The sequence below is a fragment of the Lepisma saccharinum genome, chromosome 11 (genome assembly GCF_977018435.1).
Source record: "Lepisma saccharinum chromosome 11, izLepSacc3.1, whole genome shotgun sequence".
Classification (NCBI taxonomy): domain Eukaryota; kingdom Metazoa; phylum Arthropoda; class Insecta; order Zygentoma; family Lepismatidae; genus Lepisma; species Lepisma saccharinum.
In genome coordinates this window covers 10,982,839-11,054,927 of record NC_139239.1, presented here as the reverse complement: position 1 = coordinate 11,054,927, position 72,089 = coordinate 10,982,839, and the positions used below count along the sequence as shown (strand labels likewise).

Here is a 72,089-nt window from a genome sequence, read left to right as displayed (position 1 = left end):
GTTTCTCTGTATTTAAATAGTGTTTCTTAATGCCTGGTAGTAATGCAATATATTGTTTTTAGGAATTCACCACTGCATGTATTATTCTGACGGAAAAAAAACAACTTTACTTACTGTACCAGAACAGTTACTCACGGTGGAATTCGACATGGCTGAAGATAGGGATACATTTACAGTATGACTGGCACAGTGGGCACACATGCCTTTTGGGTATTGTTGATTTATTCACGATTGAACACACCTGCCACTCACATCATAACCTTGACCTGTGATTTTTTTCCATGTCAAGACCAAGTTTGTGACATTGTTAAAAAAGAACTGATGTCAGATTTTCAGCTGACATATCACCACCCAGTGTGAAACTTGTAAACTTTTAGTGGATATTATTCTCAGAATCCACAAACCATGCACACAGAAAGAATTCTTCTATACCTGTTACATCGTGTCTCATCGGGAAGTATTATGTCCCGTTTAGACAGAAATCTGTGAATTTGACCTTGATGTCATAATCCACATTCCTTCCACATCTGCGTCAAAGGTCAACAGCTCACAGGTTTTGGGAAGGAAGGGCTGGAATACATGGTAGGCACTATGATTGAATATTGTGCATTCATTTTGTATAATGTATATATCTGTATCATCAAAATTGTTTTAGTAGTCAAGTGTGTAGTAGAGGATGATGTCAGTAGCAGTCAATTAACACCTCAAGAAATGTTTTAGAAGATACATAGAAAAACTAGTTTTACAACACACACATTTAATACTGTTAAATTTTGTTAATTTTAAATACATTTAAATTTTGAATGATTTTCATCTTTTTTATATTTTTTCCTTGCTGTAGAGGATATTGAAACGATGAGATGAAATAGAACGGTCTCACTGCAGTACATGGGCTGCTTTTTTCCTCTAAATAGACGAACAAAATTTATATCCCCTGAAAGTACGTACCTTCTACATCCATTTTCCGGTGGTACTTTTCCGATTACTATTATATTACTACGCATAAAAAAAGTTTTTCCTACTACTAAAAGCAATGCATTTCTCCATTTGTTCACGTCCATATTGTTTACACACAGTTGCTGTCATTTGTTTTGGGGTCTTCCTCTCCGCACAAGAGTTTTGCTACCTTGTCTTCCAATGTCAGACGAGGAATGCTTGCAAGGTTAGGTTCCATTAGCATAAATACAATGAAAAATTATTCTTTGGACTAAGAGAACTAACTCTAACTACCTATCAAGTAGGCACTTTTTGCTTTAACTAGATTTGTGCAGAAATGTGTGCCACCATGTCACTTTTTCCCCCAACCTGGATACGAATTTCTCGTTTCTTTCAAAGAAAATTTGGTAAATGTCTGTTATATCGGAGAGACATTTCTTCATTTTTACAGAAGAAACTACTTACGGAAATGAGTTTCTGTACCATTTGGAAAGTTCATGGAGGTATTTTCTCACTGTAGAATGCTGCACAACAAGAAACAAGCACTTTTGATATAATAAACTTGCATTTTGTGCAAAGCGACAACATTATGCTGTTGTTTCCATTATGTACCTGCAGATGGCGCAAGCGTCGAAAGTCACGCGGTCTCGCCAGTGTTTCCAAAGGTGCCTTTTTTTATGAGAATTTTTTTTAACTATGCTTACCTAACCTAACCTTGCCGGAAATGGTCTGTGGGGCTATCGTGAATGGTTTTTGGGGCTATCCGTCAATGGTTCGTGGGGCTATCATGAACGATTTTTGGGGCTATCCGGCAATGGTTTGTGGGGCTATCCGTCAATGGTTTGGATGACATAATGAACACGAAAGTAGGCATTTTTCGGTTAAGAAGGTTGAAACACTGCATACCCACTCCAAATTGACAAAACACAAGCACGACGCGCAATGATCCACAGCTGTGCGTGGCACATTGTATGTTCCGCAACAGAAGAAAGGAACCAAAAGAATTACTCGTAATGTGAAAAATCTATGTTATTTTTGTGTAAAAAGCATAATGGCACCTTTAACTATGTTCCCCAATACATAATTGGTAAGTACGAACCATCCGAAACACAAAATATCCGATTTTAATGTGTCTCCGATATAACATACATTTACCGAAACACAGTTTCATACATCGGAGACACATTTCTTCATTTTTACAGAAGAAACTACTTACGGAAATGAGTTTCTCTAAGCATAGAACGGTAAAACTGCCCTTGCCTTGGCTAGGGTTCGAAGCCCAGACTTTCGGCAGCAAGATCGTGAGTTTCATGAAACAATTTCCCTTCCAAAGAATCGAATTCACCAAATCTTTCTTACGTGAATAACTTCCTCCAAATTTCCAAGCACTTTATACTGGTGTCATTTCAAGCTGCAGCAATCCACTGACATGTAATATTACCTTAATTTGTTGTACATTTATGAGCTCATTTGGCATGTGCATTCAATGACTCTTTATATTTATTTGTAGGGTTTTTGCACAAATGTCGCAGAGAAAAATTTCCAGAAGCAAATGCGACATCTTTGCCACGAAGTTTGTATTTGTGTTTGTTTTAGTGATGGGTCGTTCCGGAACGAATCGTTCCAAAGGAACGAAACCAGCAAGTGAACGAATCGTTCCGATTCCGGAAGTCAGCTGGAATCGAATCCGGTTTTGTTTTTAGCTACTGCGCCTGCGTCGTTGTCAACACATGCGAGAAACTTCTACAAGCGGCTTCTCTTGTCCTTTTGTTCCCTTACTTTCCCGCCATCTGCCTCAGCATTGAAAAGGCACTCCGAGGAGAGGGAAGGGGGGGGGGGGTAGGAGGAAAGTTGTATTTTGCCCATTCCGAGTGGTCTGGGCTAAACAGCAGGGACATTGTGAATTCTGCAAAATTCTTCCCTGGCTCGGAGAAAAATTTCCCTCCCGTGTAGCAAAAAATTTCCCTTTCGACTTGAAAATTCCTGGTCTTCCACAACCAAGAAATACAACAATAAAATAGAAAATAAATTATCCATACTTTCACGATTTATTCAGAACTTCTAATCTAGGAGGGTGTAAATGATGTGAAGGCAAATTTAACACCAAATCAGACTGATTGATTTGCTTTATTTTACTTCGCTTTTTGTGCCACTTTTGGCTAATTTGCGAAGATGGAGATGAGTGATGAATGGACACTCACAAACATCCATGGATTCGAACCCGGGCCCCTCTAGTGTTAGCGCGAAGTGCTAACCCTTCCGCCACGGGAGTCGGCTACCAAATTAAATGATTGTGAATACATTTAAAGGGGGTCTGTTGCGAAAAAAATATAGCCGTGATATGTAGAGGTGGATAAATCATTGAGTATGTACTTAATTTATTTTCTTCATGTTGGACAAAATCTGTTTTATTTGAGTCGTTATTGTTAATTAATATTTTTACTTGAATGTTGATTGTTGATTGATTGATTTAGTTTATTTTACTTTGCGTTTTGTGCCTCCTGGCTAATTTGCGAAGATTGGGATGAGTGATGAAATTGATGAATGGACATTCACAAACAACCAAGTCCGAGCGGGATTCGAACCCGGGACCCTTGGCGTCGCAGCGCGATGTGCTAACCACTCAGCCACAGGCTCCGGCTTTACTTGAATGTTGTTACACTTTTTAACTCAATCACGATTAACTACGATCAACTGAGTTCGAACTGAAAGAAAATACATTTCAGGTGTTTATAAAAGATAAGTATTATTTAATGCAAGACATCTAATTCTACCGTTTCTTGCACATTTTAGACGTTTCACCCTTTTCCCTTCCTTGGCTCCAAAATTTCCCGTTTTTAGGAAAGTTTCCTGCTGGGTTCATCGCGGTTAAACTCCTCTCCCTCCTTCACCCGCTATTGAGGTCAGAAGGAACCAACCAAGAAGCCAAATATAATGGAGGGCGTTACTACAGTTTTTAACTCGCTCCAAGCTCCCCAATAGGCGGACTGTACGTTTGAAGGACTAGTCAGTGAGCCTTGGTACGAGTTTTGGAATCGGAACGAGAATTTGGAGTCGGAACGAATCGTTCCGAGGTTTCGTTCCGACCAAACAGCCTGGAGAGAGGCAAGGGTGCGGGTGTGTTTGAGATACACCTGCACTTCGTAAAATCAAATGTTCGCTGAAATCTGAATCATAAGAACATCGAATTCTAAAAAGAAAGGGACGTAACTATGTATTTGAAGTTAATAAAAATACATTTACATTGAGAGAAGAGGGCAGTAATCATTTGGCATCCATGACAATTTAATTTATTAAGTACATTCGGCGGTTCATTTTTCTCCCCCTTTCCCTCCCATTACACAACCTTTATCAAGAATATATACAAGGTAAAAAGAAAATATCAGTTATGAACCATTCCTGTTGTCGACATAAAAGAAACGTATATTTCTTAAAAAAACGATATTGATATATTTACGTCGAATCAATTACACGCAATCGGCCTTTTTGAGAGATTTTGTTTTACCACATGGCATATTTTTCTTAGCTTTATTTCCATCGCTTTTAGTGTGATTACAATTTGTTATAGCTAATATCAGTAATAAATGGGGAAAAAATGCATGATGATAATTTTCTCCTTTCAAAGTAAAGTACTTGTAATTTCACATTGTTTAGCAGTGCACCCGCGAAGTGTAAAACGCTGCAAAATAACATTGAACGGGCCCACCCTTTAGCCGCGTGTAATTAACACACACACACATATTACCAGGTCCACAAAACTCCATCCTACATTATTTTCAATTTCCCCCACCTCCTCTCCTGGCAAGGAGGAACGAAACATGAGCCTCGTTCCTCGGAACGAGAGGAAATGATTCCAGGAATCATGATTCCGAAAAGGAACGAGTGAACGAAATCATGGTGGAACTGGAACGAGACAGCCGGAGTCGGACCGACTTGCAGTGGAACGAAAGGAACGAAGGAACGAGTTGGAGGAATCGATTCCTTTAGGTGAGCGGAACGAAAGGAGTCGAATCCGCAAAAGGAACGACTTTTCCCATCACTAGTTTGCTTGTGCCCCTAATCCGCCCTAATCTGCTTGTGCCTTTCAGTCGCAATGTTGCTAACTAACAACTCTCATTTTTGTTTAAAGAAAACGGCATATTCGCATATGTCCGTAGCTTCTTTCTAAAGCTATTTCTTTTTCTGGGTTGGCATCTCTGATTTTGTGAGGCCCCGGAATCTGGATTTTATTATCACTTCCGGTGCGGGTCCTGGGATATGTGGAAAAAGAAATTTCGCGACCGGACGATAGGTCTCCCTTTTCGCACCACGCGTTACCAACTTTGCGTTCCGACATCATAAATACGGCCCGTATTCATAGTCGTTTCTCAAGAAAGGAAAGCGTCTTGAGACCTCTCTTAAGACGCCATGCTGTTTCATAAACGTATCTCAAGATACTAGCCAAGAGACGGTTTGCTTCACCATCTTGGATAAGAACAGTCTGTGCCAAGATACACTTTTGGCGTTTCATAGTTCTCTCTCAAGATCCATCTTAAGATTCGCTGTTTCATAGACACTTCTTGGCAGCGTAAGAGCGATATTCGGTCTCTTAAGATCCTGTATTGGCCAAGAGAAGGAAACAGGTCTCTTGAGATAACGAATGTTCTCTTGAGAAAATAAAAATGGACGTTGCAGTTAGAAACTATGATAAAGAGGATGCATATTTTGAAGATTTTCTCATTGCAACAGCTGTTTTGTCCAGTTTTTATGCCTCAGTTTTGCATCAGGTATGTAAATTGAACTACTCTCTACGTAATTATCTTAGTTTGAGGAAACATAAACCTTGTTAATTGGTTGTACTGCCTCTCTTTCTTCGGTTTATTGATTCATAAAGAAAAGTGTAATCCTGTATTATAATAATATTGCTTCTGCATGAACATTATTTGATTCTGAAGTAGTGCATCGATTTGTTACTCAGTTGTGTAGCAAAATAATGGAATACAATAGGATTTCTGTGCCGTTAATCCAATGTACTCCCTCGAGAATTGTTTTGTTTTCTTTTTAATGGACAGATTTCGATGTTTTACGTAATATTAAATTGGTTCCAACTCGCGGAAAACACAAATAACGGATGTATTTGATTCCAAAGTATGACCAGCGTAAGTTAAAACCTTCCATCTACGGTTCTTTCGCCGCCTTTTATTAGTAAAAAAACCGTTTATGTGCACACAAAAAGAGCGAAAGAACACGTCAACTCCAAACCTAACACTCCTAACTTAACGACGAAAAATTTTAGCTCCTGTTGTGGAATGTCGTGCTGGGTGCTATATTCACTTGCAAGAAGCCCTCAGGCTGTTTCACAGTAAGGTAACAGACGTACTTTATTTCACAATGACACATCTGTGCGAGCTAAAAATAGTGAAAAACCTCAACATTTAACATAAACCATGCAAGGCATTTACTTTCTTGAGGGAGTACAGATTGTTAAGGGTACCTAGTATTTCTATTTTGGGCAACTACTGGCACAATGTGGTGAGACCAGATATATCTTTCACACATTTTCAATGTATGTATGTCAAATTACTCACACTAACTTGGGAAAATAAACAAGACAATAACAGTTAATCAAACTACCTAACCTGTGCACTATAGAAGTTTCTGATTATTTTTAGACACACAAATGGAATACCTAACTGCCCTCCCTAACATGCAGTGCAAAAGATAGAATACAAGAAAATATTTGTGTCTTAAAAATAAATTTCCACAGTGACAAATCACGAGACCTGGTGAAAATAGCCCCAAAGCTTGGTTCATCACCTGGTGAATGAAGGTAGTCGCTGATTTTATTTTATTACTACAGTATATATGATTACACAAAAATATATGATTTAACATGAACATATTTGAACAAGCATAATTGTGAAATCATGAATATTTCTCTTCTATTTTCCATTCCAAAGGTGTACACAGAAGAGGCTGTATCCCTTCAGATAATTTTTATTTGACATAAATTAATATAGGTCCAAACTCTGCTTTTGTAATTTCTATATTCTCATAGTACACACATGCATTTACATAAATCATATTCTACATGTGCCTATAAGCAAATACTGAACAGGTTTTCTGATGAGAATAATTTTACCATCCTGCTCGTGTGCACTTATGCAAGTAGTTTAGGCAGGTATGTAGAAATTGTTTAGATTTGAATAATACTGAAAAACTTTTACAAACACAGTTATTTTCATGTTATTAACTTCAGAAATGAGTATTTTCTGCATTTCAAAATGCACAAGATATGGACATTTTAATAATCAGGTATGTGTATTGGGTTAATTTGTGGTCAGGCATTAATTTATGTGGAATGAATTTTCGTTACAACTTTCCATGTTCTTATTTTAAATTGTGAGATCAGTCTTAAGGATATTTTGTTGTTATTTTTTCAGGTAGTGCAGGTCCAAAAAGTGAGTTCTTGACTTCGTGGCTAGATGGGCAGGAAGTATTTATGATAATTCGATATTCCAAAGGACAAGATGCAATTCTTCATGGCAAGGGATATTCAGCTCAGCTCGACCATACCTCTACAGTCCATTCCAAGACCCACCAACTGATCCTGAAAGAGGTACAACTATGCCCATGCTCAGCAGAGGAATGTTGTGGAGAGTACCTTTGGGATATGGAAGCGACGTTTTCCACGTTTGTCCAGAAGACTTGGAAACAGTTCGAGACATTGTTATCGCGTGTGCAGTTTTCCACAATATGGGTATCATATACAGTGGCGATGTTGAAATTTTCAAGGAACCTCAGATATCATGTCTGTAGAAATAGAGCCTACACGTGTGCATCGTAACAATGGTGAGCTGCAAAGGAGCTTCTTGTGAATAGACTGTTCATATGAATATAACAATGTGGTCAGCTTATACTTTGTCAAAGACTATTCACTCAGTTTTCAATGGTTCTCTTTTTCTCTCGCACACAATTTTCTGCATCAGCATGTGTGTGTGACTGTGAATTATAGTGGTAGGAATCCTAGTTTTATGAGATTCGTTTGATTTTTATTGTAAACGCTGTTTTAGCATTTTCCATGACGTTAAATTCGTATTCATCCAAGTGCTGTGTGCATTGATACTATTGATTGATACTAAGAATATCAAAAAGTTATGCTGCAAAACTGTATTTTCCTTAAAACCATGCATTTTACTACATGGTTTTAATGTCACCAAAAACATGTGTATTTTGTATATGTGGACAACATAATTTCATTTAACTTATGTTCTTTCCCCTTTTTTTTAGAGTCAAAGAAAATAATGAAATGTGACCTTCCTTTATGTATGACCAGTGAACAAGATTTTTCTCAAAATAAATTAGTGCTTTACCTGTAAATTAGTTTTGATTTTTATTTATTACACAGTTTAATGTTTCTCAGTGATGTCCATGTGTCTAGTAAAATTAACTTCTCAGTGATGTCCATGTGTGTAGGAAAATTAACTATCTTAATTCCTTTGGTTCTTTTATGAATTTGTGCCGGATCCTGTGGCTGAGTGGTTAGCACATTGCACTGCGACGCCAAGGGTCCCGGGTTCGAATCCCGCTCGGTTGTTTGTGAATGTCCATTCATCAATTTCATCACTCATCCCCATCTTCGCAAATTAGCCAAGAGGCACAAAACTCGAAGTAAAGTAAACTAAATCAATCAATCAATTTTATGAATTTGTATCATGTGGATATTCTTGGAAGCCATGGGAGGGAGTATTTATGCACCATGTGCACACATGCACAGACAATCTATAAAAAAGTAACATAAAAATCTGTGGTATCACACCAAAAATTATTTACAACAGGAATTATATGCTTCAACTATTCAGTATAGCCTGGTACAGTTGAGAGTTACTGAGGTAAGTAAGTGCATCAAATTATCTTGATATCATTCATTAATGGGAAAAGGCCTGATGATAGTGTACCATCAAGCTAATGTTACTCTAATTGACTGGGTAAAAAAATATATACTTCTTATACGATTTGAAAAATAATGAGTAACTTATGCAAGAGAAATGTTCATAGGAAGCAATTGAAGGTCTCTGTGTGTAAAACATGCTAAGTGACACCTTGGTCATTTCCGAGTTCATTATGAAAAAATATTATTAGAAGCTATACTGTAGATAAATTGTTTTGTGTTGTGTTTACCAATTTCAGAAGGCTTCACCGAGTCCAATGCAAATTGTATGACATGGCAATTTCACTCTAAAATTGAAGGATGGCACATTTTACTTTGTAACTTAAAAATACCAAAATGTCACTTACCATGTTTTTCACCCAAGCCCTTCAATTGATCATAGCTCGCTGGAACATTTTATTGTGACCATCGACTCTCACTTTGTTTCTATAGCCTATGGTACAGCGTAAATGAGCAAAGGCAGAGAGGCTGTGATTAGGGAGTGGGATAAATTAGTTTGGTAATGTTTGTGCATCTCCTCATATGTGAGAATCCCATAATCTTGTACCTTCTGTTTTATGATGGAATAAAAAACACACCCAGTGTATTGTTATACACTTTTGCATTAAACTTTGATACATCTCAGATATTCATTAAATGAGAGTAGATTTATTTTGTCTTCTGTCAAAAGTTTAGCTCCCTTTGCTATACACTCATTTTGTGCATAAATGCCAGGCTATAATCGCTCCGCATATCTTGTTCACGTGTATTGTAACCACCCATTTGAAATTCCAACTTCTCAATGTTACGCTTTCTTCGTTGATGAATTTTACTTGTACTTGTGTCGAATTATGTCATTGCATTTCGCTTATACTCTTGAGAGGAGTGAACAATTTATATGCACATTGTGGAAATTCATTATGAGTATTCCGCTTGGGATTTCGAATCCATAGAAGTAGTTTTGGTACTAATCTGATATTCCCCGGACAGATTTTTTCATTTTTACAGAAGAAACTACTTAACGGTAATAAGTTCCTGTAGCATTGTTTAACATCTGGAAGGTGTTTTGTGTGATGTGGGAATGTTTCATAGCGGAAATTCAACCATTGACACATAGCCCCATGAACGATTCCCGGTAAGGTTAGGTTAGGTAGGGTCACGTTTAGGTTAAAATAGTTAAAATTTGGTTTCGAAAGAAATATGCGTAGCCCCACACACCATTCTCGCATAGCCCCACAAACCATTTGCAGAAACGTACGCTCTTCAGTTACAAAAACACTTTTATTAAAAAAAATTACAATTACTTTGATAAAAAAAATGTGAATGAATTAAAGAATGTTCCGAAAGTGAACAACATCTGTTCTATGGTTTTCTGAAAAGAACATGACAATGTGCAGGTAAGTTTGGACTAGATAGCCCTTTCTCATTTGTTGCAAATTGATACTTGGGTAGAAAATGGAGAAGCATCCCAGTATTAGACTGATGTAAGGAAATTATGTTCAAACATATTGATGCTACAGTGAAAGAGTGGTAAGGTTGGTAACCTTCAAGTTCATAAGATTCCTCAAATGCATGCCTGCAGCTGTAAATGCCCATTTTGCTCAACTAAAACTTTTTTTTTTATCTTATGCTTATGGATATATATTCACAAATGAATTGATTTTTCTAATATATAATGTATCAAATTTGTGTCCCAAAAAAGTTGAATTGAAATGGTTCTCGCACATATCAATGCAGCGATGTCCGTTGAACCATAGAAACTGCAGGCTCTTAGTGCTAACAGTGTTGGACACGTTCCATGTACATATTTACTCCAGGCTGTCTACCAGTCAAGATAGTCAAGAAATCATGCTTGTGGTCAAGAATGTTTGCTATTTTTTTTTTTTTTTTTTTTTTGCAGTGTAGCGAGTTAAATTGTTATATACCTGTCCTGGGATTTAATAATATTGAATATTTGAAAATTTAAATTATATTGAGTTTTGTTTAAAATTTGTTTACTTTGGTTCTTAAGAATTACATTTTTGTATGCATAACGTTTTGTAAAAATATTACATAACGTAATGTGGCCATTCCCCATCTAAGATGATATCTGGAGCATTAATTTTTACATGCATTAATAATTAAAGCAAGTCAAGCACAGCTTCAGTTTTCATCTTCACTGGCTTTCTGGTAAGGGTTTTTCATTGAATAAAAATATCTAAATTTGCAACTATGCCTAAGTAGTGAACGATTAAATAAGGTTAAGAAAAAGGGAAGAAAGATCAAGAATTTTGGATTTGTTATTTTGGTAGACACCCTGTACTCCGTTGATTAAAAATCTGTTTTGCAACGTGAATTGACAATAATAATGGATTTGAAAAACAGATGCAAAGACCTTCAAAGCAAGACCAAAATTGTATTTGTAGGACTACAATACTATAAGAGAAGTAGTTTCGCAAAAATTGATAACAATAGTTTTTTGACAAATTTTAAAAATCTGAAAATTAAGAATTGTTTAAAACCTTCCTGGTTGCACCGTAATAAAATTTCATTAGAATCGGACCACCAATTTCTTTTTTATAGAATTTCAAAGAGAGCGATCGTATGCAAAAAAAGGGGGGGGGGACACTTTTTTCTCAAGACAAAAAAAAATGCGTAGCATAGATTAACGCAGAATTGAGTACGCTGAGTTTTGATGTAACTCGTTTCTATGTAGACTAATTACTGGTTAATTTTTAATTTGAATCCAAACTCTAGTATCTATAAGTTTTAATCCGTGAGTAGATAATTATTTTGTTGTTCTTGTTTCTCTTTCATCAACGTATATGAACAACAAAACATGAAGCTACAGCACAGCGCCTGTAGTGAATTTACGTCTTGACTGCACACCGCTGCGTGATTTTCTTTTGTTTTACTACCAACATACAACCCTATCGCTAACCCAAGAAAAACATACAAAGCCAGGAAAGTAATTCATCTTCTGTAACAAAATCATCACTTATCGAAATAAATGTACTTTTACGACTCTGTTCATAACTTCACGTAATTTATTAATGTATTTCAAAATGTGTTTTGTTGTTTCTTTTGACAATTTCTCTTGAAGTTCTTTTAAGTTGGTATCACTTCAGGCAATCGTATCTCAGGATCGTCGTCTTGGCGAAGAGAAAGTTTCTTTCCTTGGGAAGAGCGGCTCTTAGCCAAGAGTTTCTCAAGATACGACTATGAAACGACACTGTCTCAAGACGAGATTACCTTCCCAAGATCGTCTTGGCTAAGAATCTCTTACACAGTGTCTTGAGATTTAACTATGAATACGGCCCTACATTACAAATGCATTATTTATGCCAATGGGACGAAACGTAACAAGCCTAACCTAACAGCTTAGGCATTTAGCCTAATAATGGAGGAAAGGATCACCGGTGACGTCAGGACGCAAGTTAGGTATCCCGTTGTCTGATAAATGAGACCCCGGAACAAACATATGATGCAGGGGCGCCGAATTGTCAAAATTATTGGAGAGGCTCTGATCACTGAAATATATTAATGAATGACTCACTCCCTCCCTTTTTTAAGTTTCAGCTTCAGTGTTCGGAATCTCGTAAAAGCCCATGAATTCCTCAAAAATATCAACATTTTTATTCACAGTTCGAATGGATATGTCACAAGTTTCGTCACCCATAATAGCAAACTATTCCCGACATTTAATATCTGCTACCACGGAGCGCAAAACAGAGCTCCCTAATATATCAATGATCTCGTTCTGAATGTCATGTGAGAGCCATTTGTAGCCCGAACGTCCCATTCACTCCCCTAGTTCATGCACATCGTCGTTTGAAACACTTTTTAGTAAAAATGTTAAAAATACTCATAATTATATACTTAGTATTTGGCTGTCTTTGGTCATAGCCCCCCCCCCCCCAAGTTCATGGTCTAGAACATTTCAAATTTGTATTTAAAGTTAAGTTCGTGTGGCACAATTCAGAGTAAACTTTGCAAGAGAAGTAAAATAATACATTAGAGCAAAATTATTTGGAGGGCTCTGCCCCCACATCGTTAACATTGTGGGGCTCGACTCCCCAAGCCCCATGGAGTCGGCGCCTATGATATGATGATAGATGCAGTCATGGTAATCATGGGGTGCGTTCCGAAAGCCTTAACGAGACGAACGCATTCAGCGAAAATAACTGGACTCGTGAATCTGGTGAAACCAGTTATTTTACAGACTTATGGGACCACAGATTAGTATGGGAAAGCGCAGGCGCAGCGTATTGTTTAGAGAAAGTTTCCACATGGCGTCCAGTGAAGGAATGTCCTTACGACAAAAATGAACTCTACTGTGGACACTCTTACTCATTTTCGTCACATTTTAAGAACGGTTAAGGCATGCTTATCTTGTGCATGTTGCTTCATATCGCTATCTGTTAATATTATAATATATTTTCCGAACTAGTGTAGTTTGAATCCATCAGCACGCACTATGTCTGAAAGCAGCAGACGATTCTCACCGAACAAAGCAGCCTCCTGGCCCGTGCGTTTGGTGAATCTCGTTCTTGCACGTTGCACGAGACGCACGGAAGTACTTATGGGGCAGCCAGTTACCATAACTCGTTAAGCTCGTGCGACTTTCGGATCGAGGTGACTCCAATCAGGGTGATATGGATATCACACAAAAATTGAATGAACTCCCCGGCTGGTTCAAATCCGGGAACTTTTCTAACTTTGGAAGCTGTCCCGGCGCCCACCCAGCGTCGAATGACATAGGTACCTTGGGGAAACCCTTGGGGGGGGGGGGTTAAGGCTGTCAGGGACGTGATGCTGATCAACCTCCACTCACGACCGGATCAATAAAGTGTGGGGCATTACCCTCACACCCCCTATACACCTTCATGGCGTGGTGCTAAGCACAGGGGAGCACTATACTTTTTTTCAACCATTTACTTATTTACTTAAACTCAAGCCTGAATCAAACGGAACTGGATATCCAGTGGGAATGCTCTAGTTGACGCTGGACTGGCTACCCATTTCGCGTTTGTTACAACCTGTCCCGTTTCCCGCGCCAGCGATCGCTCGACAGTTTCGGTGCCAATGAGAAACGAGGGAAAAATCGTCTGCTGGGCAGCGAGGAGCGAAGGGAAGCCAGAAGAGAGGCGCTTACGTAGACTCTGTTGCGACGTTGCGTATTTTAATTGGCTGCCCGGCTTTGACTTTCCCCAGCACGGAGAAAAGCCAGCGATCAGCTAGTGCGGGAACCCGGACAGGTTGTAAACAAACGCGGTATAGTTTTCGCTACAGCGCCTAGAATAACGTAGTGTGGAAAACGGCATGCTTCTGCGCTCTCAGGCTGGTTCCACTCGAAAATGATACCGCTAGAGGCGCTGGTGTCGGTACACGTGCCAGGCATTCGTCTGCTTATAATGGAAGTAAATGGAGTTTTCGCTGCAACGTCTGATTCTTTTACATGAAGCATTTCTATGAATGTGATAATTGCTATGATATTTGGTACAGTGGTCGCGAAGATATTAACGAACATTCTAGACAGTCGACCACGTCCTGTTATCGTCATACTTTCGTTAATAATACGGGAGAAAAAATACGCGTGGAATGTTCTTGGCAACTAAATTTTTGTGTATGAATTAGGTTCATTATTATTATCATCATCATCATCATTTCTTTTAAAGATATACACACTGAAGCATTTGTATTTTGGATATTTATCTCTTTTCTTCTGCTTTAAACTAATCGCGGCGATGATGATAATGATGATTGCATGAACGACAAGGGGAACCCCACAAAACTTTCTTAGTGCCATCGACATGAGTGTAAGGCAACTTTCAAACCAATGGGACAAGCGACACGGGATGTTCACACTGTCACACTAGTGACACACACTTCCAGATTGCAAAATAGCATTCATTGCACATGAGGGTCCCAACTAAGTGACAAGCGACATGGTGCCTTCAGTCTATTAGCAAGCGTTGCTTGCGAACAACAGATAGGCGACACGATAAATCGCACATTACAACAACAGATCTAGGCGACACGATAAGCCACACGTGTCGCTTTGTCGCTTCTGCGTCGCTCAAACTGGGCCATTTCCTCAATAGCTTGCAACATGTTGCCGTGGTTTGTTGTTCGCGCATACGCGATGCAATGAGTGTCTTGCTTTAGTGAGATTGCGCACCAAAGCGACAAGCGGCACGCGACACTTATCGCTTGAGGTTTTCACCAACCGAACGCTGGCCTGTGCTTCCCGTCATGCCGCTACGATGTGAAATGTTGCTCTTGATTGGCTCCTTTCCAAGCAACATGTGTCACTTCGGTATGAAAGTTGCCTTGGACCGAACGACCCGTGTCGCTTTGGTGTGAAATCCTCGTATCGTTTGTAGCTTTGGTGTAAAATCTCCTTGAGGAAACGGTGCAGTCAGAGCTTTAGTCCCTACGGTTCGAAAGGCTGCATTGATTTCCGACTGCTCGCTTTCAAGCGACACTTGTGGTTTGTCGCCTCGGTATGAAATATCTCTCAGGATACTATTTATATTCTAATAACATAGAAAAATAAACTCTAATACACAGTCCAAGAGCTGACGTCCGGAATCACATTGCGATGTTTCTTCTTGTGTTACGCATGCTATTTATTTATTAATTTTATTTTACTTTTCTTTCCAAATTAATGTCATTTCGTGACTGCAAATCACTCCACAAATATAACTGTTTCCATCAATTCACTTACCGCCTTTCTAGAGAAACAAATCTACACAATATATTCCAAAAACTAACTAAGCCGCATTACTTTCATAACAAAATTAGCACCTGGGTCGATCGCACTGCCATCTACTTGTCATCGTCTCGGGGAACCAGTTTCTTGGGTCGTTTTCCACACTACGTTATTCAAGGCGCTGAAGTTTTCGCCTTCGTTCCCATAATGGCGGCCGCGCGAGATGTAAATAACGTATCACTTCACACTTTTAAAATACGGTAACTATTCAACCGAGAGGAATATCGCGTGGTATTAAATATTTTTAGGTAGAGAAGAATGGCGCTGATAAAATACATACTTTACAACGTTTACTATACATGTATGGAAGAATATTTTAGCTTTTTCAATTGTAAACACCGTGCACTCAGTCACCATAGACGGTACTCGACATGCCTTTCGTGCTGTATGCCTTCGGAAACCACAGACAAAAAACGCTACTTTGCAAACTCACAGATTATCTTCACATGGCGATACTTTGCTCTGATTGGCTGTTCTACAGAATCTAGTCGAAGAATTAGTAGCAATTAGAACATGTCCTTTCCTCCAAACCAGTCATGCAGTCAGCCAGGCGGCCATGATTGCTACCTAAAAAGTTAGTTCGGCGCCAACTAGGGCATTCCTACTAGAAATCCAGTTCCGTGTGATAGGGGCTTTAGTTTAACCAGCCCCCCTTAATGAGTCCATGTTTAGTTTTCTCGCCTCCCTTTCCTTGTACTTTCTCATCATTTAGTCACATTTTCCCAAACAATTAAATGGTGGGATTTTGTTATATTGTGGGAAAACTAGTCTATAGTTTTGAAGCAATATGCAATGTAAAATATAAATTCCAACTCTTTACTTCAACAAACTTAACCATAAGTAAACATTTCATATGAAATGCAATGTGTCTACCCGTACTGTTTCATTAGGATATTGTGATTGGTTATACCTATTCTGTGGGTTATACACTAAATAAAAAGTGAAAGATATTTTATCATGAATTACTCCATAATTTAATTAATTATAAATTTTACAGAAGTACGTTTGCAGAAAAATATTTTTCTTTTGTGAATAATATATGCACCCACTCCCTTCTGCTCGTTTTTGTTAATGGCGCCATTATTCCATTAAGTTATACTGTAATAGTACTGCTGATAATTGTGTTATTGTTACACAACTACACACACACACACCATGGGAAAAAATCTCAAGAGGAGCAATATTATCAACCCCCCCCCCCAATAAATTTGAAGCAGTGCTCAGTGAGGGGGAACATGGTGGGTTGTTATACCCCTAGTTATGAAAATGTTCTTGAAGCATTCTTCCAGCGAGGATAATTTGCATAAGATTACTCCCTGTTGATCCTCACAAGCACCTCCCACATATCCCAAAACTCTATCCCCCCCCCCAACCAGCTAGGAATTTCCACTTCAGACAGGGATTTGAAGTTACTAGTATGAATGATGCAATGTGTTAGCCAGATATGATCAATGAATATGCTTTCAGAGACTGGGACTGAACCTAATTATACAGGTCTTGGCATAAATTAAATATCTGAACATAGAAATCTTATATTAAATCTAAAAAGAAGACACTTCAAGACTTACTTCATAAATTAAAAAGTTGAATATATTTTTTTTTAATATGGCCTTCAGTAAGAAAATATGTTTAATGTTCCAGGAATAGATAATTTTTGTGTAATTTTTGTGTCTTTTCAAGGATACGAGTTGATTTTTAGTATTCTTGCATAGGCTACTACATATTTCTTGTTTTTCAGGGAATGGAAGATGCAGTAGCAAATTAACACACTAAAAGAGAGTACTAGCTTATTCCAGAGGATGGTGGCAGAGACCACCAAAATTTAATAGAACATACAAATATGCATTTAAAAAGAAAACAGTTTTAGAGATGAGCAAGTACCTTTTTCCTCAATTTGGAAAGTAAACGTTTTGATACCCTGTCCCTTTCTCTAATGCAATTACAATTGTATAGTCACCTGCTTATATAGAATATACAATATAAAAAAGTTCATGTTCATGGAATATTTGACATTTAAATTAGATTGGTAGAATAGCTGTTATCATCAGTAAATGTTATCAGTGATACTTGTTAAAATTTTATATTGGTCTATGCCTATATTGTAGAGAGAGCTTCTACAGTACAGTTTCAATTTGTGTTCTAAACGTATATGTATTTTTCTTTCAGGAAAGCTTGCTTTAGTTCGGAATATTCTATTCAAGTCACCAATACAAACAACGTTAACACCCAGACTTGCAATAAGAAATGCTACTTCTGAATCACAAAGGAGAGGAGATTGTGAGGAACCCATTCCATGTCCAGATAAGACTGTTCAAAAGGGTATAATATTGTTTTAATATCCCTAATAATTAAAATATTCTTTCTTATCATACATATCAGTTGAGATCAGCTGCATTTACCAATTCTAAGTAAATCAAAGGCTGGCTGGTAACTGAAGCAATTGAGAGGTTTTCCCTATCTGACTTACCTAACTTTACTCTCCAGCTTATCTTGATTGTGTCATTGACTATGGCTTTAGCATGTTATAATAAATTAAAACCTTATAATCAACTATTCCTCAGGAACTCTAGTACCAGTTGTGCGACATTACACCACAGCTGAACCTATCTCATCTGTGCAATTGGTCCGGGAAAAAGTCATGATCACAGATTATTTCACTTTCAACATCCGAAAATATCAATTCGTTTATACAACACTTAGTGATAATCACGAAAAAAGTAATATGACTTCAGGAAAATATATAAAAACAGTATACTCCATTACTCATATAAACAATTATGTACTTTGCAGTAAGGTATTGAAAATAAAAACAATTTTGAATTTGTAGAAATTATATTTCCAGAGGCTACAACTAGAAGACGATATTCTCCATTCCAAGACACTAATAATTCAGCTGAATGGACTGTGGCAAGACTGGATGACATCATGAACTGGGGAAGAAAGGTAAATAACTCTCATTTTAATATAAGGCTACCACACAACAAATTGATTAGCACTTTAACTTTTGGGGCAAGTCAACCAGGGACCAATTACTGATTAAAAAAAAAAAAATAACCCATGGCTTGACAGCCCTCAAAAGGGCCTGGGGCTATCTCCCAGCTGCCAGTCTCCCTCCCACAATCCTACCCAGAGGTGTGAAGTTCTTCAACTGGTAATGGGGTGACGTGGAGTTAGCATATCGAACCCCCAGCCATTGTAGGAGGTTTCCGAGACTGGGTTACACTACTCACTCGTACCTCCCCAATTTCCTCACGATAGTGGGTTGCCACCGGCTCTATACACAGGCCGAAAACCTAGAGACTGAAACCAGGCAGACTCGAACCCATGCTTCCTGCAGTCGGAGTCCAAAGCACAGCACCTTAGACCGCATGACCACGGAGGAGGACTCAATTACTGATTGGAGCCACTAAATATTTTATGTTAACGAAGCATTTCAAGAGCAATTGGGGAGTTACTTGAAAAGAAGAAATAGTGGGCTCTAGTCTCAAAAGCTGGAAAACAGCAGCAATGGGATTTGATGTTCTGACCCAATGAAAGAGCTGCATGGTAAAGTCTGCGCGTTTATTATATCCCCAGTGGTTAACAAAGGGAGTGGTACTCTTTGTTAAAAGAAACACCCAAGTGGGCAGTTTTCTCTTGAAGTAGAAGCAAACAAACTGGAGTAGGAAAGTGATGTTGCCAAGTTGAAGAAGAGATAAAGAGGAAAAGCAGAAGGAAATGGTAAAGAAAAAAGAAAGAGAAACAAAATTAAAGAATATGGAAAAAGAAAAGAAATACAGATAAAGATTAAAAAGGAAGTGTTTAAGGGTATTATCAAAAAGGGGGGGGAAGAAATATCCAATTATTACATATTAGGCCTTAATTGACACGAGGGTTCTGGGAGGGATTCTGAATTAAACGTTGGGGAGGGGGGGCAGTGTCCAACTCTAGGTCTTACATTATGGCTATTTTAGTTAGAGGGGGATTGAACATTAAATTGAGGGGGTTTCCAATTCTTGTGTATTACTATTGTCTTAGACTGTTGCGAAAATTCTGGTATGGAGACTGAGAATTAATTTTTTTGGAGGAGGCAATGCTGTCTAAAATTAGCATCTAAATTTTGGTGGTAAGATTGTATTAAATTTAAAGGAGGAAATAGAAAGCTCTTGATAAAGTGTTAAATCTTAGATTGTCGAGAGATTTCTGTAGTGGAGAGAGAGTTCGAACATTAAATTTTGGAGACTGTATTTAGCGATATTGTATCTACACATTTTCGGACCCAAACGTGACAAAATAGAAGCTGGAAAAGACTAAATATCTTGTGATCTTAGGAAGTAATTGACACCCCATTAAATTAATATTCTTGAAAGCCTGCAAAGAAATGGATGTAAACATTTTCTTGCTCGCTTCATTCGCAATCATGTGTTGCGAGAATGCATGTTTGGTGTTTGGCACTTTACTGAGGTGAATGTGAAGTTTTATACTATAGCTGCATTACAAGACATAAGCAATATTCTCGATATTCATTAATAACATCACTAATAAAATATAATGCTTAGTGTTGGTATACTGCTTAATTTAAAGCAGGTGCATCATTTGGAACAAAAATATATCGAATCCGCTTTGTCACAGGAAAATTTTAAATTTGCACTGAAGATAAAATCCAAGTAATTATTGTGATGGATTATACTAAAATAATTACATTTACCCCAGGAAAACGGGGGGTGGGGGTGAGTTCTTTGAAAGAGGAACCCTGTTATATTATCGCCCCAGGGTTAAGAATATCTAGCTAGGGTTCTGTAATGTCTCGTGAAACAAATTGAATCTGCCACACGGCTGGAGCATATTATTTGGTTTGCGAAGGTTGAATTATTCTATCTTTATCTTAAGTTTTGTAACAATTTGTGTTAAATACTCAAATTGAGTTTTATAAACCAATCAAAAATACTATTTATATGCATATTTACATATTTTATTACATTTAACCAATCAATGTGCTAGCTGTAAGTTTTTTCGAAAATTGAACAATCAAAAAATATGGACAATATAACATGGTATTTCATTCAAATAGACATCAACTATTACACATTCATCCAAACTATTTTTGGGGGATTATGATGAACGATTTTAGGGGTGGTCTTGAGTGATGGGCACCCCTGTTTAGGGAGGAGGGGCTGATCAAGTATAGTGTTCTGTAGAGCTAAGAAAAAAGTTACTTTCGGTAGACACGCTGTCATAGTTAAATACTTTGTGGGGATTATGATATGGTTTGAGGGCACGAATGATGTTTCTTTTGGGGGGACACATGATATGATTTGGGGGGATGCATGTCATGATTTTTGGGGATGCATGAAATGATTTTTTTGGGGGGGGGGGGATGGGCACCTTTGCTCTCCATGAAGGAAATAATATCCTGAAGTTTTTGTCTTCATACTTGGGATTTTCACTAGCAGTCGTGAGTGATAACTTGCATTTTGCAAAGTCTAAGAAAAAAAACAAGAAGCACAACACTATAACAAAGCAACAAAACAGCCCCATAACACAACAAAGAAATATCACATCACAACTAGTTAAAAAAATTAACCCCACAGGTGGTTATGGTGCAAAAGAACGAGAGGTGCCTTGCAACTACAAGAAATGTAAAGAAAATGTGGCAACAATGTCTGAGTGAACGTGCTTATTGGGAGCGGTTTGGTTATTGTTAGCTATTGTTGCCAGTGTTAAGTTTCATGAAAGGGTTGCAGATGGGGACATAATAAAAGTGCGGACTTTACGCACTGGCTCTTGGTAGGCTTATGGAATTTAGTTTCATCTCACAAAATATAAATGCAATATTTATTTTCCTATACAACCATATTGTTAATTTCAAATTTGGAGCAATTTCTCCCATTTTACTGTTTTATAACCTTATAATGATTTTATAATGCCTGTTTGTTATGACTACATATTATAGTTCAATATTAGTTGACAGTACACTTGAACAAGCTCTTCTAAAATTTTCTTCACAGGGATCCTTGTGGCCCATGACTTTTGGTTTGGCTTGTTGTGCAATGGAAATGATGCAAATGGCAGCACCTCGCTATGATATGGACAGATTTGGTGTAGTTTTTCGAGCTTCCCCAAGACAAACTGACTGTTTGATTATAGCTGGGACAGTGACAAACAAAATGGCTCCTGCTGTTCGCAAACTTTATGATCAGGTATTTATTTTCAGCCTCATGCTTTACTTCTTTTCTTTCATATGTGTTAATTTTTCTGTATCATAGTGATCCAAAAAGTCGTACAACTTTAACTTTACAAACCAGATATTCACACCAGCTCTATAATTATAAAGCTTTGTCCAGAGAAAATCTTTTATCAGATGACATAGGCATAACTTGGCAGAGAAAGGGGAGCACTCATCCCCTGGAAAATTCCAGGTTTCATTAAAATTTACATCCTAAAGCCCACACATTGAAAAAAACCTACTTGGAAGTCAAGAGGCGTGCAGTGAATTTTCGTGATAGGCAAGTGATGTGCTAGTTTTGAGTTTTTCATTTTGGCTAATTATAACATTTTCAAATGTAATATAGGGGAAAATCTGGAACCAAAATTACCAAATATAGGGCATTGGTGAAAAATTTTAGGAGAGCATTGAGGATTTTTTTTTGGGGGGGGGGGAGGGGTGTTGGGTGTGTGTGTGTGGATAAATCACTGGTATACACACAGGAGGGGACTGGACTTGTAAAGGGGAGCTCTTGCTCTCACCGCTAACCTGGCCCTACAATGTGTATTTTGTCATATTTTTCCTGCCTTTAGCCTTACTTTTTTTTAGGAATACTGTGTCAAAAGAGGGGTTATGACCCCACCAATCCCCCACTTGTACGTCACTGCAAGAGTGTGATTTTGGGAATGTTCATATCTTTGCACTGCATTATGGAAATTACTGAAGTCATTGTGGCCTGTATATTTCAGTGTTCAAACAAAATGATTTATTAATAACATTGCTATAACATAACCACACAATACATAATGTCGTTGCCTTGTAATGAAGGTACCCCGGTTTCGATACTCTGTCGAAGGGTTTGGATCCCACTTTCAGTCCCATTAGCCTTTCTGTGCATAAAGTGGACATCTTTTTTTTTTTTTTTTACTGAGACACTTTTAATTGCTCCATGAAACTTTCCCATTTCTCTTACTTGTTTTGGCATAGTTCAGGACACTATGATTCACCACCTCCAACTTTTCGGTACAAGTTCTTCAACTGAATGGTTTTCAAAGAAGATCCTCAATCAAATCCATACCGTCATCACTCCAAATCGATAGCTCATTTTGTTTATCAATGTAGGCCATACTTTAATACAATACAGCAAAAACACCACACAAAAGAACAGAATAACACAGGACGATGGCCACATTAAAGAAAACACGTATCCACAGTACTCACGCTTCCAAATGCACCCTCTTCCTTGCCGAATTTGCAGTGTTACATACTCTCTATATCTCGGAGTTACTGACCACATGACGGATATGTCATATTGACTGGAGATTCTATTTCTTATAAATACCATATGATAGGTACTCATAAACTAACTTCATAAGCTAATTTGTTCGTTAAGTTTCATACGTGAACAATTGTACTGAGTTAGGTAGTGCTACAGATGCATATAAAATTCTGGAAGTTAGCAACACTTGTGGCCAGCATGGACAAGATGTTTCCAATATTCTTGACAAAGACAAAGTGGCCTGGGGATCGCTTGCGGTCGACCTTTTATTTGTGAAGGAGGAAGGACAGTGACCATGCAACAACTGCATAAGTCACTCGAAAAGCGGAGAGAAAGGCGAGCAGTCCTCTTCCTTCTAACGTGGATCAGCTGTGCTGCATTGCTCAGCCTCATGAAGGGTGGAGCCAATACGACAGGAAATAGGGGAATTGAAAACTCTGCACATGTAAATATGTTAAAGTAGACAAATTCCATTCCAAGGTGTATAAAGGCTTTGAAAAACATGAACTTAAAATATCAAAATTGTTTACCGCATGCTTCTGTTGGAAGTCTATTTTTGCCTTTTATGGCACAAGGCAAGGAGGGTGACATGAACTCTTGAAGCAATCAGCATGGCCCAGCTGCCATGGTGATGGGAACTTCTTGTGGTATACTGCATTGCCAAAGTTATGCCACGGAGCAATAGTATGGGGTCCAAGGGGCAGCGTAGTGTAACAGCCCCTGCCAGTTAGCATATGGTCTCCCATTTCTGCCTCTTCCTAAACTGAGCAAAGGGTGCACAGCAGAAGGTGTCGCTTATGACTGGCCAAAAAACAGATGTATGGCAACATAGCTGTCTTCCACTTGGAAAGTCCCCATCTGCAAATGAAAAGTCCGAGATGGTTCTTTCATACTGCGAGCTTTAGGGGATTTTTTTAACCCTTTTGGAACCTTGGGTTTATATTCTGCTCCCTGCCCCTAAAGTTAGGGACAAGTTACACTGCTGTCAGATGACCACATACATAGGGATATCTAGAATCTAAATAATAGCACAGATCACAATATATTTTTATTTTCAAAAATGTAAAATTAGGATCATGTCAAAAGTTTCACTCTGGTAGAGGCATGGATCCATGGAAAGGACAATCACTCCTCCAAAATGCCCAGATTAGGTTTAGGCATACTTTATATTTAATTTACATATTATTTGAATCTATTGTACATGTAAGCTATCCTTTATTTCATTGCTTTATTTCATTGGTGTAAAACCAATTTCAATTATCATAATTTTTATTGTCCTTAATTTTGTACAGAGGGATTCTGGTAATAATCTACATTTCAAATAAAAAATAAATAAGTTATGACCATAATGCTTTATGTATATTTTTACATTTTCCTGGCTCGACAGAGGCAACATGGTTGCAGAGAAAAGGTCCTTGTTTCTTTGGTTGTGGTATCTTCTTATCATCAGATTATCAAAACAACGGATATATATAATAATGATGGAAGAAATAATTAACATCCTTCACTTATCTGGGAAGAAGTCTCTCGTACAATTGAAAACCCCCAAATTGAAATTTGTAACAAACCTGAGAGTTTAAGGTTTTATATTGGTAAGAAGTTAAGATTTTTAAAATGTTTGTTACTTCAAATAATGTGCAAGTTGTCACAGACAATTATAGTTACTCGTAGATTGATACAGTTGTAGTTGGAACTTTTATATATGTTTATAAATACGTCAAAATCTGTTAGTGTTGACGTCACTTTCTCATCTCAGCAGAGGAAGTGAACCCACCTGAATGTTTCTCACCTGACGACAGACTGAGTTTGGAAAACAGGTGAAGGTGAAGAATCAATAAGAACTTGGAAACGGAAAGAATTCAAGTATAGATTTTGGTTTTCGAGTTTTCTTCTTGCCGATAAGTTGAAAGTAAGCAATTAATTATGTACTTTGACTTTCGCTATATGTGAGGGAATCGCCCAACGTTAGTATTGAATGTTCTAGTGTTTTATTGGTAAGTGATTATGAAATATATGTGATTATAAAACTGTGTTTTAACTTTGAAATCAGTGTTGTGTTTCTTTTCTACCCAGCAAGCTCTGATGATTTGCAAAGATTCTCATGTTCCAGACTAAAGGAGTAGCGGACTAACTTTGTGACGACTGGTGTACAACGGGGGGGGATGTTGCATAGTTATTTTGGCACACCAACGTGGGACTGAGTGCATATTTATTTTGGTACAATATTTTCAAACGTGATGCCCGATTTTGTGCATATTGAAAGTGTTCGTCCATAGACTTCACGAAGGTGATAGTGACAGTCCTTGGAATTCACGAAGGTAAAAGTGTGATAGTGAAGTGAAGGTATTAACTGGGAAGAGCCATAGACGGTGTTGTAGAATGGAGAAAGACGCAACAGGAATGAATCTGCGAAGCAGAGGAAGAACGACAATGGATGCAGAAACCAAGTTTGGATGATGTGATGATCTTATCAATGACAGGGAATTCTTCAAGTGTTGCCAATGTTTGCAGAGGTTTCATAGTAGTTGTGATGGGCAGGAAGTAACATCGGTATCAAATAAAGAGATGCGATGCACATCATGCTTGTCAGCACCAGAAACAGAACCAGAACCAGAAACGAGCGTTCCTACCAAACCCTCATCAGATCACTGGCTACTTGATTGGTTGATGAAAGATCAAGCAGAACAAAAGCAGAAAGAAAAGGAGGAGCAGAAACAGCGTAAGAAAGAGATGGCTCAGATAGAGAAAGTTCGAAAAAAGGAGATGATGGAGTTTAAACTCATAGTTGAGTCTATAGAAGAAAAGAGAAGGAAAGAGAAAGAGGAGGAAGAGGAAAGGAGAAGGAAGGAAAAAGAGGAAGAAGAAAAGAGGAAGAGGAGGAAGAGAGAAAGAGAAAAGAAGACTTAGATATTTTCCGTGCATTGATTGAAAACCAGGAAGAAAGGAGGATACAGGAAGATATAAAACTAAGGTCAGAGTTACAGGCTCTATTCTCTCAGCACAAACTTGAACAGGTAGAGAGTATCAGAAGAGAGATAGAAAAGCTTAGTATTAAAGTCACTGAAAGGGTAAAGGAAATTGTGGAAGAACAGCTAGAGTTCTTAACAGTTCGGCAAGGACGGATAGAGAAGGAACAGGATCAATTGAAGAAGAATATGGAAACCTCTCTTGAAATTGTCCAGTCTGAAAGAGAATCTGAATGTGACCCTCCACAGGGAGTTCAAGAATTAAAGAGTTCTGTAGAGTCTATTAAAGTAGCACTAAAAACCTTTGGTGAACGAACAGAACTCATAGAAAATATAGTGCAAGAACAGAAAGTTGAAATAAAGGCAGCTGGAGAAAAGGTTAATTTTCTCCATGAGAAGGCTAAAAAGATGGAAGTGTCTCTTCGCCAAGAAATTCAGGAAAAGACAGGTACAATTATACGTAGGGTCAGTGAACTGCAGGAAAAGATCCATAATTTACAGATTCGACCAGTAACATCTTCCGATATACTGCCTGCTCCAATCTGAGGACTGAATCCAGAAGTTACTGCCTATGAACCTCCTGTTGTACTTCCGAACCCATTCTTCGCCGGTAATACCACAACTTCTGATAGTTGCAAGAGGCCTAGAGAAAAGAATAGTAATGACTTTTTTTCTCCTCGATGCAGAAGAGAGTTTAAGATGCTCAGAATGGCTGATATCGCGAAAATTTCGAAGTTTAAAGGCGATATTGAAGCTCAATCTGCCGAACGATATCTGTGTGAATTAAATGTCAGTTTCGACTTAATGCAAGTGCCTGAGAACTATAGACTGGAATTATTACCTCAGGTTTTCACCGGCAAGCCTGAGCATTGGTTAGCTGGTAATATGGACAACTTTGTGAATTATGCTGATTTCTGCACATGCTTTAAGGATGAATTTGCATCAGAAAAGGCAAAACAAAGACAACTAGCGGCTGTGAGGAACCGAAGGTATTCTTGCCTGATCCACGACAACTTAGAAAGTTTTGCCTGGAGTGTCTACGCAGCATATAGAAACCTAGCTGACAATTTTAATGAGAGTGAAGTTCTTAATTTGATCATTGGACAGTTGCCGTATCGCATTCGGAATCTTTGTCTGGCGCACGCTCCACAAAGTGTGGATGAATTGACACATTTCTTAAAGGACTACGATATTTATGATGACCTGATGCCTGGAAGAATAAAGAAGACTCCAAGAATAAAGAGGCTGCAGGCAATAAAAGTTTTAAGATCCGGACTATCCAGACGGATTCAGAGAGTCGAGGAGGAAATTTCTCACGTCCTCGAAGATTCAACAGAGGATTAGGCAGGAGAGGTTTCAACCGAGATCAGAACGAAAGACAGAGAAACTCCTACAGGCCTCGTCCAGAACAAAGGCTAAACTCTCCAGGCTGATGGCGTTACGAAGAACGACGTAGCCCTAGTCTGCTCAGACGGTACCCTCCACAATGTAGAGGTGACAATTGTGGTTCTTTCTCACCAAGACATGACGTTGCCTCAGAGCAGGAAGAAGCAGTGGAGACTACTAGAGAGTTTCTGCACAACCAGCGATCCCAATCATGTCAAACAAACGTCGACCATTTCTAAGTGCCTCCTCTTCGTTTAGGCAAGTATACTCGAAGGGACATAAAGTACAAGAATAATATGTATTTTCTAGCAGTCAAGTGCAAAAGATTCCGAATACAAAACTGGTATAGATTTTCCGGAAGCCTTAAGAAGATAGTGCTAGGTGGTAGACAAGTAGAACATTATATTAGTGGCATGAATTTTAGCATCGATGTTTTCCATTTTAAAAGGTTTTGGTTCTGACTTTCTTTGACTGTGCCTTTTCTAAAAACTGCACCAGGCAGAAATAAGTATTAAGAAAAATGCAGTTAGTGTGTTATTTGTTACCACTCCTGATCAAATGAAGGAGGATTTTCCAGATATATATTTAGTGTGGTACATCCGAAAGGTCCAGGATGAGGATAGAATCGGGATGTATAAATCCGTAGACCTCTCAGAGAAGGTCTATATAGTAAATATTTTGATTGATTCCTATAAGTAGGAGTTACTATACTGCTGGTGTGAAATTTTAAGGCATTATTCTAGAAGCAAGAAGCAAGAACAGTGTTGAGTTTGAAGTGCTATAGGAAAGTACTGATTCAGTTCACCGCTTATCGAACCCTATACAGTTTTCTACAAAGTCTTTCTGGAGAAGAAACTAGATATATGGAAGCCTACTGTTCTATTAAACCATCATGGAATCAATAATTGCCTGAATTCACTGCTTGCTGAATTCACTGCTTATTGGCTGATTAACTATCCTGGATTGTATTATGTTTTGGATACCGCAAACTATGTTCCTTCCGAGTTGTTGTCAAATGAAGAGAAGCCAAGATTGAGTCATTCAATTGTCAAGATAAACTATATTTCAATGTTCTTCATGTACTCAAAATTTTATCAGAACTTGTAAATTACAACTTCATCAAAAATTTTCCCCGGACGAGGGGCAATTGTAACGAACCTGAGAGTTAAAGGTTTTTATATTTGTAAGAAGTTTAGATTTTTAAAATGTTTGTTACTTCAAATAATGTGCAAGTTGTCACAGACAATTATAGTTAGATTGATACAGTTGTAGTTGGAACTTTTATATATGTTTATAAATACGTCAAAATCTGTTCGTGTTGACGTCACTTTCTCATCTCAGCAGAGGAAGTGAACCCACCTGAATGTTTCTCACCTGACGACAGACTGAGTTTGGAAAACAGGTGAAGGTGAAGAATCAATAAGAACTTGGAAACGGAAAGAATTCAAGTATAGATTTTGGTTTTCGAGTTTTCTTCTTGCCGATAAGTTGAAAGTAAGCAATTAATTATGTACTTTGACTTTCGCTATATGTGAGGGAATCGCCCAACGTTAGTATTGAATGTTCTAGTGTTTTATTGGTAAGTGATTATGAAATATATGTGATTATAAAACTGCATTTTAACTTTGAAATCAGTGTTGTGTTTCTTTTCTACCCAGCAAGCTCTGATGATTTGCAAAGATTCTCATGTTCCAGACTAAAGGAGTAGCGGACTAACTTTGTGACGACTGGTGTACAACCGGGAGGGACGTTGCATAGTTTTATATATATATAATAATGATGGAAGAAATAATTAACATCCTTCACTTATCTGGGAAGAAGTCTCTCGTACATTTGAAAACCCCAAATTGAAATTTTAAAAAAATGTTTACCACAAGCAGGCACGTATCCAGAGGGGGGGCTTAGGGGGCTCGAGCCCCCCCCGAAAGTTTTAGGTTTACACTAGATAAAATGAGGGTTTTTTTTTTGTTTCTTGTGGTGTGAAATAAAATAATGTGACAATAATTTAAGGAAAGAAATAATTATGGAGGCAAGACGGAGAATGTTCCGTAACCCTGTTATTAATAATAGCACGTATCCAAGATGGGGCACAGGGGGCTCGACCCTATCCCCAGGAAATTTTTCACTTTACGTTAGATAAAATTAGGTTTTTGGCTTCTTAAATAATGTTAAAATAATGTAAGGAGAGAGATAATTATCGAGGCAAGACGGAGCATGTTTTATACCCCTGTTATTATTAATAGCACGTAGCCAAGGTGGGTATGAGGTGGCTCGAGCCCCCCCCTCAGGAAAGTTTTAAATTTACACTAGATAAAATTAGATTTTTGGCGTCTTGAATAATGTGAAGATAATAAATTTATAAATCTGAGAGAAATAATTATCGAGACAAGACGGAGAGTGTTCTATAACCCTATTATTGTCAATAGCACGTATCCAAGGTGGGAATCAGGAGGCTTGAGCCCCCCTTCAGGATTTTTTTTCTGTTTACACTAGATAAAATTAGGATTTTGGCTTCTTGAATAATGTCATGATAATTTGGGAGAAATAATTATCGAGACAAGATGGAGAATGTTCTATAACCCTGTTATTGTTAATAGCACGTATCCAAGGTGGGGTTGATGTGGCTCGAGCCCCCCCCCCATGATTTTTTTTATTTTACACTAGATAAAATTAGGTTTTTGGCTTTTTGAATAATGTAACGATGATTTAAGGAGATAGACAAGTATCGAGGCAAGACTGAGAATGTTCTATAACCCTGTTGTTGGTAATATTGCACGTACACTTTTCTTGCGCTTTCGGTGATGACTCAGCGCACTTGAGGACTATGTAGAGACTTGTCAGCATTTGGATGCTGCACAACAAAGGTAGAGCCACACGTAGGGCGATTCGTTGTAATTTCTAATCTCTGGAAGGTGGGAGAGGGTACGTTCTTGAATGAGAGAAGGAGTCAATTACTGGCGATATTAACGATCGTTTTATCTGCGGAACGTTCTTCAATATAATGAGTATATAAATACGCCGATTCAATTTTTCGATTGATCTGTACAAAGAATCGGTTAATGAGATTTCAGAGGTAAGCGTGACAATTCATACAGTCGATTGGTGATCAGATCAGTCAGCGTCCTCTGGTTACTTTATAAGATATAGTGATTCGAAAATGAAGACATTGACGACAGCAGAACTTCCGGGGCCTCAGAGTAGTGCTAGCTCGGTTCGAGGGCCGAAGAGATCAAGGACTCTCTCTCTTTCTCTCTCTCTCTCTCTCTCTCTCTCTCTCTCTCTCTAAAGTGAATATTTCATCAGTACCGGATATTAAAACAGAAATAAACTGCATAGATCAACTGAAAATCAAAGTTTTGAGTGATGATTTAGTTTTGCCAGAACTAAATTTCGTATATGCAGTCTGAGAATTTCATGATATAAAAAAATACTTTTGTTTAAGCCTATTGGGTTCGAAACACATTCAAACACTTAACTACCATAAAGAGACAGCCGAAAATTTTATGAATGTCGAGAAGAGAAAGCAAGAAGATGTTGCATATGTAGACATTTTAGGCGGAAATTGCAGGCTCTACCAGGACCCACATCAGGGCTCTACCAACTGAGCCACCTAGTCATCCTTGACTTCAACCGATTTTTCGTTAAAATGTCTACATAGTACATGTCCTGTGTATATCAAATCGTAAGGTGTTGCCTGCATAGTGAACAAGCACAAAAAATATAGGAGAGAGAAGAAAACTGAGGAGCATTGTCACCGGTTGCGGATAATTTTTTTCTGTGGTCAACAAGAGCTACTACTTCAAGGTGACAATGACAGTGGCCTAATAAGGGAGATTTCACACCGTGTCGCCTGAAGATTAGGTTTGTGCGGCCTTTTGTGTCGCTACGGTGTGAAACGTTGCTGTTGATTGGCCCATTCCAATCGACATGTATCGCGTGTCCCTTCGGTCTGAAACCTTCCTAAGTCTTGAAAATCCAAGTCACAAGGATGGAAAATTAGGGCCTTGTTAAGGTTAGGTGTGAAGGCAGGTAGACCACAGCACCCTAAAGGATCATATTCAAACATGCAGGAAGAACGCATCTTACTTCAATCTCCAATACGATGATAAAAACTTCTGGTGAGTTCATTTTAAAAAATGTGTCCGAGATAAAGAGAGGCGTGCCCAGGATTTTCGGAAGGGAGAGGGGTTACGCATACTATTTTTGGTAGTCAGTCCTGATTTTGCCATTTTTTCCCTGTCTTTGACGTTCCTCTTTTTTTTTCTTTTTTTCTTAAAAAAAAGGAATACTGGGTCAAATGGGGTTATTACCTCACCAACCCTCCCTTGGGCACGTCACTGGAGATAAATGAGTAAGCATTTGATCATACTGGGAGACGAAACATTAGATGTGCTGGGAACGGAAGGGTTTTCATTATGCATTAATTGTTTCGTGATCCACCTGTATTCGAGAAGACTTCCTTTGTTTCGTGCCGATATATAACAAGACAGCGAAAGCTGTGACAGGCATTTTTGAATACTTGTGAGTGCTAAGGCCTGAATCTGAACAATTTGGTGGGTTTCGGCTTTTATAAGAGCTGAAAAAATGGGAGGACAAGACACGTTAGTGGTGTTCAGGCTCGAATTAGAGAGAAATATTCGAGAGCTGTCTGCGTCCAGTTCGCAAGCCACAATTTGAATCTCGCGTTGTCGAGTGGATTGTCCATCCCGTGCATGTGTAACAGCTTCGTAAAAACACTCAAAGATACCATAGATGTTTTTATACCTGATGAGAAGAAATGGACAAACACACATACTGAGATGGTTCCGGCACACATTATTAATGCATGGAAACAGAGGAGTCGAGTGGTAAAAAATGTTCCGATTTCACGTTGATTAAAATGATAGCCTTACAGTGGCAACGATTTAAGGGATAGTTGCTCCCCATTTTTTATTTTTCTGCTTCAAAATTATGGCCTCTTAATGTTAAGCCTTGGCTATAAGAGAAAGTAAACTTTCCTTGCAACGCCCTCCGCACCACCCCCCCCTCGTTTTGGAACCCAATTGCCACCACTGGTCTTAAACATACAATTGTGAGGTTCTTACTATACCCCTTAAAAAATGGTGTTGAGCCCCCCCCGAAAGGAATTCCTGGATACGTGCCTGACCACAAGGGAAATAGCTCCAGAACAGGGGGAATATCAGACAAATTAGAATTAGTACTAATAATATTTCAACAAATTAGAATAACTTTCAAACAAAATCTTATTGTACCACATTTTTCCACCTGAACAGAACACATACTTAACAACACTTACAAAAATAATGTTGTTCACAATAGTATGTATAATTTGGTATTTTTATATGGTAATATAAAACGTTTGTTTACAAGAGGGCAAATATCCATGACTTTAAAATTTTGATGTAGTCATGGACACTTTTCAGATGTACAGAGTTTGAGTTTTGTTTGAAGTTCACTTTGCTCAGATGCAAAATAATCTAACACAGTGGTTTTTATTTTATTTTATCTGGTTTTCAAGAACTTTTTCAAGCTACACCAAGATATACATACAACAACACAACCTCACATGGCTAGTCACTCTACACTTCTAAGGAATGAATAACTTGCATCTTTATTTCCTCCTAGGTGAACTGGCAGGTGTCATAACTGGCTGTTTCTCCCCTCCCCTCTATCCTATTCTTTTTGTCTTCCCTCCCCTCCTCCTTCTGGTGACACTGACCTTCCCTTTCTCATTTAACTGATCTGACAAGTTGAAATCTTCCATTTTTGTGCAGAAAATTGAAGGTGGCTCTGGAAACTTAACCAACTTGCTTTCCACATGCTTCTTTATTAGTTCCACCCATTTCATTCCAATTTCCCCTTTGTTTTTGTTCATTTTCTCTGCCCTGTTTATGCATATGTGCATTGTCTCAGCCACTTTTCTCTCTATTTCATTTTCCCTCTTCTTCATTTGTACTTTCTTAATCCTGTGCCCATATGTCAGCATATGCTCACTCAATGCTGTTCTTGGATCTTCCTCTTTAATGTCTCTCCTATATTCTTCAATTCTCTCGTTGATGCTTCTCCCTGTCTCTCCTATGTTGATTGATTGATTGATTTAGTTTATTTTACTTCGCATTTTGTGCCTCTTGGCTAATTTGGGAAGATGGGGATGAGTTATGAAATGATGAAATTGATGAATGGACATTCACAAACAACTAAGCCCGAGCAGGATTCGAACCTGGGACCCTTGGCGTGTCTCTCCTATGTATTTGCTTGTACATCCACCACATTCTACTTCATATACCCCTGCCATTGCCAAGTCATCACTCTCCTCTCCTTTGTATTCATTAAACCATTTCTTGATGCTCTTTGGTGGCTTGAAGTCCATACTTTGCATAGATGTTTCTTATATTTTTCTCCATCTTTCTTCTGAATGGCACACTCACATACTTCTTCTCTTCCTGTGCATTCTTATCCTCTTCTTCTTTTTCCCTATTGTTTCTCTTTTTCAATTTTCTTCTCTGTTCTTCTTATGATGTGAATTATATCCCCTGCTTTGTATAAATTTTCCTGCGCTGCCTTCATTATCCACTTCATTTCTCTGTCATAGCTTGCTTTGTTGTTGCATAATCTCATTGCCCTCCGTACAAAATTCTCCAAAATGTTTGTCCTTGTGGATATACGTTCTCCTAGCTAACTTTTTATGGTACACCCCAGTTTCAAGTCCTTTCCCTTTTACTTCAATGGCTATATCCAAGTAATTAATCTTTCCATTATCCATTTCATCTTTTGTATATTTTATTCTCTTATGACCTTCGTTCAGTAATCTAAACATTTCTCCAGTTGTTTCTTTGCTTTTTGCTATGAAGATCAAATCATCCACGAATCTCTTGAACAGTATCACCTCATATTTCAAGGTTTTCCATTGCTCCCTTCTCTATCCAATGTATACATGTATTGGCTAATAAACTCTCTGACGTTACCACAACCCTATCGGAGAATCACCTTCAGTTGTAATGCCTACACTAAAAGTCAAGAATAATGTTATAACCCAGAAGTGCCTTTGATTGTACATTAACATATTTTATGCTAACTGTATCATGAATGGCTTACTAAGCGTTTGACATTTCTGAGTGTGTTTGATCTTGACGAAACTCTGCTTATGTCTTGTATATGAAACTCTGCTTTTGCCTAATCCCAAATTACCTTTTAGTTAAGTTAGACACATCATAACTTCAAATATATATCTATATTATCACATTTGTACAATCACAACCATAGCATTCACAGCCATTCTTAGATGTTCATTTTTTTCAACAACCTTTTGAAACAAATTAAATATGTAGCAGTGTTGCAAGAACCTTAATTTTTTTCATAATAATTGTGAATGTCAATATTGGACAGTCACAATAAATTCCCCCTCCTCCAGGGAACAATTTTAAATGTTGAAAACTTTAAAATTTTTCTTCATAATCTTCTTCCGATGAATAATTACAAGTAACAATTCACAAACAAAATTAAAGTATATCGCTTTTAGTCAAGCCGACAAATTACAAAAGATTGAAATACTGCAACATTGCTTTCAGTTAAACATTAACTTCTTCAAATCATAACATTGTTCAGTTCTAACTTACAAAGTGAACTAAATATAAATGCTTCAAAAAAAAATTCAAAGAAATAATTCATTTCCATTAAATCATAACTAATTACATTTATCACTTCTACTGAAATAACCGGTGGTCAGAAGTAGTGCACTACTTCTAGCGTCGCTACTGTAGCTAGCTACAAAGTTTGTAGCTGTAGCTGTAGCGACGCTACATTTTGAAAATTGTAGCTGTAGCGGTAGCGAAGCTACAAAATCCCTGTAGTTGTAGCGAAAATTTCGCTACAGCTACATTTTTCTAAGCATTTCGAGGTAAATTTTGAATGTGGCAACAGCATAAGAAAAATCGACAATAATGCTTACTTTAGCAGGAGGTTTACAAAGACAGTCCATTACATGGAAATTCGGATAATCTAGATTATAAATATCTTGATATTGTAGATTACCTAGGTATAGATATCTGCGTAATATATTTCATTAGTATCTAAATAATTCAAATATGCAGATAACTAACTAACATGTATTAATATATTCCGGCTAACAGATACGTTTCTTTGAGTTGCATCGCTATTTTGGGGAGAAAAATTTCTCGTTTGTTGCACCGCTGGAAAACAAAATGTCTTGTTTGCGTCCACCCCGGATCAATCCTGTGGATATCAAAATGTCATTAATTACTGTGTAAAACACAGCTTGCAGTGCAAAGATGAGTGATCCATTTTCCACTACAATGACTTTAAGCAATAGTGCCAGCAATCAATGGCTCAGTACGTTAACAGCATTGATAATTGTCAGTGTATAAGGGTCTCACCAGCAAGAAATTATTGTTACAAGAATGATAGACATACACTTTCTGGAGTTACAGTTATTTTCATCATATTATTTGTTCACAGATTTTAAAATTTCAATACGTTTAGAACACTTGGGTTTGCACGTCAGTTTCCTCATTATATGATATTTTAAAAACTACGCACAAGTTATTGACTTTCCTGCAGAAACGACAATTTTCTTTAGTTAATGTGCAGTTGCCAAATTTATGTATTTCGTTAATCATGACAATGAGAATAAAAGTTTATTTAGTTATTCTCTTATCTATAGTCGCTTTCTGCCACTTTCGGCTAATTGTGAGCATGAGGAAGAATGATGAATGGTGAATAGTGTGGGGAATGGAGGAGGAGGAGGAGGATCCCATCCTCCCAACTTGGCGTCTTTCCTAGTTTTTGTTTTGAGTCCATTTTATGCATAGATAAGCTGATCGGGTCTGGATCCGAATGTGCCTCCGCCGGGTATCGAAACTGAGGTCCTGTGATTACAAAATATCCCCAGTTACTTTTCATTCAAAACTACCTTCATATCAGTATATTAAAAGATTAAATATTTATTCTCAAGAAAAATATGTTGATATGTGAACATAAATATGCAATCTTAACAAATTTTATTTGTGTATAGTTGTAATCATTAATTTGGGTAACACCCTAATTGCAATATTCATATATCAAATTTGAATTGATATGCCACTTGCATAGGTACGTTATTCTCTAACACTATAGTAAAAATAAGTAACTGAACTGCTATCAAAATTATTGAATGACGGGAATCATGATAAAAAATAACAGAATCTACTTATTTTTCAGTAAGTACAACTATCATACTAGAGGCTTCTTTTGAATATCCATGTGGTTGTTTCAAGTTTTTGAAGAAGTAGCGCAAAAGTAGTGAAGTAGCGAGTAGCGCACATGAGTAGTGTAGCGAACTACTTTTTGGTAAAAGTAGCTGTAGCTGTAGCGAAGCTACATTTTGGAATAGTAGCTGTAGTTGTAGCGAAGCTACATTTTGGAAGAGTAGCTGTAGTTGTAGCGAAGCTACTATTAAAATGTAGCGTTCTGATCACTGGAAATAACATATCATTCTTACATTTAAAATAAATCAAGAACGATCTTGCATGAACACTCTTCATTTTAAGCTCAAGAGCTCCTTTCCTTAACATTTGATAAATTTTGTCTGCTTAATACCTTCTTTCCATCCAATGATGTTAATTCTACATAGTTATTTTTAACATTGTTAACAACATGGACCAAGATATAGATCGAATAGTTTATGGATCTGTTTATTTAAGGCACTACTTTGTTGATGGTTTTTAATTAAGACAAAATCACCAGGTATAATAGTAACTTGATTTCCATTTATTTCATTAGATTTTGACTTATACCTTTGCCGCATTCTAGCTTTAGCCATTAAACATTTATTTCTTCCACATAACGTTCCGCAATCTTCAGGCCAATTAATTTTATCCAAAATAGCATCCCTGTTTCGTTATGTATAAATAATTAACTTGGTGTCATGGACGTCCCCAGGATTTTTTTCCAGGGAGGGGCAAGGAAGGTATTTTTTTCCAGGGGGGCAAACTAGGCACATTTTCTCCAACAAAAGTGTTGTTCCCTAAAAAAATATTGCTTAAATTTGGATTTATGATGTTCATGCAATAATTAACACACATTATTGTGGCTAAAATGAAATTATATGTGTGAAATACATAATTTTTGGTTGACTTTCATTTTCCATGGGGGGGCCCATGGCCCCCCCTTCCGGACGCCCATGCTTGGTGTGTATCCTATTATATATATATATATATATATATATATATATATATATATATATATGTATGTTTGGTTTGAGTTAGCTTGATTACAAGCCAATGATGCTACCACTGCGCCATGGGGGAGGCCCTTATTATATATATATATATCCTGTTATATATGTTTAACATATCACGAAGTTACAAAAAATCCATGGAGAAAATTTTGTTCATTCTATCTTGAAATACGGAAACAGCTGATCAAATACCAAAAGGTAAATATCGAAATAAATATTGCCTTCCCCAATAGGAAAATGCTGTATACTTATATGAATCCTGGGTTAAAGGTATTTGAAAATATCCACATGATAAATCAATCGAAAAATAACACTGTTCGGCAAAATTAAACTTTTTGTCACTCCCATGAACCAAATAGGTGATTCTTATAGATTTCGAGCTCCTGAGTTCGAATCGGCAACCCGTTTTTCTCCAGGATGTACCAGTTATGAGGGAGGGGGTGGGGTCAGGTTTCAATGACCACGCAAAGGTATTATTCTTCCCCCATATAAATTTGCACACTATCATCAGAAATTCAATATAAAACAAGCAGAAACAACTACATAAAGAGTAAAAGTTCAACACTTACATGTCAATTGGTGTTCCTGCTCCTCTTGTAATTTGTACAGGGTGTCTCGCATGTCGCATTCCAACAGAAGTCTGCCCACATATTCACACTCCATTTCCCACTGTAACGCCTCTCCATGGTATATATATGGTAGCTATTTGTTGATGAAACCTTTCACCTTGTTCATCGGAGACCTTCCCCAAGCTGTACTGTTGAGGGAAGAAGTCCAAGTGACAATGCAGGAAATGTAACTTGAGGGACATATTACATCCCATGGTACGAAATGAAGTAATTAACCTGCCCGCAATGTCTTTGTAATTAGATGACTTATAATTCCCGAGAAAATTACTGCACACGTCTCGAATGGCCTCCCAAGCCTCACGTTCCACATCACTCAGCTTAGAAGGAAATGTAGGATCCTTCAAAACGTCTCTGATTTGAGGCCCTGTAAATTCACCTTCTTTCACCTTGGCCTCGCTAAGTCTTGGGAACAGTTTTCTTAGATGAGTAAATGCTTCACCATCCCGCTTCAGGGCCTTGACAAATACCTTCATTAGACCTAATTTTATATGGAGAGGTGATAAGAATACTTTCTCCGGATCCACAAGAGCTTCATTAGCCACGTTCATATCTCCTGGGACCAGTTGGTTCCTTGGTGGCCATTTTGTGATGGTGTACTACTCTTTGGCTCCACTGTCCCAATGACACAATAAACAACAGTGTTTGGTGTAACCTCCTTGTAAACCGGTGAGGATGGCAATAACCTTAAGGTCAGCACATACACACCACTTAAACTGTTCGTAATTTAACTTCTGTAGTAGGTTCCGCATGTTCTCGTATGTTTCTTTCATATGCACAGCATGAGCAACAGGGATGGCAGGATATTGATTGCCACTGTGTAGTAACACTGCCTTCAGGCTAGTTCGCGACGAATCTACGAACAGTCTATATTCTTCAGTGATGTAGTCAAATTTCAGTTGTTCCATAAGCGACGGAATGCCACTGCAATATAACAAATCACCATTCTTTGTAAAATTAGGAACTAGGCTCACCTCTCTTTTTCTGTACATCGATATATTCACATCTCGGTCAAGTAGATTCCATTGTTGAAGTCGCGATGCAAGCAACAGGGCCTTGGTCTTCGGAAGGTTTAAGTCTCTGATCAGATCATTCAGTTCTTCCTGACTTATCACATGTGGTTCCTTAGTGTCAGACACTGGGGCGTAATTGGGATCTGAATGCGTACTCGAAGATTGTTCAACATCCTGACAAGTCGCAGGTTCTTCGTCGGATTAAACAATGCTCAGTGTGTATGAGTCTGGTGGTACGGGTACAGGCAGAACAACATGATCCCGGGGCTCGCGCCAAACCATATGTACGGCGAACGGCATCAATTTATGTGTACCTTTCAACCATCCTTTAGAGTACGCGCACACGAGTTAGCAGTTTTAGAGTTTGTTTGGGAGCCCAATCGCGATCCTCGTCGCCGACTTTACACCCAAAGTACAGGTGGTACGCTGTCTTTAGGAACGGTGACAATGGCCTACTTTGTCCCTTGAAGACCACTTCCCCATATATGTAGCAGAATGAATCTACCGAGTTTTTGCAAGTTCGTAGCATGTTGTTTTAACACAAATGTCAATATTTCACGCAGAAATATTTTTCCTTAACGGTACACACAGATACAGAACGCGACTCTCTTACACCACGATCACCTCGGAAGTAAAATATCTGCTTCACGGGACAACGAGGTGGATGTCTTGGTGCCTTTTTCCAGCCACATCCGGTTTGTCGTCTAGACAAGGGGGTGCCAACGAATGACCACAAGTTGATTACGAATCCTTTTACCTTGAAGGAAGCCGAGGTGACAGTGTAGGAAGAGTGTAACAAAAATAAAACGTTGAACTCCAATGTACACAAATAAGCCTGTCACACATAGTTAAAAACTGTAAGATACCATTCATTTTAGAGACAGTCACATATGGCTCATGGAACATCGTGAAAATATTTCTTCCAGCAGTAATGTTAAAATGCAATATTATTCACATTTTTGTTTTGACATTTATCTGGAATTCTCAAAAAAATGTGTGTTGTGGCCGAATTCACTGTTTTTTAGGGTGGGTGGGGTGTATTTGGTACTTTTTCCTATTTCGGGGAGGGTGTTGTAGGGGCAGGGGAAAGAATGTTCCTAGGATATAGTAACAATTCTTGAATTGAGGTAAAAATACACAATTATGCATTCCAAGCATAAAGAAAAATAACATTTCATTAAAAAATACAATTTTTCGGTACATTTTTATGGAAAATTCCCCCTAAAAAAAACCTTACGTGCTGGAACTTTTTCAATGCGATATTCGTAATCAGCGACCCGAAATCTATATAAGGTACACCCCTCCATCTTCGTGGGAGGATTTTCATGCCGATCAGTGTAATTTGCTCCCAAGAGGTGTTGTAGCATTTCATTTATGGGTTCAACACTTACTTGAGGTGTGATTTCATGTAGATTTAATTTACGAAAGTCTATTACTGGCCTCCATAAACCTCCTTGTTTTAGAACTGTGTGTAACGGGTTCAAGTATGGAGATGAATTTTGATAAATAATCCCCCATTTTTCTAACTCTTCCTCCAAACCTTGTTTTTTAGACATAGGAATATGATATGGGACACTAGTAACAGGTACCTGTGTGTCTATCTGGATTCTATATGGTTCAACATTAGCATGTCATGGCTTATCTGAAAACTGAATGTGGTATTTGCTTAAAAGTTCGAATATTTGGTCCTTCTGTGAAGCATCCAAAATTTCATTATCAAATACACTTTTCTTAACTGATTCCTTTGAGGGAATGTATTCCTTTTCATCATTTAACATAATATAGTTAAATTCACGATTATTTACATAAAAAAAAATATCTGAAATAAAAATAAAACAGACTGCTCCTTTTCACAGTTAAGTTGCTATATTACAACAATGTAACATTGACAACATTCATTAAATAACGATTATTTTTGTTTAAAAAATTGCTAACCATTGTTATAACTGTATCTTTAGTCAAAATGAAAATAAATGTCTGATGAAGGGAGCGTGTGTTCTCCTGAAACGTCACAACTAAAAACTGTTTTCTTATACTTGTAATAACAGTAAACTACAGGAAAATATTTACATCACTGCTATTATTATTATTTAACGTAATTTCCTTGGTAAAATCGGCACACAGTTCTCTTCCATTAGGGGTTACAAGTTTTAAATTTTGTTTTCTAAGGTCCAGAATTGCCTTATATTTTCTCAAGAATGGAATTCCCAAAATTAGATCTGCATTCAGCTCCTTGAGAACAAACATTTCTACAGGAAAATATTTATCAGCAATTTTAAGAGCAATTGCCTTCGATCCTACAATCTTACATCTCTTTGATCCAGTAAAACCACAAAGTCTTATGTCATCCACTTTGTCAAGTTTTATGTTCCCAATTAATATGGATAGTTTACATTAAATATCAAAATTTAACACATTTGCCTGACTTCCTGTATCTATTGTACAAATAATAGGTATTTGATCAATATGTCCATGTATAACTGGAACTTCTATTAATGGAATAGCTGTATCGTCTCCAGTGAAAAACCACTCAAGCAAAAAATTAACTTGTAAAACATTTGTAAAATTAGATCCTGTAAAATTAGTGTCCGAACTATTATCATCACCAGAATTCTTCTGCACTTCTTGCCCCTGTGATAAGAAGCAGAGAGAAAGAGGAACATCTGTCTGCCATTTCGATTTAAAGGAAAAGTATCCACATTATTTTGAGAGTTTAATGATTCTTGTACTCTGGTTACAGGTATAGGTCCTTGAATAGCTGGTGTCAATCATGTATTACTTGACATACTAATTTAAGGTGTAGTCTGGACTTGTGATGTTTCATAACCTTGCCAAGTCGATGAAACTCTTGCAGCTTGAGTAGGATGTTGTGTATTAAAATTAAGGCCCACGTTGACCAGGTTGTACATAATTAGACTGATATCCAATACAATACTGGTTTCTGGGAAATTTCTGTATCTTACGTTGGTTCCATTATTAAACCTATTTCCAAAGTTATTAGAATATATTGGAGTATTTCCATTTTGTTTAAATCTCCTAAACGATATGTTTCCATTTTCATTATTGTTAGGATTAAATTGACGATTACCATTATAATATGTTCGTCAAAAATGTTGCTGTTCATGATTAGATTCAGATGTTTGAGTAGACGAAGTAGTCATAGATTTGTCCCTTTTAAGATTCGCCTGTCGAACATTCAATTTCATTTTGGTTTGTTTGCTCCTTTTATAAGATTTTGAAACTGTCACTGTCAAATTCCTCTTCTGGAAGACAATTTGTCACATTCGGCTAGTTTTCACAACGTCTAATTTTCTCAACATACTTGTAAGTTGATCTACAGATGTTATTTCATGGCATGTTATATTATTAGCCATGTAATCTGGTAACTGACTAATAATAAGTTGGATAACATCAGTGTCTTGAGGATAATCTACAAGATTACAGTAACTTGAATATGTTTTCAGAGCAAAAGTTTCTAGATTTCCAGGTTGTGATGCATCATACTTGCTATTTCTCAACACTGCTAATTGTGACTGAATAACCTCTGTTGACGCGAATTGGTTCATAAACTTTTGAAGAAAATCATCGTATGAAGAAAATTGCTGTTTACATGTTCTAAATCAATATCCTGCACAATTTGTAAAGCACCGTTGCATGCTTTGCAATCTCAAATGTTTAGGAATACCAATCAAATCCAAAGAGGGTGTCAATTGTTCTATATATTCTCTAGCAGATTGAACTTCTGTTTTGCTGGAAAACTTAGGAAGATCTAATTCATGAATTTTCAAACATCTAGTTCTACCACTATCAGATGCAAAATGTATAGGTGTATTAGCTTGATTTCCAACATGACAACTTGCATTTGGATTGAAAATGTAATTTCCCTCAGAATTTCCTTGAGGACAAGTGCTATATGCACTTGTGCTATTATATTACACATGTGTTACATGTGTTATGTTGATCTACATGTCCAGAATGTTGTTCTACTTCTTTCCTAAAATCGTGTACATAACTACAATGATCCTGGTTACGTTCACGGCAAAGCGGAACATTGATCGAATCAGCAAGCTCATCACTTGTACACGTCTTTGCCTTGTAATCAAGGGGTCCCGGGTTCGATACCCGGTGGAGGCACAAGTGGTTCGGATCCCACTTTAAACTGTAGGTCCAGTCCCGATTAGCCTTACTGTGCATAAAGTGAACTTAAAACAGCAACTTAAACTCAAACTCATCACTTGTACACCAAGTGCAAGATAAAGGATTACTCTGAACATTACAAGTATCAAATGATGTTCATTGAACATTGTCACATACTGAGTTTGTCGACTTAACTTAGGTTGGAAGTACATCTGCCTACATAAAGCTTTGAGTGTGAACAATTATTATCTTTACGTTTACAAGTAACATGTTTACAAGAACATGAACTTTTTATCAATCGTTTGACATGTGTTGTTTCCGACGAAGCTTCAGGATCGGTATCTGATGAACTCAATCCGGAATCCATTCTTCGGTTAGGTTGGAGAGTTGCATTTACACTATTTCGTTGCATTTCACCATCACTTCTGACATTATTCGTATTTGAATGTCGTTGCAAATTTTGTATCTTAGTTTCTATGATCGACAACCTATTCTTAATGTTGATAAGCTATGAGGAATTATCATTTTAATTTGTTTCAAAAGTGTCTAAACGTTGCTCTTGTTTTTTTTATGTTTTCTTCTAATATAATTAACCTGCCATCAACAGTCTTCAATTCTTCTTTCAATTTGTTTTCCATCTGTTCATTAGACCTAACACATGCAACGCAACAGAATCAATTTTTGTTGTCACTTCAGAAACAATATTGTCTAACCTACTACTGACATTCTTTATTAACAGTAGAAAACTGTGTGTCCAGCTCCAGATGGACAGCTTCTAGTTTTGTATTCACATCAGAATTCAATTGTTCCATTTTGTTCTTAGTTGTTCATTTGATTGTTTTAACTCCCCACTTATACGTTCATTGGATTCTTGAAGTTTTTGATTGAGCTGTTAATTTGATTCCTTCATCTCTTGACTGCATTCCTGAAGTTTCCTGTTTAGCTGTTCACTAGAATCCTTAAGGCTCCTATTTAGCTGATCGTTACATTCCTTAAACTTCTGATCTAATTTATCCTCGATAGAAAGCTTAATTGGTATCCCAAATAAGATGGCAATTTGAAAGGATAATATTCTGGATTACATTTAGAACAATGTAGAATAATACGCCAGTGTGCAGTGGCAGCGATTAGGGGGGGGAGCAGTCCCCCCCCCCAATTTTTGCTACCTTTGCCCTCGGACTATGCTAAACCATATCTACAAAGGGAAATATACTGTCTTTGCCCCCTCCCCCGGTTTTGGAAGCCAGCGTGTTACAGTTAACCTTAAGCAATTAACACGATACCAAGAAAGACAACTTACACACTGTATAGATTTTAGATCACTATTAGGATCATTACAACAGACAATATTCACAGATGTACCAGTCTGCTCACTTACTTCCCCATCTTGCATTTGAGATGTTGAATTATTGTTGTAATGAACTGCTTCCTTCTTACGATTATGTCGTCTTACATCCTTCCCTGTTTTATTAGCCATAATATACACAAGTTTCAAAATTGTACAAGGGCAATGAAATTTAAAAGTTGAAAACTAAATACATTTGTTCCTTAATTTCCGAAGATACACTTCTTTAATCGAGTCCTTTTCACGGTCGCCAATTATTTGAGATGTAGCCTTTGCCTAATCCCAAATTACCTTTTAGTTAAGTTCACAGATTGCACAAATAAAAATATACACATATCATAACTTCATATATATATATATATATATATATATATATATATATATATATATATATATATATATATATATATATATATATATATATATTAGGGATGGGACCGATTAATCGGTACCGGTCGATATAGGCATATCGGTGTATCAGTTTATCGTTAAAATAACTGATTATTTTACCGATCCGATATATCGATAAATATATGATAATTTAGTGCAAAATTCTGCCATTTTGTTGTAATCTTATGGTTAATCTCCGTGCCCTACTTTCTAAAAAAGTAAATGTCTAAATATGCAACTCCTTTTGCACTGGTCACCTTGAAGCACACATATATTTAGGAGGTCAATGAACCTTTCAGGTTCTTCAAGGACCATTTCTAATTTTATATCGGATCGGTTATCGGTATCGGTAAATTTTATATCGGCCCATCCCTAATATATATATATTATCATATTTGTACAATCACAACCATAGCATTCACAGCCATTCTTAGAGGTTCAATTTTCTTCAACAACATTTTTAAACAAATGAAATATGTATCAGTGTTGCAAGCACCTTATTTTTTTTCAATAAGTCCATAATAATTGTGAATGTCAATATTGGACAGTCACATATAGTATGTGCACGAGGGTTCACGTGCAGCCAGTTAGAATTCTTGGCTTTGGTGGGGTCTTGATTGATTGATTTAGTTCATTTTACTTTGCGTTTTGTGCCTCTTGGCTAATTTGCGAAGATGGGGATGAGTGATGAAGTTGATGAATGGACATTCACAAACAACCAAGCCCGAGCAGGATTTGAACCCGGGACCCTTGGCGTCGCAGCACGATGTGCTAACAGGGTCTGGCTTGGTGGGGTCATGACAACTGGTGAGCTCCAGTCAAGAATGCCAGACACCAGCAGTAATAATAATGGGTCACAATGTACTGACCGTACATAACCCACTGAAATGGGTTTGGCAGAACTTGGCCCTCATAGTACTAAGTCATAGTATTTTTAGTTTTAAATACATATCCTAAAAATATCCTGAAGTCATTTTTTTTTATCCTTCAGATGGCTGAGCCACGATGGGTGATATCAATGGGAAGCTGTGCAAATGGAGGTGGTTATTATCATTACTCATATTCCGTTTTGAGAGGTGTTGATAGAATAATACCAGTAGACATATATATTCCTGGTAAGTTGCATATGAATTAGCTTATTTTAGAATATTCTCAAGTAGTTTTATGTGCATAGCTTGGACATGATTTATAATAGCCAACCAAATCTATAGTCAAATCTACTGATAGTTAAATTCCTAAAAAAATGACTGTACCATTTGAACACACACAATTTTTTGTATAATCTAAGGTATACCAAATATGATCATATCAGATTTGTATAATCTAAGGTATACCAAATTTGATCCTATCAGAAACTAATGCCTTTGAGCAAACATGATTTATGATAACAAACAAATATTGATAATTCCCGGGTTCGAATCCTGGTCGGGCTTGGTTGTTTGTGAATGTCCATTCATCACTTTCATCCTTTCATCACTCATCCTCATCTTCGCAAATTAGCCACGAGGCACAAAACGCGAAGTAAAATAAACTAAATCAATCAATCAATCAATCAAAATATTGATATTATAGCATCCTTCTTGATACTCACCTGATGAAGACTGCTTCAAACAGTTGAAATATTATGTTACTAACAAATATCTGCCAGAAAAAAAAAGAAATTGATTGGTTTTCTTTATTTTACTTCACTTTCCTGCCACTTTTGGATAATCACGAAAATAAAAGATAGTAGCTAATGAAGACTGGACCCTTTACACAGGGCCACTGAGTGGCACATTTGAGGATCATCTGTGGAATGTTCCATGAGCATACAGTAAATATTGTGCATGGCATTGGGCAATGGAACACTTCCAGAGAAACTTGCAGATAGTCTGTGCAGACACTCAGTTGAGCCCATGAAAATGGACAAATTAAATTGCAGATTCACTCTATCCACCAACTGAGCCATAAAGTAACTTCAAAAGTAACTACTGATAACATTACTTCTACTTCAAATAGTAACTCTGTTACAGTTACAGCTACTTACTTTTACAAGTAGCTAGTTACAATCGGAATTTCTCAAGAGATTTACTGTTATTTGTAACAGTTACTTCCAAACACTTGTTTAATTCAATATTTGAAGCTCAAAGGTGCACAATTTTTTTAAAGTTGCTGATCAAGAGTAATTTATTACAATTATTACAAGTTATCATAATACTAATACTTTTATTGTAATAATAACAACACTGAACAATAAATAATTCCCTGATATTTCTTTAATGAAAATGTTGGTGCTGCGTTTCCATCACTTGAATGATAGATTGCTTTGGTTTATTTTACTGCCACTTTTGGCTAATCGCAACAATGAGGATGAGTGATAATATGATGAAATTGATGAAGGGACACTCACAAAGAACACCCATACCCAGGCCGGGATTCGAACCTGGGACCCCTGGCATCATAGCATGCTGTGCATGAAGGCCAGCTCTTGTTATAGAGTTGCACACACATCCTTAGCAACCATGGTTTTATTCATGCATTGAGGTCACTACCTAACACAGACTGTATTTGGCTCAGTGATCATATGATATCGGATATCCAAAAATGCAGATGACAGGGGTGTTCTCAGATTTATTTACTAGAGAATGTACTAACCAAATAAGTTTTCCGGATGAAGTATCAGAGGTTCTGATGTCCCGGTCACTGTTTGAAATTTGGATATTACGTGTGTAAGGTGTAATATAGTGCTTTTCATAATGGTGATACTTCTCTGGAAAGAAGTGAGGAAGCCATGTTTTGTGGAATGTAGACACTGAGTTGTGCCGTCTACAGTGTTGCCACACAGTTAGTGTTATTTGAAGTATGTTTGCCAAACCTAACCTAACATTACATGAAATTTTTGGTTATATCTCAAGTTACAGATGTGACCAGGAAATTCTAATGTCAGATTCGTGTTCTGGAGGCCTCATGTATAAAGTGTACAAAATTTCAAACAAATCGGGAAACACTCCCGTCATCTTCAATTAAGTCAAGAAGTCTTATACGTCATGGACCATGTGCAATTTTTATATCGCCTTATTTAATAATTATTAGTACAGTGTCTTAATTTGGTTATTGTGAAACTCAAATCAAGGGTGCAGACTTTCCAAAATTTCTGTGGGTGCATATCAATGGCGGTTAGATCTGTAATTATCAAGTATTGTATACTTGAAACAACTTACATGCACAATGATTGCAAGAGGCAATGATATTATCAACACGTTACTAAAAGAAAATACCACATCATACAAATTAAAATGAAAAACCTTCATAAATGCAAATAATTTTAATTGTATTGCAGAAAGAACTATGCAAGGATTTTGTTGTGAACAGAAACTACAAAATGACTAACTTCATGTACCAAATAAAAATAATAATAATAATAATAATGACATGTTAACTTTTAATATAAAACACATTCCTTCTTACGTCATTTGCACTTATGAATTTGTTTGCAATTTTGGTAATGTCAATATTTTTAGTCATTTCTTTATGAACTTGAAAAATTGCCAAATCATTCAATCTTTTTTGGGTCATTGTTGACCGCAAAAACGTTTTCAATCGTCTAAGTGTTGAAAATGACCGATTAGAAGTACAAGAAGTAACAGGTATAGTTAAAATCACCCGTACAAACTTCACAAATTCTGTGAGCATTTCACGCATACGACCACTGTTTTCTCTACTAAAATATTTGTAATGTCTGACAAGTTGGCCACTTTTTCTTTGTTCGTTCTGCACACATCTAGAAACATGTCCCTGTGCAATGTTAGCTTGTCTTTATCAGAGTCTGTCCCATAGAACTGCAGAATTCGATCAGCACCAATTTGACCGATAGCAAAAGCTCTAAGTTGTGAAATAAGTTCCAAAATCTTTGTTTGAAATCTACGATTTAGCGAATCCACAGCCACATCAATTATTTTAAAAAAAAATTGTCTGTACATTTCCTCCGGCGTATGATACGTATGAGGATCACTACCTTCGTCGTAGCGTTCTAGCATCCTGCTTTTTCTAGGCAAAACTGGTTCATCAATGTTCAATTCCTTCCCTTTCCTCATGGTTTCATTCCACAACTCAAAAATATATCCCTTTGTGAAGCTAAACTTGCAGACAAACTTTCCACCAAAGTTTTGATTTCTCGGTATGACAATGATTTCTTCTGAAAAGAAGAATGAAGTTGTTCAATCCTGCCGAAAACTGAAATTAACATTTTCAGGAAAATAAGAAATCTGAATTGATGTAGGTTTGAAAAATATCCACTAGCCTTCCCACCGACTTCACTTTTTTCTTCTGACAGATCTTCCAAAAATTTCAAGAGAACGTCATAATTACTTTCCAACGATTGTAGTGATTTTACCCTCACACACCACCTTGTGGGACCGAATGGTGGCAAAGTCAGTCTGGGAATGTTTTTTACAACACCATCTTCGTGGCCTTCTTGTAGCGATTGAAACACTGCTAGTCTCTTTGGCGAATGTCTTACAAATTTATTAATTCACGAAGAATCACCATTCGGTTTATTCTTTATTAGTGCTCAATATCTGCAAGTAGTTATTTTAAAACAATTGTTGACGAATGGAGTGGGCGTATTGTAGTGTGTCACTTGTAAGGAAACATCAAAGCAAGCCGAGAAGACGGGATTCTATTCACAATACAATACACTTCCATTGTTATTGTGCGGACTGCCTTTGACTTGGCCAGAGACAGGCAAGGAAGGGGGGAATGTGTTACTTGGTTGTCTTTGCACAAACACATTCCAAACAATTATGTTTTAGAGGTTAGAAATTTTAACTTCCATCTCAATGTTTAATTGCTTATTATTTTTTGATAATGGCAAGTGAGAAATATTTATTTTATTTTGTTTTTACCAAACTAAAAATCTTGTGGGTGCGGCGCACCCACAAGATTATTTATGTGGGTGCTCGAGCCCCGGAGCACCCATTTAGTCGGCGCGCATGACTCAAATGCAGCCCGTGTAACAGGTGGAAACATGCTGCTTGGCAGCAAAATTGGATGTGCATAATTGGAAAATGAAGCAACAGGCCTATTTTTATAGTCAATAACAAACCAAGTTCAGTTAATTAGTATTCCAGCATAGTAACCAAAGAAAAAAATAATCTTCAGATTTAAAATTTAAGTATAAATGTGAAAATCTGGTCAGAATTTTGCTTCATCATACTCTACCACTTCACCAATAGACTAAATAGTTCCACGAGTTCAACAAGACTTCTGTGTGAGAGGTCATACAATATATTATACTTATATTAATATAATAATAAATTGACAATAAGTTTGTTGATATTAGTTTATACTAATTATTATTATTATCAGGGGTAGAAAAATATAGGATGCCCAGTCAACATGGTACGTGAAAATTTTCACCTTGCGACTGAATTTTTAAATTCGTTTCTAAAAAGAATTAATATTTCAAGTTCGCTTACTGAAATTCCCATTATATTTTATTTAAATAAGTACAGAAAGTGCATTTTAATGTTTGTGTGTTTTCTGTATCACATGGATCATGAAACCAGTATAATAAACATGTCATTAAATTTTACACTGTTGCTAGCCAAATTTTTAAATCTTCAGCTATATGGTAGAGGGGGCCATATTTTAGAATGTATTTCATGGTTATTCATGCTGTGCAAGAATCAATAATTGATTCTTATTGATTATTAAAGTAATTATTACTTTTCATCCAATCTTGTATTAATAAATTTCATGTTTAAAAATCACATTTCATAGTTTATCTTAGTTGGATTCGTGGCTTCCTTAGCCTGTATATGCAAAAAAGGCTGGCACCTGAGTAATTTTTAGTTTTTTCAACCCCTGATTATTATTTCTCCTTCCGAGTTTTATGTCAATAGTCTGACAACCCCTCTACAAAATTTTCTGATGATGATCATGATGAGGCTAGTAGAAATAATTTTGGGTATTTGTGAACAAAATGCAGTGTTAATTCACGTACATTTTTTAGCCCATTTGGTCCCAAGATTTTTTGGTCTTAAATATGAGGGTTTTTTTTTAAAGTTATTTTGTGATATAATTATCAGAGCTAGGAATTTTAGGTGCAAAAATTTGCCAATAAAGGTGCAAAAAAGGTGCCAATTTTTGTACAAAAAAGTTGCTAATTTTCAGATGTAAAATTTATTGTGAGCAGTGCATACATATATGATTCAACTTGTCTGGATAAACACAGAGTATTCACTGGTTTTAAATCGTTTAATATAAATAAGCAAAGAAAATTCTCTGATACATTAGAAAGCGACATAAAGGAAAACATGCTTCTTCTTACTTGCTTAGAATCAGTTAAAATAGATTACATTCAAAATTTCTATGTTCTTCTGAGTGAGGCTACATCTGCGGTCACTAAGCAGATACTTGTAAGTTGAAAAAGAACGTTCAACGTCAACAGACACAAGTGGTGCGTATTTTGTTTTCAACCGGTAATCCACATCCTTGTTGGTTGCGACTTTTTGAACATCAGGGTTTTTGGCTAAACTTTGTTCTAACTTCTCTTTCCTGCCCCCTTGCAGCTCTCGTTGCACATCCATCAAAACAGCCCACTGTGCTTCCTTTTCAGAACACTGCTCCTCCAGTTTTGTGATTGCACTAGTAAGGAAAGAGAAGCCATGTACAATATAGAGTTCATCTTGAAATTCCTGTTTAAGTGCAAGTTTTTTGGCTTTTTCTACAGCTGAGGAATCACTAGGCAAAGCATCTAAAAATTTCGATATTGTATGGAAATGATTGCAAATAAACACTGCAGCTTTTAACCATGTACCCCATCTAGTGAGGATGGGAGAAGGTGGTAGTGGAAGTTTCGTAATTTCTACGTACTTCTGTATTCTAGAAGGAGCCTTTTTCAGTATTTTCTTAATGCTAGAACAAATTTGTTCACATATGTATATTCATCTTTAAGAGCTTCACACACTCGATGCAAAGCATGAACAATGCAGGGCACATGTTTTAAGTTAGGATACATATTCTTCAGATTAGAAAATGCAGCTAACATGTAAGATGTTTGTCTGTAAGAACTAACCCCACACTATCATATTTTACGCCCTCTGGCCACAATACAAAACATGCATCATTGAAACTTTGCATTACCCTTGCATTATCTGTTTTGCCGAGAAAATAAGTTTTTAAAAGCATGTGTTTCACTTGATGCCCATTGAGAGGTGCTACTAAAATGTTCAAAACGTACCTGTTTTGCCTATCTGTGGTTTCATCTAGTATGAAATAGACTGGATGGTCAGCTACTACTTGCCTGATCTGCGAGATTTTAGCTTCATAAAGAGGTTGAAGGTAAAGATTTCCTTAAGGTGCTCTCATCTGGAACAGACTTTCCAGTATATTTTTGCAAATATGATTTCATGACAGGATTGTTAAGTTTCGAAAGAGATATTCCACATGCTATAAATGTGATTGTATTTCTAGAACTCGAAGATGCAAGCGCCTCACCAATTAATTACTGTCGCTTCCCACCTTTACAATCTCGTAGTTCTTTATTCTAGACGTGCTTCCCACTTTGTAGATACTGCACAACCTCAGTGCGTTGGTGTTTGTCATCAACAGCAATAGAAATATCACACACATCACACCTCAGAATAGATCCATTACTCTGAATGCCGTCACTGCTAAACTGTTTAACAATGTCCTGCAGTTTCCCAACATTTACTTTATGTTTTGGCATGGTGAACAAGCCAATCTGATGCATCAATCAGTCAATCACAGACTGCAGTTACCTTGCTCGGTGAGACGGGAGAAGGAAACGAAAACAAAACAGCTTTCCTACAACAATTCGTAAACAATACAGTATAGGACAAAGAGAGCACAACTTCTAGGAATTGTAACGCATCATTGTTGGCACTGTTTAAAGTCCGAGCGCTTACTACATTAACGTCCAAGAACTGAAGAAAACCGATTCATTGTTGTGCGATAAACAAGAATCGCATGCCAAGAAGCGGTGTCTCGAATGTGGGTGGGGTTAAACAGCTTGCAAGTTGTATTTAAAAAAAATATAAAGATGCAAAAAGGTCCAAAAGGTGCAAAAGGTTCTGAGATTGTGAAAAAGGTGCAAAAAGGTGCAACCGAAACACCATGAGTAGAGTTAAATAAGTGCTTATTTTGGAGATTAGTCACTTTTTTACCCATTTTCACACAAAAAAATTAAGGTGCAGCACCTAAAATTCCTAGCTCTAATTATAAACAAGGCCATTCAACATTCTTTCACTACCATGATGCCTTACACTTTTGAGTCATGTAGAAGTACAAACTCGAGCTAAATTTGGTGCAAAATTCTCTATTTGAATAATACTTATCTTTTCTTTTTACAAAACTTAATTGTTTTCTAACTGTTTCCAAATTGGAATGGGACTAAATGGGTTAATGTTGTTTCTACTGTCTTCAAATTTTATTATGACATATTCCAAAAGTTCAAATAATTGATTTCTATTTTATGTCGTCGCACCAATGCCAAAACCGCAAATGTGCAAAATTTGACCTTTTCACCTAAGTACATTTTCTGAATACTTTTCAATGACTGATTCCTATGCCAGAGTCGCACATGTGTATGATCACTCCAATGTGAGTTATTTTCAATTCTTAAAACACTTATGTTCTTCAAGAGAAGTTTCTACAATGCCAAAATGACGAATAGTTTGGCATTGGACTTGTAACAAAAAGAGCACATTCAGTCATCTGTATGAGCTTCAAGACAAGGTCCTACAATGCCAAAGCAACGAATGTGCCATGTACGCGAGTTTAGCATTGGACTTGTAACAAAGTAGAACAGTCAGTCATGCTATTACAAGAGAATGCTTTGTCTCGTTTTTTCCTGCAATAATGTAAGGTACCATTATTGCGGTTTCTTTTAAACAAACGAAAATAAATTTATTGTCGAATCATTAGTAAGAGTACAGAGGTTGTTTCCGATCTATGGTGACGATTTCAAACTGCTCCTACCTTAAGAGAAACCATGTCACCACCATCGAGAGTGCTCTATTTGGTGGCCCTGCATCTTGCAATTGCCCGACAGTGAAGTTTCCACTGTAGGAGACTGGCACGAAGTGTAGTCATGTCCAGCCTCAACCACTCCTCCTGACAGGCTTTCCATAGCCCTTCAATGGTACGGGGTCTTCTCTGAGACAAGGCTCGTTTCAGTAGACCGAAGGCGCAAAAGTCCATCGGTGAGGCATCCGGTGACTTCACAGGAATGTCTGTGAAAGGAATGACACGAATTCCAGTTTCTTCTGCCATTTGTTGGAGGAAGAGGTGGGTTGAGCGAGATGTGTGACTTGACGCCTTGTCTTGATGCACCCACACACGATTCTGATCCCTCCCGTAGGCTTAGGAGGTGCAAAATTATGCAGGGTGTGATCAAGATGAGATCAGGATTTAGGGTGACTTTGAGGGCTGCAGCTCTGGGCCTTCACTGGGGAAAAACTGCTTTGAAAAGTACCACATAAAGAAAAAAATGAGGTACTTCGGATGTGATGAAAAAAAATGTAGAAATACGTATAACTAACCACCTTATGTAGCTTGGAGAAAAGTTATAACTGAAACTGTGGAGGGGATTGGGGTAAGGTATTGGTGTTGTAAGGTCCGGGCCTTCACATATAAAAATCCCGGCCTGAGTATGATTTAAAAAATCTAAAAAAAAAAAAAAAAAAAAAAAAACATCTTAACGTTATGTCATCTTCAAATATCTACATGGTTTACAAAATAACAACTTTGTATTCATTCTACTAATAAATACTAATAAGAAGCAATCACAATAACCACTACAATACCGAATTGAATTAATAATGGGTGGCTACTTCTATTTAGAAATCTTCGTTCCTCGCATAAATTTAGCCTATCAGTTACGCAATCATGCGATTTTTTGTGATTAACTTACGTAGAATTAAAAGAAGGAGTTGGTAGGAAAGCTTTGTTTTGAGGGTGTCAGAGAACTAACCAATCACGATGATAATGGTTTAAACTTTAGAAGCATCAGAGGTTCAGCAGAAAAGGTCAACAGAATCTGTAGATGCAGATGAAGTAAAAAAAGAAAGTATTATCACAAAGTATTAAAAAAATTTTTTTTTCCATTTGTTTTCAAATCCACTTTTATGCTAATATAGGCTGAACCTACAGTTTAAAGTGGATTCCAATCCACCAGGGGAGGGGGCAGTAGATACCAGAACCTCTTTGAATTAAATTGAATTTTCTTTTCTTCCGTTGACCCTTGATTAAAAGAGCATTATAAGGCGACAACATTATGCCATCGGAGTAAAAAGTATACAGAAAGAACGTGTCATCTTATCACCACAGAAGATGCGTTCATTTAAGAGGGTGTATTGCCAGATGGAAGCATTTAAGACTTTCGGAAAACAACGTTATTGTACACGGAGTTAGCTGCCTTGATCCAACAATATAACACTGTGAAATTGAAACTACCACCTCAACTTTGGAAGGGGTATGAACTAATGCAACTCCACTTTTGGAAGAGTAAATTGTTGCTGATTCGACTGATTTGTTCTATGTGAATTCACTTTTCTGCTAATTTTGGCTAATGGCGAAGATGAGGTTGAATGGTGATTAGATGAAAGTGACGAAGGGTGAAAACAAATACACGCAGACACTGAAAATACAACCCCCAAAATTATTATTTTGACTGTGGTTCCAGGCACCAGAGACTAGTTCGCCTGCAAGATTAAAGTTTCCAGGGTATACTGGGTAGGATAGAGCTGGTTGACATTTGAGTGTGTTCGATAGTAGTCTGTGAAAAATTACCGGGTATGGTGATCAATTTCGATGAATTCCTTGTGTCTAAAATCACATTCTACAAAATGTAAACTATTTGTTACCAGTGGCGAAGCGTGACATTTTTATGTAGTCATCGCAAGATAGCAGATTCGTATTGGTGTCCCCAGGATTTTTGAAGGGGGAGGGGTTACATGTACTTTTTAGTAGTCATTTATGAATTCCTCATTTTGCCACATTTTCCTGTCTTGGACATTCTTTTTTTTTTTGTAAGATTATTGAGCCTAAGCAGAGATTATGACCCTCACCAACCCCTCCTTTTGTTTGTTTGTTTGTTTGTGTTTGTTTGTGTGTGTGTGTGTGTGTGTGTGTGTGTGTGTGTGTTTACATTCCCAATAACACATTAATTTTAATCCAAATACTTAGTAGCGGCGATTAGGAGGAGCGAGGGGGGAGTTTCCCCCGCTACATTTTGCAACTTGTTGCACCCGCACTGTGGCCTCTTAATGCTAAGACTGTTATACCAAAGATGTAAACTCTCCTTGCCCCCACGTTTTGGCACCCGATCGCCATTACTGCAAACATACATCACATACATTTGTCAGTTGCAATAACCTTGTAAGCCAAGAAAAGTGATCATTAACCCCCAAGTTTCAGTCAAAACTCATATGATGAAAATAATATAATCAGGAACATGTATATATATGAATGGCTTATTGCAGAAAGGGACCTGAGTCACATTTTTGAGGTATCGGAGTTAATTTTTTCATCTCCACTGTGTCTAGCAGCATACTGCAGGGGGGTGCATTGAGGGTTGCAAAATTAACTATTCATTATGTTGAATATTTGAGCCAACAACGGCACATTTCTTTCTTACACTATTAATACCATACAATTTTTCATTCTTTTTCTCAGAATTGTGCAAAAGTGACTCAGGTCCCTTTCTGCAATAAGCCATTCATATATGTAAAAATAAAAGTAAGTAAAGTGCTCCCCTGTGCTTAGCACCATGCCATTAAGGCGTATAGGGGGTGTGGGGGTAACGACCCATACTCTCTTGATCTGGTCGTGAGTGGGGGTGATGTGATCAGCATCATGCCCCTGACTGCCTTTACCCCCCAGGTTTCCCCAGGTACCCATGTTATTCGACGCTGGGTGGGTGCCGGGGCCGCTTACAACGTTAGAAAAGTTCCCGGATTTGAACCGGCCGGGGATCGAACCCGGGACCTTTAGCATGGTAGTCAGATGGGTTACCGACTGAGCCACCGCGGCTTATATGACCTTACATTTATACCTGCCCACCCTAACCTATCAATATACAACTTCTGCCCACCCGGTCGAAAATTTCTGGTGCCGCCCCTGTTGCCATTGCACGAGTATCCAGCAATGATCATGTAACCTGTGCCAAAACTTTCCTTACATTCAGTGAACCATCTTTGAAAGTCCCTCGAACCTGTCGATCGATAAAAAATTGCACGTGTATTGTGACAATCATCAAGATAAACATATGCCTCGTCCAATCTAAGAATGAACTTCCACTTTTCACCCGACAGGTGCCGCTCATAAAACTTTCAACAGTTGGTGCGACGTTACTGGATGTGTTTTGGCAAGAGCTTATGAACACGCCCCTTGCTTCGCTTTTCGAAACCCAAATCGTGGTCAATGATGGTGTGCACTCTTCAGTGATGTTTGTAGCCAGTTTGCAATACTTCTCTGTGTGGATGGATTCTCCCTGGTGACCAGCACCCTGACATCCCGAATTGTAGCTGGTGTGCGGCTAGTGGCAGGCCGGGAGTTGGCCTGTTTCTGCCCCACAGAAATCATCCCACGCCTTGTCTTACCCCTTGTACCTTAGTTACAACCCCTTTCAACACCTGTGATGTGCCATTTCTGGACACAGTGAATCCACGCTCCTTGCACAGTTTTATAATGGCACTATAACTGTAGTTTACGTCAGAAAGTGCAGTTATGTAACCCTCCCAATATGCACTGATTTTCGGCGGAATTCTTCCCGATACGCAATGACCACACCTGTCACGCACAGACAACGGTCTAACGTGTCCACACGACTTGCAGCTTCGTTCTCTTCAAGCTTGATGGTGCTGCAAAAGGTGTGCAATTTAATCACCATAGATTGGAAACAACCTCTGTAAGATGGAGCTGAGTAGAGGTGCAAGATGTGTGGCTCTAGTGCTTCGTGCTTTGAATGACGAGTATTTTGATGAATTCAAAGATTCTGTGAGTTCATACCATCCTTCAGGCGATGATTACATCCAGGAACAGATAACAACGTAAGTGACATACCTAGAAAGAGGAAAGGAAATCAGTCTCAGTGGAAAAAGAGTGTGAGAAAGCGTAGACGGCTGAAAGGAGAATCGTATACAGGACACCGTAGAAATGAACATGCTGCTCGTCCTATGTTACCTGCCCCTTGCTCTAATAAAGTGAAGCACAAATGCTCAACTTTTATCAGTGAAGCTGATAGAGAACAGTTGTATTCGGAGTTTCGAAATCTTTCCACTATTGACGATCAGCACCAGTTCACAAGGAACCACAGTGAACAGAATCCAAAAGGAAGAACCACAAGAAATATTAGAGATTCAAGAAGACAATTTTCAAATCGCTATTCCTTCACAGTTCAGGGTGTGAAAAAGCCAGTCAGTCGAGAGTTCTTCATGTCCACATTAAATGTCACAGATGCATTAATAAGAAGTTCCCTAAAGAAGTGTACCACAACAGGAATACTGGAAAAGGACAAGAGAGGAAAGCACACTCCTCATAATAAGCTCAATTTGGCTACCGAAGAATTTATAAGGAAGCACATTACATCATTTCCAGCTGTGGAGTCTCATTACTGTAGGAAGGCATTAACAAAAAAGTACTTGGATCCTTCGTTAAGCATAAGTATTATGTACAGGATGTATAAGGAAGATTGTATCAATAACACTCATAATGCTGTAAGTTTCGAAAAATACAGGGAAGTGTTCAACGAGTACAATCTTGGGTTCTTCAAACCAAAAAAAGATGCATGTAAAAAATGTGTAGCTTATAACAACATGACCGAGGAAGAAAGAAAAATGCATGATGATGATTATAAGCTTCACATGGAAAGAAAGAACTCCGCAAGGAAGGCAACGTCTCGTCTTTCAATTTTGAACTTGAAGCAGTCTTAAATACACAAAAGGGACCATCAGGTCCAATGTTTTACCTGCGCAAATTGGCAATTTATAATTTGACAATATACAATTTGGGAAATCAGAATGCACACTGTTATCTGGGATGAGACTCAAGGGAAGAGAGGAGCGACTGAAATTGCTTCTTGCATTTATAATTATGTGATGGCTCAACCTGAGGTAACTGCAGTCCGTATGATGTCAGACTGTTGTGGAGGACAACAAAAGAACTCTATTTTTGCTGGTATGTGCATATTTCTTTTAAAACGACATCCTTCTTTGCAAATCATAGATCATCGATTTTTTGAAAGTGGACACACAGAAATGGAATGTGATTCTGTACATTCGGTGATTGAGAGGAAATTGAAACATGTTCCAGTTTACACCACTGAAGGATGGGTGTAGCTGATTCGCACTGACCGAAGCAAACCTTCACCAGTGATTGTGAAAACTCTACTTCATGACGATTTTGATGACTAAGTCATTTTCTCAAAATCAAATTCTGAAAAAAATTCCATGGAGAAGCGTTTCTTGGTTGCAATATCGAAGAATGGAGACCAGAAAAATATTCTTCAAGCTAGATTTCAATTCTGATTTCCATGAAGTCATCCTGAAGCAATCAAGAGGCAGACCAAGCCACGGCCCACTACCGAAGGTCTACAATGAAGAACTTCCAATTGCTGAAGCCAAGTTACGGGACCTTCAAAAAATGTGTGAAGACTTAACAATTCCTAGGGAGTACCATCCATTTTACAAGTCACTGAAAAGCAACAAAACGGTTCGTGATAGCTTACCTTAACCTGATGAAGATTCAGATTATGAATAATAATTGTGTCCTCTCTTTTGTACTTTTTACAATACTATTTGTAACTTAATGTCATTTCTGATGTGTGTATTAATAAATGTACACCTAGAATAAATAGTAAAAACCATAAAAACTGGGACACATGTGCTCTTTGAAATTGTAACTATATTGTAACTGTATAGTTCATAAAGACAATCCTAGTGCTTTAATCCTTTAAAAATCCTTAAGGAGAGAAATAAAACACATAATTTAACACACCATAAGTGGTACGAATTTCACCAATGACAATATTTACCTAAATGTAAAACCTGATTTTTCTTGGGTCCTTGAATATTAAAACTCTTTTATTTCAAAACTAACATTTTGCACATTCGTGGCTTTTTTCATTGGAGTGACGATGTAGAAATTGATCACAAATTTAAACAAATATTATAAATTAACTTTTGTTTCTTTTTACATCAGGCTGTCCACCATCAGCTGAAGCACTTCTTTATGGTATCCTACAACTTCAAAAGAAAATCAAAAGGAATAAGTTTTGCCAGATGTGGTACCGAAAATAATATAATGTTAAAAAAATAACACTGAAACTTAAAGTACAGTGCATTTGTATTGTGTTCATTTATTTATGGCTGCATTCTTTGTTGTATATTAGGCTGACTTAAATTTGTAGCCTGAAGATTAACTTGTAATTTTACAGTAGTAGCAGTAATTACAAAGATAACTTCAGCAATCTAGATTATTGAATTTTAATGTGTTAGACTTATCTAAAGAAAATAATAAAGTCTTTGCTGCATATTAAGGGTATTTTCAATTAAAATATACAGACAGTTATGACTATTTTTATATACCAATGCAAACAACCTCAGAAGTATATACAAACATTTACTGATGCTAACAGCCATAGGCCAAACTTAAAGGAAGCAAGATGGGTGCTTGACCCCAAAATTTCCTTTTTTTTAAAAAAAAAAAAATGCGTTAGCAGGCACGAATCCAAAAAAAAATTGCTTGCTAGCAGGCACGGATCCAAAGGGTGGGTGATTGCCCCTTCCACCTACCAGGTTTTTGGCTATATTATTATGTCCAATGTTTCTCAAGACTCAAATGTTCCGTCTTTTGTTCAACAGGCTCCAGAATATTTTTTAAAAAAGTGGTTTGATTTAAGTCTGTATGTTCATGATAGGCTAATCAAACTGGACCTATAGATTAAATTTGGATGAACATTAGTTTAGTTTAGTTTAGTTTATTTGCATCCAAGGACGACCGGTGTGTACAAATTACAGTACATGGTAATATAGGACATGTCAATACTTACATTACAATACAATACTATATTAATAGATTTTACAAATACAAAATATGTAGCCAAAAATTGTAAAAAATTGGGTCTTACTCTGGTATTATATCAAAAATCACAAAAAAATATAACATGAGAAGATATAGAACATTACAGCCTACTTCTAGGAGATACTAATTATCCACTTTCATTTGACATTTAATTTTACAAGAATAATACGTGATTATACTACATTATGTAAATTTGTCTTATGTAAAAGTTGCTTCCATGTATTCAGCTATAGAATAAAAAACATGCTTCAGAAGCATTGATTTTATCTTGTGCTTGAATATCATCAATTTTGGTTCTTTCCTCACATCTTGTGGTAGTTTATTGTAGAGATCTATGGAAGAGTTTAAGGGACCTTTCTTACATAAAGTTAAGGCGACAGTGTTTTATGTGAAGTTTGTCTTTATTTCTTGTGTTTAGGCCATGTATTTCCTCATTGAAAGTTCATGGAGTTGCGAGTCATCTCACTACAGTGAACAGTGGTCCAAGTGAATGGAAAACCTGGTCAAAATCCCAAAACTTGGAAGTCGTGAAATAGGTTAGGTACCCTTGTAATTCGAGAATAAAAGGCATATATTATTGAAAACGACCTGCTGGAATTGTAAAGGTGGATATTACATAAATGCATTCTAGGGAGAGGGCATTATACACTATAAAATATTCTGTAATTACCATGTTTAACCCCACATCCTCATAGTAGCACAAATGTCCCACGTGCCACCCTATCAAAACCAAAATTATTTACATGAATTATTGATGCACATCGATGTTGAATTACACTAGCACTTACTGGAAATCAGGCGAAATATATATGAATGCAAACATGTCAATTTCGGACATTTGTATTAGTTATTAAAGGAAATAAACAAAAAAGAAATGAAAGTTTCTCATAGAATTACACATTTAGACTCTTGAAGCAAATGCACTAAAATATTATTCTACAAATAATTAAAACTTTGCCATATAATAAAGGAACTGAAAATGAACTCAACATTCACAAATTTTTCAACGTATTTTTCAAAACGAATTGAAATTGTACAACTTATATGGAACTACTTGTTCCAAAATTCTCAGTCAAAATCTTACTGACTCACAGAAAAAGCAATCAAATATCTAAAACACAACTCGAAGAAACTTAGAAACTATTATTAAAATTTTCAAATCTCAATATGTTTCTCCTACTTTTACGAGATGTACGAGATGACTGAAATAAAAGTAGCCGAAGGTTGTCAATTTTCAATATAGTCATTTTGACAACTCTGACATTTCATACGGGTACTGCAATGGTTTCTGTGTAAAATAATTTGCATTCTGAACAACGCACGTCATTTATTGTTCTTATTTCCACCAAAACTCATGGTTGGCATGCTATGAATTAAGGTAAGAAATGTTCCCGTGCACGGTACTGAATTCTGTCAAAGGGGGACCGGTCACTTCAGAGATGTGTAAGCAACTGAAAGAATGCCAGAATAGGGAATAGTGTAGATAGATTACCTAGTGCACTCCTGACCATTAACCTTCGTTTTAAAAGTTTTTTAAAGACAAAAAAACATTAATGGGAATCATTTTAAGGTGGGTTTACATTTATCACTTTTACTTATCCTGGGTTATTTACTGCTTTCCTTCGGAAATATTGATTTTCTGGAAATTTCGGGAGGGGCTGTAGCCCCATCAGCTCCCCCCTGCATACACCAGTGGGAGGTTTACTGTATTGTGAACACAATTAGCAATAAAATATGATAACATTATCCAATATTGTCTTCTTTCCCTAAAATTATAGAATATACAAAAAAAAATTATAATCAGAGGTATCAGACCAAAAATATAAATTTTAACCAGGTTTTCCAACTTTCTGGACCATATGCAGTGGTGGATTAAATATCTTTTCTGGGAGGGGGTGGATACCTTTTAAGGTGCCCCCCTCTCCCCGAACAGCCAGTACAATTCCCACTCAAACTACGGTCCTAGTCATATTTAAAACGTTGGAAGGCTAGGTGTGTGTTATCATTTTGCACCCCCTGCCAGTCATAGCTAGTATTTTTTGCTGTTACAATTATGAATTATTCTTCAAGTTGGAAAATCCACATCGAGTGGCTGATGTTTATTGAAAGAAGTTTACATTTTACAACAAAACAAGTAATGAATGTGCATTTAACACATTGGGGTCTCACGACGGGCATAGCTCGCAGTGCACTTAAAGTCAATGTGGACGAACGACGGGCTTAGCCCATCCTGCGGTATGCACTTGCTTTGCCGATTGAACTACGGGCTATGCTCGTACTTCGTCTCATGCGCATGTTCATTCAAGCCCCTCTGTTGAAATTCCAACCGCTAGGTGACTCATGTGCTATTTTTATCTCGCACCTGTAACTGTTTGTTGTCGGGTTGATGTACTGTGTATTGTTTAGAATGGCATCGTTAGATCCAGACTGCATAGAGGATTCCGCCTCAGAGTTTGAAGTTAGCGACGATTTTGATGCAGATGAATTTGAAGATTTGGAAGGTAGGTTATATTCGTGATAATTATTGTCGACAATATAAACAGTGTTGCAAACTCTAGTATTTTATGAATGAAGTGAGAAGAGGTATTTTTTTTTTGGGTCTATTCAGTTTGCCTCTTGCTTGATTCTCCAACATGCACTGATGTATTTTTAGTTTTTCCATTTATTATTTTGTATAGTGTATGTAAATTATTATTTTTTTTATTTATTTGTTTAATTTTTACAGATGACGCAGAACCAACTGATACATCGTCTGGTCCTGTCCTGCAGCCATTTTTTCATACAAAAGATAATTACTTGTAATTTGTAACTATTTTTTGTTATGTGTACATAAGAAGTATTCTTATGAAAGATTCAAAAGATGTATTGACAGTTTATGTAGTTAATTATTGAAATTTCCAGATTATGAACTTAAAATATCTCTATATTAACATTTGTTACAATGTTGTACTTTTTTCTTCTTCACAAAACATTGCTGAAAAAAATATTAAAAAACGTCTGAAAACGAAAAGAAAATTTAACAAATTTTTGTTCATTGATAAGAGGAAGTTTTGTAGATTTTAGAAATATGTGGTAAATAAAAACAAATTAAAAATATTTTTTCAATGATTTTTTGAAAAACAACCAAAAACCGCAGACCAGAGGTAACAATGCTGTATTATGAGGCCAGACCCGAATGTGTTAACACATCATCACTCACTCATTACTTGAGGTTGCACTGAGGAGGTAGCGCTTGCCCACAGCAGGGAAGAATAAGCTCAAATTCTGTGCACACACTGCTTAACATGGATGCACACGTGAATACAAAGCATTTTTCAGAGGTGTAGACATGTGTATGTGTGAGTCTGTGAATGCATGCAGGTATGTGTGCTTTATATATGTGTATATGTACACTCATATCTAGAGTGTGTGAAAAATATCAAGTTAATGTCCACATTAGGTCCAATCTTAGTCCAGAATATATCTTTGCACACAGTGAAATAAAAAAATCCTGATAACGTCCCGATCACGTGAACCAAGTCATACCGATATCCTAAACATGTATAAAAGTAGTTAGTTCATAGAATGTCCAAAAATAATCGACATAATGTCCAAAACTAATCCTTCTGGATACCCTATGGGTGTCCCCTGGATGGACATGGATATTCAGGGGATATCAAATTGATGTCTACTTCCTGGATATCCAGAATTTCATCACGAATATCCAAAATATATTCATTCGCTCAATATCTCCTGGATATTTGTGCACTGTATGGGTGGATTGGTAACAGTTCCGATTGTTTTATGATTTCTCCTAGCACAAAGACTAATTATTGTAGAATTTTGGAAATCATTGTCACACGAAAATTGAACCTTCCTTAAAGTAATGAGCACTGTTTGGATTCGAAAAAAGTTATTTATGTTAAAAAAAAAAACAACTTTATAATTATCTTAAGCACTTCTCAAGGACAAGATATTCTCAGTCGAGAAGCGACAGTAAATATTGTAGAAGCGTGGGAATGAATGTAGAAGTAAATCGGAACCTTAGTAGAATGCATTTAGGGACTTTATTTTAATGCTAAGGGAACCAAATCTAACCTGCATAAGCTAACCATGAAGCATATATTGGACAAAACCTTAAGTAATTGCTAAAACTCCACAGTATGTGTTAACAGACGTACATCAAAATTGAACCACGTAAAAATTATTGCATTCCTAGCATGATGAAATCGCAATAAAACAAAAGGAACTTGGGCCCATTTCAGTTCTGTTATCCACAAGATATGATAGTTGGGACCAAACCTACCATGTAAAGTGAGATCTGAAACCTGTTGTGCCCCCACCGGATATCGAAGCATGGGACCCCTTCATTAGAAGGTGGTGCTTTACCATTAGGTCAGCGGGGAGATTGGATTTTAACCAGAGAAGTTATGTCGAAACATGATAGAAAATGATCATGGCTTTAAAAATAATAATAATCCGTGGTGTGTCAGCCCACGAAGGGCCTTGGCCAGACTCCCACTGTTCCACAATCCTACCACAGATTAATCCTACCTACAGGTGTGGAGTTCTTCAACCGGTAATGGGGTGACGTGGGGTCAGTCAGTAGTATGTCTATGGGTCACCACGTCGAACCACCAGCTGTTATAGGAGATTTTTCAAGACTGCATTACGCTACTCACTCGTAGCTCCCCAAATTCCTCACGATGGTGGGTGGGTTCATTGCCACCGATCCTCTATACTCAGGCCGAAAACCCAGAGAAAAAGAATAAACGGTAATCCTATTCTCCTTGCCCAGAGACTGAAATTAAAAAATAGATTTTTTTTTTTAAAAAAAAGATGATCGTTGACAATCTTAGAGTGTACTTTTGTTACAGCACCTTGAATAACTTAGTGTAGAAAATGACCCAAGAAACTAGTTCCCGAGATGGATCAAAACATAGATGGCAATGCAATCAGTACGAGTGCTACTTTTCTTATGAAAGTAATGCAGCTTAGTTAGTTTTTGGAATATATTGTGTATATTTGTTTGTCTTGAAATGCGGTACGTGAATTGATGGAAACAGTTATATTTGTGGAGTGATTTGCAGAAATTTGAGAGAAAAGTAAAATAAAATTAATAAATAAATAGCATGCGTAACACAAGAAGAAACATCGCAAAATGATTTCGGACGTCAGGTGTTGGATTGTGTACTAGAGTTTTATTTTTCTATGTTATTAGAGTATAAATAGTATCCTGAGAGATATTTCATACCGAGGCGAAAAACCACAAGTGTCGCTGGGAAGCAAGCAGTCCGTAATCAATGCAGCCTTTCGAACCGTAGGGACAAGTTCTGACTGCACCGTTTCCTCAAGGAGATTTTAGACCAAAGCGACACGCGACAAATGATACGAGGATTTCACACCAAAGCGACACGGGTCCTTCGGTCCAAGGCTACTTTCATACCGAAGCAACACATGTTGCTTGGAAACGAGCCAATCAAGAGCAACATTTCACATTGTAGCGGCATGACGGGAAGCACAGGCCAGCGTTCCATTGGTGAAATTCTCAAGCGATAAGTGTCGCGTGCCGCTTGTCACTTTAGTGCACAATCTCCCTAAAGCAAGACACTCATTGCATCGCGTATGCGCGAACAACAAACCACGGCAACATGTTGAAAGCTATGAGGAAATGGTCCAGTTTGAGCGACAAAGCGACAGGTGTGGCTTATCGTGTTGCCTAGATCTGTTGTTGTAATGTGCTGTTTATCATGTCGCCTATCTGTTGTTCGCACAATTAGCAGTGAACGCTTGCTAATAGACTGAGGGCACCATGTCGCTTTTCACTTAGTTGGGAACTCCCCCTGTAGCACGTTGCTTCAGTCTCAGCACCCTTCGTTTAAGGAGCTTTCCGACCGAAGTAACAAGTAGCATGCAAATACGACATATGAACGTGCCGTTTGCTGTTTGGACCCTCATGTGCAATGAATGCTATTTTACAGTCTGGAAGTGTGTGTCACTAGTGTGACAGTGTGAACATCCCGTGTCGTTTGTCCCATTGGTTTGAAAGTTTCCTTACACTCATGTCGATGGTACTATGAAAGTTTTGTGGTGTTCCCCTTGTTTCATGCAATCATCTTTATTATCATTGCCGCGATTAGTTTAAAGCAGAAGAAAAGAGAGAGTAAATATCCAAAATACAAATGCTTCAGTGTGTATATTTTGGAAAAAGAGATGATGATGATGATAATAATAATAATGAACCTAATTCATACAAAAAAAATTAGTTGTCAATAGCATTCCACGCGTATTTTTTCTTCCATATTATTAACGAAAGTATGACGATAACAGGACGTGGTTGACTGTCTAGAATGTTCATTAATATCTTCGCGACCACTGTACCAAATATCATAGCAATTATCACATTCATAGAAATGCTTCATGTAAAAGAATCAGACGTTGCACCGAAAACTCAATTCACTTCCATTATAATGCATTATAAGCAGACGAATGCCATGCACGTGTACCGATACCAGCGCCTCTAGCGGTATCATTTTCGAGTGGAGCCAGCCAGAGATGCCAGAACAGTGTCGTTTTATTTCCACACTACGTTATTCAAGGCGCTGTACTTTCGTACTTCGCTTTACTACAGACGGTGTTAAAGGCGGAGCTACTGCGGAGCATGCGCACTCGTCTGGTCCCCCTCGAACATCCGGTTACCATTACAGTGCTATGGATGTTAATATGAAAGGGCAAAGTGGAGATTCTTTTACTAGTAAATAGGGTGTCAGCTGTGTAGCATATGGTTGTACAGTTCGATCAGGAACAAATTTATTGAGTCAAGTATCACTTCGTAGGTTTCCGAAGGACGCAGAGAGACGAAACCTGTTGATACAAGCAGAACGAAGAAAGGATTGGTACCCGGAAAGGATTTGTACGACTTGCATTTTGTTACAAACATGTTGATCGTTTATCTGCGTATTGTGTTGTGGTGAAAAGCACGCCTCTTAGAGAGGTTTCAAACCGAAGCGACACGCGACAGCAGTGGTTCGTACCGAAGTGACAAGCAACACAGGCCCATTTAGTATATAAATAAGCATTTACCGCTCATGGGAGATCAAGTCTCAGACGGCACAATACACGCCATTGGAAATCTGAGCGACACATGTAGCTTGTGTCGCTTCGGTTCGAAAAAAATCATTGATCACTGAGGATTCACTTTTAAGTGACACGGAGATTACACACCGAAGCGACAAGCAACAGCCCCTTTACTCTAAAGGAAACAATTCTCCTTGCATACTGAGAAACAGGGTTGGCATGTTTAAAACAAAAGTGTTTAAAACACTTTGTTTTAAACGTTTAAAACACACGGCTTTGTTTTTTTACAAATGTTTTAAACGTTTAAAACAATGTGTTTTAAACATTTTTTTTAGAACTGTTTAAAACACATTTTGGTACTTGATATTATAATCTATGATATTTTTTGTTTGGCAACCCTGTTTTTGCATTGAATCTGTGTCAATTAATCCGTGCTTTATGGGTCTCACTTATCGCACAACACTTGACCAAACTTTTGTTCTGACAAGGTAGCAAAACTGTTGTGCGACAAGAAAGACCCGTGCTTTACTGTAGAAATCGAAATTTCTCAGTTCTTTGTTTCCTACCGTCCTGTAAGTTTGAGACAGGTGGAAGCTGGAAACTAATATCTGAATACACAATGCGTGATTTTGATCATGAGGTGATTTTTATTTCTCTTGCGATGCGATTCATTGGTTTATATAACTGAATGAAGCGCAGATGGTTACTTTTGGTAACATAATTATGTACTTGGAAAGATAAATTGATCTGGAGAATTTATTATGACACTGCAGGTAGTTTTCTGCTATATAAACTGTTCAGGCAGCAGGAAATATTTCACCCTGATTTTTCCAGGACGAGGATAGTAATTCAATAATATTTAGTTTCTTGAAATTTAGATGAATATGATTCCTAACCTACTTCAACAGTGACGGAAAAGGGGGGCTATTACCCCCAACCTTTGTCCCTGCAGTAGAGGTGTGCGGGATCCCGAAAAGTCGGGACCGGGATCGAAGGCAAAACAAGCCCGTAGCTAGAGGGGCAACTGCCCCTCCCTGAGAGCCTGCTTTGGCACACCTGTGAAAAATACAGAACACGTTCCTACCTGAAATTCTCAATAATCTTTACAATTATATCATGTGTTACTCTAGCAACATAACAAAGACACTTATTGATTTTGTGATTTATTAGGGTGTGTGTGATTCCGTATAATGTCGTATCATGATTGGGGGAGGGGGGAATTCCCTTCCAGATTCAGACTTCGGAAAATGATTTCGCAATTTTCAGTATCTAGAAGAGTTGTGACATTTTGAGTAGTATTGTATTAAAAGTGCGTAAAGGTGTCGGATGTTTTTCTTGGGATGTGTTGCTATGAACTTGGAACTGCTTAAATTTTTGCTTCATGTGATAGAGAGAGGGAGTGGATATTTGAGTTTTGTTACGTATCGTTTCATTTCTGCCACTTCTAGCTAATGACAACAATGGCTGATGACGTGAAATTGATGAAGAGACACTCACAAACAGTGCCGAAACCACAGGGGGCATGGGGCATTGCCCCCCCCCCCCCTCCACCTTGGACGGAAGTCCATTCTATGGGAAACAAACATTGAAGTAAAAAACAAGACTAGGAGAATATAAGAATAGCAGGACAATTGGATACTCATGATGGAATTAGTTTTTACGTGTTCCTTGCATTTTTCTTACAGACGGCCAAGGGGACTTGCAAGGGGCAATAGCCCCCCTCCATTTCAAATTTTATACAAATAACAATACATTTCGTAAAATGTTCTTGCTCGCTTCACTCGCAATATCTGCTATTCTTATAGTCCAAGTTCAGAGCCATAGCTATGGGGCGGCGGGAGTCGGCCCTGGGAGCCAAATGATCTATAGTAAAAAAAAATGTTAAAGAAAATGCCATGGCACCCCGTAAAGTTATTTGCGCCCTATTAAAACAATTTCTTTCTATGAAATTTAATATGAAATATTAAAGATGACACTGTAATCCAAGAAGTCATTGATCAGTCAAGGGATTCCTATTTGTTTGTCAGATGTCAAAACATGTATTTCGACTATAATATAATGCAATTCACACAATATTTTGCAAAATGGTTAAGGTAACCAGTAGGCAAACATTGTCTGTAGTGATGCAAGAGTGTCCTCTTTGAGGGAAATAGAGTCCGTGGTGGACTAAGGGACCCATGCTTTAATGTTTTAGCAAGTACAAAAAAATGTATTACAAATTTTTACACAATTCATCAAAGTGTAGATAATATGTAACCATTATTATTTAATTAATTCGATTTTTCTTTCATAACACAATACAAAGGTGTTGTTGGATTCACATTAGATACCTTTGTGAGTAAAAATCTTGCATCCTGGAAACCAGAGGGAATCATTATGAAGCATGATTTATAAAGGGCTCCCTTAATCAGTTGCAGAGAGGCCCAAAGCTGTTGGTACATATTAATAATCTATTAACATTATCGACCTGTAGATATCAAGTTGATACAGTCTCTATTAGCTTATTTATGTTAAACTTTATATTCTTTGAAGTGACGTGCCCAGGATTTTCGAAAGGGAGGGGATATGTCTATATTTTTAAGTAGTCATTCCTCATTTTGCCATATTTTCCTGCCTTTGACGTTATATTTTTTAAATATTGGACCAAAAGGGAGGGGTATAACTCCCACTAGCCCCCCTTGGGCACGCCACTGATTCCTTGACAATCTGGAAAGATCATTATCGAAATGTTGTATTTGATGCTGCTCGAAGTTTTTATTGATCGTTGCAGTTTCAAGATATCAACCACTTATCTATTGGGGGGGGAGGGGGCAAGTGCCTCTGTGTACCCTGCTATATCTGCCAATGTGACACAATATATTAAGAAATTACCCCCTCTAGGATTGACTTCCTGGCTACTGGCCTGGGGCAAAAATTCCCGGCCCGATCGCGACTTCGGGAAATGACTTCCCGACTTTTCGGGATCCCAAGCAGTCAGGAAATACCGAATGGTCATTTTAAAAAGTCGTCAATTCTCGACGTTTTCTGCATTGTAAATGTCTGGAACTTATCCGAAATTGTTAGTTTTGTACCAGAAGTGCAAAAACAAGCACTTAAGATGGAAATTACGTGTAGAATTCGAGATTTCAAGACCTTTGGGAAATTTCGAACATATCCCGTCCCGAAAATTTTCCCCGTCCCGAATGTCGGGATTTAAAGAATTTCCCGTCCAGACCCAAAAAATTGTGTCCCCCACACCCTGCAGTATGGTAAACCTTATCTCCAAAGGTAAATGAACTCTCCTTGCCGCCGCTACACTCATAAAAATGAGTATTTCTTCTTTAACGACTTTAACTATAATTTACTGTGAAAAGGTTGACTTTCTTTTGTTTAAAACATGTTTAAAACATGTTTTTTTAACTCATGTTTGAAACTATGTTTAAAACAAAAAAACATGTTTTAAACAAAAAAAAACAGTTTGTTTTGTTCTTTTTTTTTAAAAAAACACAAATTTTGCCAACCCTGCTGAGAAAACAACAGTCCAGTTCAAGCGACACGTGCATTGGTTCGAAAGGAAGCTTTCAGACTGCAGCGATGCGTGTCTCTTGGAAACCAACATTCAAAATAAACGACACCTTCCCAACAAGAGCGACACGACAAATTGCAGGTGTCGCTTGTCGCTCGGAATGGGCCGTTTTATCAATACCATGCATTGTGTTGCCCAGGCCTGTTATTTTCGCAAGCGTGATTGGTGAATGGTTTGCTTTAGATCGAATGCTTCTGTACGAAATTCCGATATCGCTTGTCGC

The 72,089-nt window shown here is 37.5% G+C and overlaps 1 protein-coding gene across 4 annotated transcripts; it reads left to right on the top strand.

Moving 5' to 3' along the window:
- Positions 1-17,002: 17,002 nt before the first annotated feature.
- On the top strand, positions 17,003-60,696 carry LOC145995134 (NADH-quinone oxidoreductase subunit B-like). Of its 4 annotated transcripts, none has more exons than XM_083131675.1 (6): positions 17,003-17,093; positions 17,766-17,918; positions 18,442-18,542; positions 21,587-21,778; positions 46,151-46,274; positions 47,917-48,033. In XM_083131675.1, exons 1-6 carry the CDS (start codon positions 17,051-17,053, stop codon positions 47,952-47,954), a joined length of 651 nt encoding a protein of 216 aa, XP_082987801.1. In that variant the 5' UTR covers positions 17,003-17,050; the 3' UTR covers positions 47,955-48,033. The 4 variants fall into 4 exon arrangements, with proteins under 4 accessions (XP_082987801.1, XP_082987798.1, XP_082987799.1 ...); XM_083131672.1 differs by lacking the exon at positions 47,917-48,033 and adding an exon at positions 60,364-60,696 and having other exon boundaries at positions 17,010-17,093; XM_083131673.1 differs by lacking the exons at positions 17,003-17,093; positions 47,917-48,033 and adding exons at positions 17,110-17,214; positions 60,364-60,696.
- Positions 60,697-72,089: the final 11,393 nt, after the last annotated feature.

Excerpts from the sequence above, each read along its gene's own strand:
- LOC145995134 (XM_083131672.1), top strand. The coding sequence starts at position 17,051 with ATGAATATGCTTTCAGAGACTGGGACTGAACCTAATTATACAG. Across the intron at positions 17,094-17,765 it reads GACTGAACCTAATTATACAG|GAAAGCTTGCTTTAGTTCGG; the intron begins GTCTTGGCATAA and ends TTTTTCTTTCAG. Across the intron at positions 18,543-21,586 it reads TCATGAACTGGGGAAGAAAG|GGATCCTTGTGGCCCATGAC; the intron begins GTAAATAACTCT and ends TTTTCTTCACAG.